The sequence below is a fragment of the Pan paniscus genome, chromosome 19 (assembly GCF_029289425.2).
Source record: "Pan paniscus chromosome 19, NHGRI_mPanPan1-v2.0_pri, whole genome shotgun sequence".
NCBI lineage: Eukaryota > Metazoa > Chordata > Mammalia > Primates > Hominidae > Pan > Pan paniscus.
Genome location: NC_073268.2, coordinates 56,048,299 through 56,113,887, shown reverse-complemented (window position 1 = coordinate 56,113,887; position 65,589 = coordinate 56,048,299). Strand labels below are relative to the sequence as shown.

Genomic DNA, 65,589 nt, shown 5'->3' with positions numbered 1-65,589 from the left:
GGGATTACAGATGCGTGCCACCATGTCCAGCTAATTTTTGTATATTCTTAGTAGAGACGGGATTTCACCATGTTGGCCAGGCTGGTCTTGAACTCCTGACCTCAGGTGATCCACCCGCCTCAGCCTCCCAAAGTGTAGGGATTACAGGCGTGAGCCACCGTGCCTGGCCCATCCTAGTTTCTTTCTTTCTTTTTTTTTTTTTTGAGATGGAGTTTCGCTCTTGTTGCCCAGGCTGGAGTGCAATGGCATGATCTTGGCTCATAGCAACCTCCGCCTCCCGGGTTCAAGCCATTCTCCTGCCTCAGCCTCCGGAGTAGCTGGGATTACAGGCATGCGCCACCACGCCTGGCTAATTTTGTATTTTTAGTAGAGAAGGGGTTTCTCCATGTTGGTCAGGCTGGTCTCAAACTCCGGACCTCAGGTGATCCGCCCACCTCGGCCTCCCAAAGTGCTGGGATTACAGGCGTGAGCCACTGCGCCCGGCCATTTATTTCATTCATCATACTTATCATACTCTGTGATTCCTTGCTTGATTTGTTTACTTGTTTACTGTCCACCTTTCCTACCAGAATTAAGCTCCCTGAGGGCCAGGTTCCATCTGTCTTGGTTCTTGCAGTGTCTCCATACCTGTCACAGTGGTTGGCATGCCCCTGCTTGTGATGTGTGTAACAGAATATGCCTTTTGCCAATGCTCGGGGTGTTGCTGGGGTTTTGCTGAGGTTTTCCACTTTTCTCTGCACATGGTGACTTAAAGGTCTGCAGGCACTTCTTTGAATCTACTCTTATTTCCGCCATGCCTCGCAGAAGTTCCTTGAGGTCTCTGAGGCCTGAGCGGCCGTTTTCTTCTATGTCTAGTGTAATCACCCTCTACTTTCATACTCTTTTAGTCATTTCAGTGACAACTTGGAAGATGGGGATTCCCGGTACGAGATTGGAAAGGCATAAAATGATACGGCAGTGATCGCTCTTTGGAGATGGTGCTCATAGTCTCACCTTCCAGGGGTTTTTCCTTCATTCTACAAATATTTATTTATTGGCAGGGGCTCGGTTCACTCTCTTGAGCCACTCTCTTGGGCAAGTTCCAAGTCCTCATGTTGACCTGTCTGCTGCATTTGCCATTGCGACTGCTCTTTCCTGTCTGGGGCTTTCTCCACCCTCTTGTTTCTCAATGCAGTAGGGGTCAAGACCCTGTTCCTTCCTAGTTTGCCTTCTTCCTCTTTGACATCACCTCTCCATCTTCCTCAGAGAATCCCCCCCTTCCTTCAGTATACCACATGGCACATTGGTCCACTGATTTGCCCTTGTCCAGCTTCTCGTCCCAGGCAGTCTCCTCCGAGGCCTTTGGTTCAGTTCCCTTCTGCAGGAGCTGGTTCTCAATTGCGCGTGTGGAGTCAGAGCACAATCACATCTCAAACTCAACACGTGCAGAGTGGAGGTCGCTTCCTCCCCACACCCTTGCTCTTCTCGCTTCTCTTTCCCTCAGCATTTCCCTGCTCCTCATCCAACTTGCAGCCAACTTTTGTGGATTCTACATTCCCAGCATCTCTCTGGGACCCTACCTCTCCATCCTGGCTACCCTTGCCTTAGTCCCAGCCAGAATCATGTTTTTGTTTTGTTTTGTTTTGTTTTCCCAAGACAAAGTCTTTTTCTGTCACCCAGGCTGGAGTGCAGTGGCTCGATCTTGGCTCACTGCAACTTCCGCCTCTTGGGTTCAAGTGGTTCTCCTGCCCCAGCCTCCCGAGTAGCTGGGATTACAGGCGTGTGCCACCACGCCTGGCTAATTTTTGTATTTTTAGTAGAGACAGGGTTTCACCATGTTGGCCAGGCTGGTCTCGAACTCCTGACCTCGTGATCCACCCACCTCAGCCTCCCAAAGTGTTGGGATTACAGGCGTGAGCCACGGTGTCTGACCCATGTTTTATGTCTGTTAGTGTGACCCCTATCTTCTTGCCTCCAGTTCTTCTCTCCTTTTAGCTCCTCCATGCCTCCTTTAAATGATCTTCCTATAATACAGCATTGTACTATATCTGCAATACAGCATTGTATCCAACTTCCTCCTTTCATTTATTTATTTATTTATTTTTTTGAGATGGAGTCCTGCTTTTGTTGCCCAGGCTGGAGTGCAATGGCACAATCTTGGCTGACTGCAACCTCTGCCTCCCGGGTTCAAGTGATTCTCCTCCCTCAGCCTCCCGAATGGCTGGGATTACAGGTGCCTGCCACCACGCCGGGCTAATTTTTGTATTTTTAGTAGAGACAGGGTTTCGCCATGTTGACCAGGCTGGTCTTGAACTCCTGACCTCGTGATCTGCCTGCCTTGGCCTCCCAAAGTGCTGGGATTACAGGCGCAAGCCACCGCGCCCAGCCTGACTTCATCCTCAATACTTCAATACCTTGAACGCTGAATTAAGTCCCAAATCCTTGTCACCAGAGGCCCTTCATGGCCGGGCCCCTGCCCATCTCTCCAGCCTCCCCTCCATCCCTTGCACCCTACACTCCAAGTCTGCAGAACTGTTTGGAGGTGCCCAGAGTGTACTACCCTACCCTACCACACTGTGCTGCTTCCTTTTCACAAACACCTCTGTATTCGTTTGCTAGAGCTGTCATAACAAAATACCACAGCCCGGGTGGTTTAAACAACAGAAAGTTGTTTCTTCCCAATTCCAGAGGCTAGAAGTTCAAGATCAAGGTGTTGGCAGGGTTGGTTCCTTCAGAGGCCTCTCTCCTTGCTTGTGGATGGCATCTTCTCCCTGCCTCTTCGTGTGGTCATCCCTTTGTGGGTGTCTCTGTGGGTGTCTGTGTCCTAATCGCCTCATAAGGACACCAATCCTACTGGACTGGGGTCCACCCTAATGACCTCATTTTGACTTAATTACTTCTTTAGAGACCTATCTCCAAATAAGGTCCTATTCTGAGGTTGTGGGTATTAGACTTCATGAATAATTTTGGGGGGACCATAATTCAGCCCATAACGCTTCTCCCTCTGGCTAAAAATGAATGTCATTCTCACATGCAAAATACATTCACCCCATCCCAACAGTTTCCAAATCTTAACTCTTTGCAGCACCAACTTTTAAGTTCAAAATCTCATCTAAATCTCATCTAAACCCAGTATGGGTGAGGCTCCCAGTATACTTCTTCCTGAGGCAAAGTTTCTCTCCAGCTGTGAAGCTGAAACCGGACAACAAGCTATGTACCTCCAAGACCTAGGGGTGGGGCCAGCATAGAAAGAAATTGGAAAGGAGAAAGGGGTCACGTGTTAGGGTACTTCCATGTATGCATTTCTGAGGTTAACTCAATGGAGAGTAGCCTCCTTTGAGTGAACCTGGAAGATGCCACTCGCCATTTAACGTCCACTTATCAGGGTGCCCATTTGGAAGCCTCTTCCTCCTGTGCTTCTCCGTACGCCACCCAATATATCTCTCCATCTCAGCGCCATAACACTCACCACATCCATTTGATGGCTGACTCTCTTCCCTGCCAGACTACACACCTCACGACTTCCAGTACACGCTCTATGAGAGACTATTACGCACATAAACCCCATGAGAGGGGCTTTGTTGTTTTGTACATGCTGTGTCCTCAGAGTCTAAAACAAGTCTGGTAGATGGCAGGTAATCAACAAATATTTGTTGAATCCGTGAGTGAATACAAATAAACACACACACCAAACGTGTATCATGTGCACATTCTGGATTCTGATTTTCCAGGAGTCTGTGAATCTATGCAGTTTCTTCAAGGAGAGTCCAAGGGGACATCAACACACTCCTCCTTCTCCTCAGTGGCCGGATACCAGCTGAGCAACCGTCAGATGTCTCCGGGTCTCCCGATGACTCACTGAATGCTTTCTTTGGGAGGAGTGGGAGGAGAGGATGGCTGACAAAAATAACTGCGGGCACTTGAAGCGGCATCAAGCCTCTGTCGGCGGGGGAACAACGGGGGCGCATCTGAAGGTTTCTCCCAGGCGGGGCGGGCAGCTCTCTATTCTTCAGCACCGGAGGTTCTCCTATGTGTTTAGAGAATTAGATAAACGTAGAGTGAATGGAATAAAACCGGCATTGCTCCCAAGCAGTCAGCTGCTCTTGCCATATGTGAAATTCTGTATCAGCTGTGAAGGAAACACACAGGAAGGGAGCTTAGTGAACACCGTTAAGGTGATCATTCTGTGTGTCTGTCTTTTTTGTTCTTTAATAAGGGCTTTATGCTTTGTATTTTATCTCATCTGATGATCACATCAATCAGGTCAGAAGGGCACTTTCACAGAAGAAAAAGGCTCAGAGAGAATCACTGACTTGCTGGAGAGGATCATTAGAGCATGGTTCTCAACATGTGGTCCAAGGACCAGCAGTGTCACCACCACCTGTGAACCTGGTAGACACGCAAACTCTGGGCCCTTTCCAGATCAGAAACTCTGGGGTGGGGCCCGGGAGCCCATTGTACAAGACCTCCAGGTGATTCAAATGCATAGCTGAGTTTGAGAACCCTTGGCTTAGAGTCACACAGGTAACAAGTTACAGATCCTGGGTGAGAACCCAAGGACGTCCTTGGATACTATACTTCAGTGAGTGACTTGCATGTTAGTAGCTGACAATATCTCTCAGGACAATCCCTTGCAATATTAATTTACATTTTGCTTTTGCTTCTACTTCAGTTTATGAAGCCCGGCACAGTCCAGTTCCGGCTACAGCTCCAGCTTCCCTCCCACTCACTGTGCTGGGGCCACACTGGCCTTCTCTCTGTTCTTTAGACACAGCATGCCCTTTTCTGCTCCAGGACCTTTGCACATACTGTTTCCTCTGCCCAGAATGCCATCCCTGCTAGCTTGATTCTTCTCACTTTAAGTCTCGAGGCAGTCATCCTCTTTTCAGAGAGAACTTTAGGACATGCCCATGATGCTCACAGATCGTTCTGTTTAGTCGCATCATAGCACTCGACACCTCCCGAAGTTAACTTGTTTGTTTATTTTATTTTATTTTTGGAGACAGAGTTTCACTCTGTTGCCCAGGCTGGAGTGCAGTGGCACGATCTCGGCTCACTGCAACCTCTGCCCAAGTAGCTGAGACTACAGGCACACGCCACTACACCTGGCTAATTTTATTTTATTTTATTTTTGTATTTTAGTAGAGACGGGGTTTCACCGTGTTGCCCAGGCTGGTCTCAAACTCCTGAGCTCAGGCAATCCACTCGCCTCCCAAAGTGCTAGGATTACAGGCATGAGCCACTGCGCCCGGCCACCTTGTTTGTTTATTAGAAAGTAAATTCCCTGAGAGCAGGGTCCTTCTGGTCCTATCCAATATTGTGTTTCCAAAGTTCACCACAGTGCTTGGCATATAGTAGACACTCAACAAACACTTACTGAAAAAATAAACCATGAACTAGAGGCAACTTGAAAGAGGGAAAAAGCACTTTCCTCCATTCTTGAATCCTGTAAGAATGGCCAGTCTAGGCTGGCTCTCCTTTGGGGAAGGGGGCAGGAAGAAAAATTAACAGTTTCTTGGTTATCAGGGATGCCTAATGGAAGCTGCAGTTGCCACAGATGGCAGGGGAGGGAAGTTAGGCTTAGATGGGAAGAGTGTGGCTGCCTTAAGACTTGCAAGGGGACAGCTCTCTCTCGGTTTTGTTTTTTTTGGAGACGGAGTCTTGCTCTGTCACCCAGGCTGGAGTACAATGGCACAATCTCGGCTCACCACAACCTCCGCCTCCCGGGTTCAAGCGATTCTCCTGCCTCAGCCTCCTGAGTAGCTGGTATTACAGGCATGCACTACCACACCCGGCTAATGTTGTATTTTTAGTAGAGACGGGGTTTCTCCATGTTGGTCAGGCTGGTCTCGACCTCCTGACCTCAGATGATCGGCCCGCCTCGGCCTCCCAAAGTGCTAGGATTACAGGCATGAGCCACCGCACCTGGCCTCGGTCTTTTTTTTATTGTGGTGAAAAACATGTAAGATGAAATCTACCCTCTTAACAAATTTGTAAGTGTAGAGTACAGGCTTGTTAACTTTAGAACTTTCTCATCTTGTGTGACCGAAACTCCACATGCATTGAGCATCAGCTCCCCATCTCTCCTCCCCAAGCCCTGGTAACAAGCTTTCAGCTTTCAGCTTCTATGAGGTTTTTTTTTTTTTTTTTTTTTTGCTTTAGATTCCATATAAATGGAATCATGCAGTATTTGTCCTTGTGTGACTGGCTTATTTGACAACAAATGTCTTCAAGGTCCATTCATGCTATAGTATGTGTCAGAATTTTTTTCCTTTTTAAGGCTGAATGATATTCCTTTGTATGCATGAACCACACTTTCTTTGCCCATTCATCTATTAATGCACTCTTGGGTTGCTTCTGCCTTTTGTCTACTGTGAATGATCCTATTATGAATGTGGATATACAAATGTTTCATTGAGACTTTGCTTTCTATTCTTTTGGGTATATACTCAGAAGTGGGAATGCTAGATCATTTGATAATTCTATTTTTAATTTTTTGAAGAGTCTCCGTTTATCTATTTATGAGACAAGATCTTGCTCTGTTGCCCAATGGCTTGATCATAGCTCAATGTAGCCTTAAATTCCCAGGCTCAAGCCATCCTCCTACCTCAGATCCCCAGGTAGCTGGAACTACAGGTGTGTGCCATCACGTCTGACTAATTTTTTATTTTTTGTAAAGATAGGGTCTCACTGTGTTGTCCAAGCTGGTCCTGAACTTCTGGGCTCAAGCAATCCTCCCGCCTTAGCCTCCCAAAGTGCTGGGATTATTGGCTGAGCCACTGTGCCCAGCCCATACTGTTTTTATAGTGGCTGGGCCATATCGCAGTCTTACCAATGGTGCACAAGGGCTTTGATTTCTCCACATCCTCATCAACCCTCGTTTTATGATTTTTGTTTTGTTTTTCAATAATGGCTATCCTAACAGGTATGAGGTGATTTCTCATTGTGGTCTTGATTTGCATTTCCCTGGTGATTAGTGATGTTGAGTACATTTTCATGTGCTTGTTGGCCACTTGTATATCTTCTTTGGAGAAATGTCTGTTAAAGGTCTTTCCTCTTTTTTTTTTTTTTTTTGAGAGGAAGTTTGACTCTTGTTGCCCAGGCTGGAGTGCAGTGGCGCGATCTCGGCTCACTGCAAGCTCCGCCTCCCAGGTTCAAGCTATTCCTCTGCCTCAGTCTCCTGAGTACCTGGGACTACAGGCACATACCACCACACTTGGCTTATTTTTTCTGTATTTCAGAGGAGACTGTGTTTCACCCTGCTGGCCAGGATGGTCTTGATCGCCTGACTTCGTGATCTGCCCGCCTCGGCCTCCCAAAGTGCTGGGATTACAGGCGTGAGCCACTGCGCCCGGCCAGGTCTTTCCTCATTTTTAGGTTGGGTTGTTTGTTTTTGTGGCTATGTATTAAATTTTCGATCCAACTTTTGATTCTGCCATTTACAGAGCACTGTATGTCAGGTATTGTGGGAAGCCCTTAACACACACAATCTCATTTTATCCTTACAAGAGCCTTGAAACATAGATACAATAAGAATTCACATGTTACAGATGAGGCATCAAAGCACAGACAGGTTAAACTACATGCCCAAGGTCACATAGCTAGTAAGTGTCCGAGAGGGTCATCAGACCAGACCAATCTGATCCTAGTCCGGATCATAATCTAGAAGCCCTCACTGCATCTCACCACTGTGCAGGTTGATAGGGAGGCTGGGGCAGGGTCCTGTAGCAAATCACAAGGGTGTCTTCTCTATAGTCCAGTGTGCTGGGAAGACAACAGGTTGGGAGGTAGGATCCTGGGATCTGCTGATCTCAGTGCTGCTCCGACTGGCTGGGGAGCTTCTGGCACAGTCACCTCGTGGCGCTTGGCCTTAGTGAGAGCATTGAGTCAAGGGGTGGGATGATGTTTTGAAAAAATAGTGTGTCAGAAAGGAAGTACTGCTAGGAGTCCCAAGGCTGGTGCATACATCATGCCGGCGTCTTCCCTCATCTCAGAACCCAGAGCCTGTCTCCTGGCTGGGGGCTCACAGAGGGTCCTGGCTGGTAGAAGTCTTGCTTTTGGTGTGTTAAACACCCACAGAGTTGGAGCAGAGAGGATGGGGAGCCTAGTGCTGGCCTCCTTGTTGGGACTGGCCTCTGCTGTTCAGGGGTCTTCAGGAGGCAGAGGGATGGGGTGGAGGGGTTATATGGGTATAGAGAGTTGAGGCTTCCAGGCCCCACTTTGCCATACTAACCCATCAGACTGCAGGCAAGTTAAGCTCCAGGACATCTGATTATCACCAATTCTTTCCCTTCCCTGGTTCCCTCTCCGCTTTGCCCCGTCTCACTCCACATGAGTACAACCCTAATGGCACCTCAGGAGAACACCTGTCTGCCTTGGAGGAGGCTCAGCCTGAATCTGAGCCTGTCTGCTCTCTGAGTCCAAACTAATGTTTAACCAGGAAGTACATTTCTGTTAGGAAGACTCTTCACTAAAGATGCGGACATCGAAGTTCAGGCAGGGCAGAGAGATTTGCCAGACTGGACTGTCCTGCCATCTAGTGGTGGGATAAGAGGATTAGCTAGCGTCCCCTCCAGCTGTGGCTGCCCTGGAGAGAACAGCAATTTTTTTGGAGGATAAGAGAGGGAAGAGTGGTTTGGTAAATGCACCGTCATTACTTTAAGGCAAAATCCATGGCAGTACGCTCTTAGTTGCTTGAGATATCTAACCAACTGTTGGGCAGAAAGCCGCATAAATTTTGGCACCTGCGAGAACACTATAAGTTTTCTCTAAGGGGTCACCTACAAATGCCATCAGAGGTGGGACTTTGGAAATGTTGAAGTTTGGAACTCATATACTCAGAAGTCACTGGTTCTTGCTAACTTATATTGACACATCACATAGAGATGGATTCTAAAGATTCACTCTAGGCCAGGCACAGTAGTTCACACCTGTAATCCTAGCAGTCTGGGAGGCCAAAGTGGGAGGATAACGTGAGTCCAGGAGTTTGAGACCAGCCTGAGCAACATAGTGACACCTCCTCTGTACTATTAAATAAAATTAGCTTGATGTGGTGGCATGCACCTGTAGTCCCAGCTACTTAGAAGCCTGGGTGCTTGAGCCCAGGAGTTCAAGGTTTCAGTGAGCAGTGATTGTGCCACTGCACTCCAGCTGGGGTAACAGTGAGAGACCCTGTCTTAAAAAAAAATTAATTCTAGAGATGTGCTTTCTCTGATTTGATTTATTTTGGGAAACAAGTAGCTCTGAAACTAAAAAATAGTTACAGTGAAGACTCTAGAAATTCTGAAAATGATTACTGAAATTGTCCTACTGTTTCCATTTATTGGGAGCTGTATTCCTGAAATTGATGCAATAACGGAGATGTAGTGGAGAAGGGAAGCTGGGAGAGGGGGAAAGAGAAAGAGCTCAGGCTCCTCCAGAAATCATCACCTTCGGCAATAATAATAAAAAGAGTAAGAATGACAGCTAACTATCAGTCAGGAGAGGTTAGGTTTTGTTATGACACTATCCCAGATAAACGATGCCGACCGACACTGGTCAAGATGGTGAACACAGGTTTTATTCAGCAATACTATGGCAGCAAGGAAGAGAGACCAGTGTGGATTGAACTCAACTTCTCCAAAACAAAAGGCTGGAGACTTTTAAAGGTGGGGTGTGCTCAGGGAAAGGCACTAAAGGTGTGAATGGGGTTAGGCCGTGTCAGGCCACCTGGGTTTGTTGACTGCTGTCTATCTGAAGGACACACACACTTCTCATGTCTTTGTGACGGGGCAGTGGTGCAGGTTGGAGCAAGGTGCCCACAGTTAGGCCCTCAGCCTCCCCTACAGACTAGGAGAGACAGAATTATCTCCCTGAAGCCTTGCATTTTAAAGAGAAGACTCTCAGGTCCTGGAGGAAACAGTTTTGGGTGGTAGTTTTACATCCCAAAGAGCAAAGAAAGGCTTTATAATTGCAAGCTTTCTAAAGTGATGGCTCTACAGGGAGTTGAGGGGTGATGGTGCAGAGCTCTATCTGCCTATCTCTTGGTATTGGCTGGAACAAACAGTCAATTCTCCTGGCAGCCTTGAGCTTTCTCGGGAAGGCCTTTATTTTAATTTTCAAAAATTTTTTTGAGACAAGGTCTCACTCTGTTACCCAGCCTGAAGTGCAGTGGCATGATCATAGCTCACTGAAGCCTCGACCTCCCAGATTCAAGTGATCCTCCCACCTCAGTCTCCCAAGCAGCTGAGACTAAAGTTGTGCTGTGCATCACCACAGCCATCTGATTAATTAATTTTTTTTTTTTTTTTTTTTTTTTTTTTTGTAGAGATAAGCTCTCCCTATGTTGCCCAGGCTGGTCTTGAACTCCCGGGCTCAATGGCTCCTCCCACCTCAGCCTCACAAAGTGTTCAGATTAGAGGTGTGAGCCACCATGCACGGCCATACGCAGGCCTTTAGCTGGGGTTAGGGTCATCCTAGAGACAGGGCCTTATGCTTCTAGAAGCCATGCTAGAGTTCAGTTGTCTATTAGTGCAGAAGTTAGGATGGAGCCATTATATGCTGGGAGTTCTGCAGTTTTTATTTGTTTCTGGGAAAACTTTAAAAAATTGTTGAAAACATACATATCATAAAATTTATCATTTTAACAATTTTTAAATATACAGTTCAGTGGCATTAAGTGCATTCACATTGTTGGGCAACCAACACCACCCTCCACCTTCAGAATATTTTCATCTTCTCCAGCTGAAACTCTACCCCTCAAATAATAACTCCCCATTCCTCTCTCCTGCCAGCCCCTGGTAAATAACATTTTACTTTCTGTTTTTATAAATTTGATTCCTCTGTCTACCTTGTGTAAGTGGAATTATACAATATTTGTCCTTTTGCAACTGGTTTATTGAACTCAGCATTACGTCCTCAAGTTTCATTCTTGTAGCACTTTCTTCAGTAGGCTAAGATTCCACTATATGGGCTGGGCTCACGCCTGTAATCCCAGAACCTTGGGAGGCTGAAGTGGGCGAATTGCCTGTGGTCAGGAGTTTGAGACCAGCCTGGCCAACACGGTGAAACCCCAACTCTATTAAAAATACAAAAATTAGCCAGGTGTGGCGGTGGGCGCCTGTAGCCCCAGCTACTTGGGAGACTGAGGCAGAATTGCTTGAACCCGGGAGGCGGAGGTTGTGATGAGCCGAGATTGTGCCACTGCAAGGAGATATGACAGTTTCAGATTTGACCGTGTTGGGATGATTGGGCACCCAAGTGGCTGGTTGTAGAGAACCGATCTCAAGAATGCAGGGAACCCACACAGGAAGATTAGATGATAAAAATTACCAACAAGGTAATCATCAGAGGGACAGTGTTATAAGGAAATACAGACTAGATAGAATAACAGAAGGAAAAGGTAAGGAATTAGGCCAGAAAACAAGCTCTCATCACTCTAAGCTTTGATTAATGGGTCAAAACCCTAATGAGCATCTTGCCTTTCAGTTGCTTTCCCGATTCTTTTGTGCATTGCACACTGCTATAAAACCATTCTTTCTAGAGTACCAATTTCATTCCCAGTCGCAGGGGGTCATGCTTGTAATCCCAGCTACTTGGGAGGCCAAGGCAGGAGGATCGTTTGAGGCCAGGGGTTAGAGACCAGTGTTGGTAACTTAGTGAGACTCTGTGTCTTAAAAAAAAAAAAAAAAAAAAAGTGAAAAAAAGATCGCCATGTCTTTAGCTAAAACTTAAAGATTTTTTAGGATAAAAAGTACTATATGTTGCATAAAGAAACAGTCATGGCCGGGCGCGGTGGCTCACGCCTGTAATCCCAGCATTTTGGGAGGCCAAGGTGAGTGGATCACCTGAGGTTGGGAATTTGAGACCATCCTGGCCAACATGGTGAAACCCCATCTCTACTAAAAAATACAAAAATTAGCCAGGCGTGGTGGCATGCGCCTAGTCCCAGCTACTTGGGAGGCTGAGGCAGGAGACTCGCTTGAACCCTAGAGGTGGGGTTGCAGTGAGCCGCGATTACGCCACTGCATTCCAGCCTGGGCGACAGAGCAAGACTCTGTCTCAAAAAAAAAAAAAAAAAGAAAAAGAAAAAGAAAGAAAGAAAGAGTCATACTACTTGAATAGACATCCCTCCAAGGCATACAAATGGCCAAGAAACACATGAAAAGATGCCCAACGTTATTAGTCATTAGAGAAAATGCAAATCAAAACCACAATGAGAAACCACTTCACGCCCACGAGGATGGCTATAATAATTTTTTTAAAACAGTGCAAAATAACAAGTGTTGGCAAGGTTGTTGAGAAATTGGAACTCTCATGCATTGCTGGTGAGAATGTAAAATGGTGCAGCCACTGTGGAAATCAGTTTGGCATTTCCCCAGTAAGTTAAGCATAGTTATATGTCCCAGCAATTCTACCTGTAGGTATGTACCCAACAGAATTGAAAACAGGTATCCAAACTAATTTTTTTTTTTTGAGATAGAATCTCATTCTGTCCACCAGGCTGGAGTACAGTGGCATGATCACTGTTCACTGCAGCCTCGACCTCCTAGTCTTCTTCTTCTTCTTCTTCTTTTGAGACAGAGTTTCATTCTTGTTGCCCAGGCTGGAGTGCAATGGCGCGATCTCAGCTCGCTACAACCTCCACCTCCTGGGTTCAAGCGATTCTCCTGCCTCAGCCCCCCACGTAGCTTGGGATTACAGGCATGCACCACCATGCCCGGCTAATTTTGTATTTTTAGTAGAGACGAGGTTTCTCCATGTTGGTCAGGCTGGTCTCCAACTCCCAACCTCAGGCGATCCGCCCACTTTGGCCTCTCAAAGTGCTGGGATTACAGGCGCAAGCTCCAAGTCTTAAGCTATCCTTCCATCTCAGTCCCCCAAGTACTTGGGACTACAGGCAGGTGGCACCATTTCTGGCTAATTAATTTTTTTTTTTTTTTTTTTTTTTTTTTTTGTAGATACAAGATCTTGCTATATTGCTAGGACTGGTCTCAAACTTCTGGGCTCAAGCAATCCTCCTGCCTCGGCCTCCCAGAGTACTGAGATTACAGACATGAGCCACCATGCCCTGCCTGAACAAAAATTTGAATGTGAATTTTCATAGCAACATTATTCATGATAGCCAAAAGGTGGAAAAAATCCAAATGCTCATGAACGGATGAATAGGTAAGTAAAACATGGTGTATTCATACAATGGAATATTATTCAGCAATAAAAAGGAATGAAGTGCTGATACATGTCACAACATGGATGAAGCTAAAAAATGTGCTAAGAGAATTAAGCTGGTCACAAAAAGCCACGTATTATATGATTCCATTTATATGAGATTCCCAGAATGGGTAAATCCATAGCGACAGAAAGCAGATTAATGGTTGCCAAGGTCTGGGGGAGGGGAGAGTAGGGAGTGACTCTGTAGTGTTTACGAGGCTTCTTTACGGGGTAATGAAAATGCTGTGGGACTAAGTAGTGGCAATGGTTGCTCAATATTGCGAATACACCAAAAACCACTTCATGGTATACCATTAAAATAGTTAAAGTGGTGCATTTTATGCTATATGTGTGTAAACACACACACACACACAAAGAAACACTCATAATAGGTTTTTTTGGGCAGTTGTCACCTGATAGATGATATCAGAAGAAATTAACATCACAGTATCATGGAAACTGGGACATTTTCCTATTCTGGTTGATTGATTTCTGAGCACAGTTTTGATTACAAAACATTTCAAACATACTGAAACCTATAGAAAATAAGACACCCACACATCTGTCACATAGATGTAGCAGAGGTTAACATTTTGTCAGATTTGTTTTTGGTTAAAAAAATCGAACATTACAAATACAAATTTAATCTGACACAGATACACACACATATAATAGATGCTAACAACAGGATTATTTGTCATAGTAAACTAAACAGCTGGGGACAACCTAAGCATCCACGGGTAGGAGACGGGAGTCTGTGTTCCAAGTTGTTAAATAGGTTTCCTTAAGTGGGGGTGACAAGAAGCTGTGATGGTGAAATCACCGAGGGACTTTTATCTCTGCTTTTTTTTTTCTTTTGCTTTCTTTCTTTTCTTTTTCTTTTTTCTTTTTTCTTTTTTTTTGAGATGGAGTCTTACTTTGTCACCCAGGCTAGAGTGCAGTGGTGCAATCTTGGCTCACTGCAACCTCCGCCTCCAGGTTTCAAGCAATTCTCCTGCCTCAGCCTCCCAAGTAGCTGGGATTACAGGTGTCCGCCACCACTCCTGGCTAATTTTTTGTATTTTTAGTAGAGATGGAGTTTCTCCATGCTGTCCAGGCTGGTCTTGAACTCCTGACCTTAGGTAATCTGCCTGCCTCAGCTTCCCAAAGTGCTGGGATTACGGGCGTGAGGCACCGCGCCCAGCCTGTCACTGTTTTGCTTTAAAAATTTCAATGATCATCCTTGACTATAAACTCCCACTTGCATTGGTTTTCTAGGGCTGCAGCAACAAAGTACCATAAACTGGGTGACTTAAAACAATAGAAATTCTTCTCTCACTGTTTGGAAGCCGGAAGTCTGAAATCAAGGCGTCAGCAGGGTTGGTTCTTCTGGAGGCTCCGAGGGAGAGGCGCTCCATTCTTCCCTTCCAGCTTCTGGGGCTGCCAGCAACCCTTGGTGTGCCCCAGGCTTGCTCCCTGGTCTTTGATCTCTGCTTCCATCCTTGCCTGGCCTTCTTCCTGCATGTCTTCATAGGGTGTTCTCATCTCTGTGTGTCTCCGTCCAAGTTCCCCTCATCTTACAAAGACACTAGCCATTGGATTAGAGCCCACCCTAATTCAGCAAGACCTCATCTTAACTGGATTACATCTCAAAGACCTGATTTCCAAGTAATATCTGATTCACAGGTACGGGGATCAGGACTGCAACATCATGTATCTTTTTGGGAGGACACAATTCAACCCACAACAATCAGGTACAATCAAAAACAATAAAGATACTTCCGGTGATTAAATGGTAAAAAAAAAATTAGAAAATAAAGAGAAAAGAGAACGTAAGCAAAGCCAATTCAAAGGAAGAAATAAAAATGGAGAGGAGATGAAATGGGGAGATGTCGGTCACAGCGTGCAAACTGAGTTACAAAAGGAACCAGCTCTGGATCTCAGGTGCAGCAAGGGCAGTGAGGGGTGTGTTCATTAATTGGATTCTGGTAATCATGACACAATGTATACCAATCATCACGTTGTACACCTTGAATATATGCAACCTTCATTTGACAATTAAATATTTTAAAATTAAAAAATTAAAAAAACAAGGCACATTCTGGACACTAAAATCGTGCTCCAGGGGGTACCATTCTTCCTGAATCCAGCTCCTTGATTATCCAGGAATGCCATGATTACAAGGTAAATTTTCCTGCAAATTTTTTTTTGTTAAACTGATATGTGCCGTTTAAAGTTTCTCAAACTAGTCCTTCCTTGCTCGAAAGTCTCTTGTACTTAAAACACTGGGAGGAGAGGGGCTATGGGTAATGAGAAAGGGGAGGGGAAAATATATTAAAGGTGAGACAGTTCTTTCTACATTAGATGGACTATCAGGTGACGCCATCCCATAGGCAGGTGGGAAAGACGGGAGTAGAGCCTAGAAGAGGCCACAGGACCAACACCGGGAGCTGCCCGCAGAGAATTGAGGACTGAAGTGGCCATAAACACCAAGCTCTGCAAGGGAGTGACCACAGAGAGAAAAGAGCAGAGGGTGGACCATGAAATCCTCAGGAGAACCTTGGAAAGGGGAACAGGGAAGAACTGATGTGAAGATGCCAGATGGGGGGTGGGGACCTGAGCTGGGCAGGTCTCCAAAGTGAGTGGAGGCAGGAGTGTCAGGGGAAGGGAAGTCCACACCACATCCTACACACGCGATGTCAACAAAGTCAGAGAAGAGGTGAGGAGCCAAAGACCCTACAATGTCACTGGGTTCAGCTGGGAAGTTGGTGTTGATTAGAAGAGAGTACTTTGGCGGACTGAGGGAATTAGTGTTGACAAGTAGAAAGAACTCCTATAATTTGATAAAGACTCTGCTTGACCAAACTTTAGTCAGGCTCCTGAACCTTGTCCTGGGCTCATCTGTGCGGTTACTTGTAAATCTAGTTTTAGCAAAGAACCCGGCCAAGTCCGTTCAGCCAGTGCCGCCAGCCTCTACGCTCTGATCACCTGGATATCTGATCAGATTCCTCACTCTCCACCATCTCCCAGGTAATGTTGGGTCACCCTGGACTGTCTTCAGCCAGAGTCCCATTAGGTGTGTTTAGCCTGAATACTCCTTACCTGTAATGTTTCCTTTTAGTAATTTTCCACCCACTGACTGCCACCCTGCTCCTTGGTTATAAACTCCCACTTGCCCAGGCAGTATTCAGAGTTGAGCCCAATCTCTGTCTCTCACCCACTCCAAGACCCCGTTGAGCGGTCCCTATGCCCATCCACATGGTCCTGAATAAAGTCTTCCTTACTGTGCTTTAACAAGTGTCGTTGAATTATTTTTTCCTTAACAAATTCAATATGAAAAAGAAGACTCAATAGAAAGATGGGCAAAGTATATAAAATGACACCTACAATAGACTTCTTTCCAGAAGTTACAGTGAATAAACAGGAGCTATAGGAATCCACATGGATAAATCTGAAAAAGACGAGATAAGACAAATTGCAGAAAGAAATGCACAATCTGGTACTTAAAGTTTTTAAATTTTCATTTTTTACTTAACAGGTGAAATTTCACATATTATTTGTATATACATGCACATATAAAAGTGTAAAGACATTTAAAAAGTGGTTACACATACAGAAAAAGACAAGGGAATGAGATTCAGGCAGGAGAGGTTCATAGGGGATTTTAATTGTATCTATCATGTTTTAAAAACATTTTACATTTGATTAAGGATATTAGACATCATAAAATAAGCCAGCCTGCTATTTTTGGTATCTAATGAAAATCTCTTTCTTGGTCAGGCATTGTGGCTCACGCCTGTAATCCCAGCACTTTGGGAGGCCGAGGCGGGCGGATCACTTGAGGCCAGGAGTTTGAGACTAGCCTGGCCAACATGGCAAAAAGTGAAAATTGTATTTTTTCTCTTCTTGGGGACCTTCAGCTGTAACAGAAGAGAGAAGAGCTGACTTCTGGAATTAACCAAATGTGAGAGGTCCAGGTTTAGATGCATCTGGGAAGGTGGGGGGCTGCGCAGAGGGACACTGTGTTTAAATTTGTCTTGTTACATCTGGCTGACGGCCTGGCCAAAGCTACAACATTCTTGATCACACAGGTCCATTGTGACTGCATTACGGTCTCATTGCAATTTCCGCAGCCCTGAGGGCCGGCTGGAATTGCCACCAGGGAAGTTAGAGAAACTAGGTGCTTTGTTCCTGGGGCTGGACTTTTCTACTGGAGTTAATATTCAGAAACTCTGGAAATGATACTGAATCAAATTTCCAAATCCAAATCAAGTTAATTGTACTCCCTATTCTCTTTTACAAATTATCAGCAGCATGCATTAGAGCTGTCAAATCTTTACCCACTTGATGGAAAAGACCAACAAAGCTGCTCTTTTTGAACATTGCTGATTTTTATTTGCTTTTACTTTTTCTAGCCATAACAAGACATTTTGTCAGAACGCCTTATACTTGGTAAAAAGATTTTTACAGACTTACAGATGTGCTTTTCTCTTAGATGAAGTGTGATTGGATAAACAGTGAACTACTCCATTTTATTTCAATTCTCCAGCATGAAGCCATTGAAAAATACAAAAATTGCATTTTTTTATTTTTTTGAGATGGAATCTCGCCCTGTCGCCCAGGCTGGAGTGGAGTGGCACGATCTCGGCTCACTGCAAGCTCCGCCTCCCGGGTTCACGCCATTCTCCTGCCTCAGCCTCCCAAGTAGCTGGGACTACAGGCACCCACCACCACGCTCAGCTAATTTTTTGTATTTTTAGTAGAGACGGGATTTCAGGATTTCACTGTGTTAACCAGGATGGTCTTGATCTCTTGACCTCATGATCCACCAGCCTTGGCCTCCCAAGGTGCTGGGATTATACAGGCGTGAGCCACCGCGCCCAGCTGAAAATTTCATTTTAAACATTCCCTTAATTTTCTTACAAGTTTAAATATCTGAAACATGAAAAGCTGCAAATATCTACATTCATTGTACATCATAAATATTTTATTACTCCTTCGAGCTGCCATTTCTATGATGTACATAAGAGGAATTCCCGGAGCACAGAAAATGACGAGAAAGTTTAAGCCAAGTTCAACATGAAAATGATTGGCTTATTTTCCTTTAAACCTCATGGCACCCAGGATGCAGCTTCATGCGCACCTTGTTATTGTTGCTCACAAACCCACCGGTCACTCTGCTTCCCACTTATCTTCTAGAGACTTTTGTTCACAAACCCCAAGCCTTAGCTTCATGCTCCATGAAGTCAATGTCCACAGGATGATAGTTCCACTTACCCTGCTGTTCTTTGAACCTCTTATCTCCACCCCCCCGCCCCCCCCCACACACACACACTGGCATCCCCATGCCTCACCAGCACCAGCACCTCTACCTCTGGAACATTCACCCCAGACATCTCCTCTCACCACCACCAGTACGTCAGCTACTTGCTCGAGAACTCATAATGTTCAAATCCTTTTACCCCTGGGAGAGCTCTGTCCTGAGTGCACATGTTCCTGTTGCCAGAAAAGAGGGTCCCGATCCAGACCCCAAGAGCAGGTTCTTGGATTTCACGTAGGAAAGAATTCAGAGTGAATCACAGAGCACGGTGAAAGAAGCAAGTTTATTGGAAACTACCCTGTTACAGAGTAGGGCATCCTCAGGAAGCAGGAGGAGGAATGCATCGTCCTTTGTTAGTGCTTCTACTTGTAAGAAACTTCAAGGAAGCCAGGCGCAGTGGCTCACACCTGTAATCCCAGCACTTTGGGAGACCAAGGCGGATCACCTGAGGTCAGGAGTTCGAGACCAGGCTGGGCAACATGGTGAAACTCCATTTCTACTAAAAATACAACAATATAGCCGGGTGTGGTGGCGTGAGCCTGTAGTCCCAGCTACTCCGGAGGCTGAGGCAGTTGAATCGCTTGAACCTGGGAGATGGAAGTTGCAGTGAGCCGAGATCATGCCACTGCACTCCAGCCTGGGCAACAGAGCAAGACTCTGTCTCAAAAATAAAAAGAAACTACAAGGAGCTATGACTAAACTTGGGATGTGCCTACGTACTCACTAAAGGTAGGGGCTATAGGCATTATCGATTTTACATGACCATTATAATCCTTCAACCTAAGCCTGTTCATTGGCATTATCTCCAAGTAAAGAGTGCTGCATTCCGGCCGGGCGCAGTGGCTCACGCCTGTAATCACAACACTTTGGGAGGCCGAGGTGGGCGGATCATGAGGTCAGGAGATTGAAACATGGTGAAACCCTGTCTCTACTAAAAATACAAAAAATTAGCTGGGCGTGGTGGCATGAACCTGTAGTCCCAGCTACTGGGGAGTCTGAGGCAGGAGAATCGCTTGAATCCGGGAGGTGGAGGTTGCAGTGAGCTGAGATTGCGCCACTGCACTCCAGCCTGGGCGACAGAGCAAGACTCCATCTCAAAAAACAAACAAACAAAAAGAGTGCTGCATTCTGAGGACATCTGGCAAGCTTGTCCAACCCATTTGATTTTGTTGTTGTGTTGTTCTGTTTGTTTTATTTTGTTTTAGGCTTTTAGCAGCCTGAAGCCATGGTTTTTAGTTTCTGTCTCTAGTGATAAGCGGAAAAGAATGAGGAAGGGGCTTTACTGGCCCAACCAGAAACAGAAACTAAGAACCCATGACTGGGCCGGGAGAGGTGGCTCACGCCTATAATCCCAGTACTTTGGGAGGCCAAGGCGGGCAGATCATGAGGTCAGGAGATTGAGACCAGCCTGGCCAATATGGAAACCCATCTCTAATAAAAATACAAAAATTAGCTGTGTGTGGTGGCGGGCACCTGTAGTCTCAGTTACTCTGGAGGCTGAGGCAGAAGAATTGCTCAAACCCAGGAGGTGGAGTTTGCAGTGAGCCGAGATCGTGCCACTGCCCTCTAGCCTCAGCAATAGAGCAAGACCCTGTGCAAGACCCAGGCTGGAGTGCAGTGGTGTGATCATGGCTCACTGCAGCCTCAAACTCCTGGCTCAAGGGATTCTCCTGCCTCAGCCTTTCAAGTAGCTAGGACTACAAGTGTAGGCCTGCATACTCAGCTAATTTTTATTTTTCTATTTTTTTTTTGTAGATATGGGGTCTTGCTGTGTTACCCAGGCTGGTCATGAACTCCTGGCCTCAAGGGACCCTCCCACCTTGGCCTCCCAAAGTGCTGGGATTACAGATGTGAGCCACCATGAGTGCCCTAATCACATTCTTTAAACTGTGTATACTTTTACTGATTTTTTAAATCTGTTTATTTTACCAGTTACTGACAGAGGTATGTTATCATATTATGATTCAGGATTTACTTTTCCTTTCAATTCCGACAGTTTCTGCTTTATATATTTTGAGATTAAGTTATTGGGTACATTTTAAAGGTGCAGTTATGATTATCTAGTGGATTAATGCTTGTATCATTATATTATTCTTCATTTCTAGTAATACTTCTTGCCTTAAAATGTCCTTTGCGTGATATTAATATAGCAACATTAACTTTCGATTAGGGTTAGTGTGGTATACCTTTTCTCCATGCTTTCACTTTCTACTTTTTGTGCCCTGAAATTTACAGTGCATCTTTTATAAACAAAGTAAGTTTTAAAAAATTCAGTCTGACAGTCTTTGATCTTCTCTTATTTATCCATTTATGTTTAATGTAATTACAAATGTGTTTGGGTTTAAGTCTACCTTCTTGCTATTTGTTTTCTATTTGTCCCACCTTATCTATGTTTCTTTCTCTCTCCTTATTTTCCACCTTTTGGAAATTCTCCAAATGTTTGTCATTAAAGGACTGCTTGGATACACTGTAGAACAACCAAACAATATGGTAATATGCAACTGTAAAAAGGAATGAGAAATATCTCTGTGATCCTTAGGATTTATTTTTATGTGGGAAAAACAAGATGGATGGATGCGTGAATAGTATGCTACAGTTTAAGAGAGAATGGAAGGGATAGAAATATATATGTACACATTTGTTTATGCTAAAAAGTGGAAGAATAAACCATAAAATTTAAAAGTGATTAGCTACAGGAGAGGGAATGAACTGGGTAGAGGGCATAGGAATAGAAGTTGGGTTTCTCTAATGTACTTTGTTTTGTGGATTCTACTTTGATAGCATAAAAAACTTTTCCTAGTTTTAAAACCAAAATATATTAAGGAAAAAACAATCCATAAACCTTGAAAGTACAATGAAACAAAGGAACTTGTGTGTATTAGTTTCTTGTGGCCACTGTACAAAGCACCACAAACTTGGTGTCTTGGAACACTTTCTCAGTTTGGGAGGCAAGAAATCTGCAATCAGTTTCACTGGGCCAAAATCAAAACGTTGTCAGGGCCGTGCTCCCTCCAAAGGCTCTAGGGTAAAATCCATTCCTTGCCTCTTCCGGTTTCTGATTACTGGCATTTCTTGGTTAATGACTGCATCACTCCAATATGTGCCTCTGTGGTCACATTATCATCTTCTCCCCTGTTAAATTTTCTTCTGCCTGTCTCTTATAAGGCATTTGTAATTTCATACAGAGCTCCCCAGGAAAAACAGGATAACCTCCCCATCTCAAGATCCCTAATTATGCACACCTAAAATCCATTCTGACATTATAAAGTAACATTCACAAGTTCTAAGGATTAGGACCTGGATATCTCTGGGGGCCATCATATGGTCTACTACACTGTGGAGTTGGTGTTATAACACCCAGAGAAAAATTATTCCAAGTTACTTTAAGTTTCATTGACTTGACTGTACATCTCTAGTAGGGTATACTCTAAGGACAAAAATAATTTTTAAAAAATCTTGAACTTTTCCATAATAATGGTGGTGGTACTATTATAATTGTTCTGAAATTTTTAAAAATGTGTGTATTGTTTGATAAAGTAAATGAGTAATTATATTGGCATAACTGATAATATTTGGGTTTCCAACATTGGAGAATAGAGATACAGATATAAGACTGATGAGGTTAAGTAAAAATCCTGTTGTTTGAATTTGAATTGGGAGTATCGGTTTGAACTGTAGCTCTATTTGGGAGAGGTCTAGACACATCACTATTCAACAGTGATGAGTAGCCCTTGCACCTAGATTGTGGTTTGTAAATACCATCTCCCACCAAAAGGAACCAGGGCCTCCGAAGAAATCATTAAATCTAGGTATGGGGAAAGAAGTGTGCCAGTTGAACCTGGTATACCTTATCATTTCAGAAAACAAAGAAGTATTGACAACTAGGGTGATGTTAAAGGCCTCAGGAATCAACCTAAAAAGGCTTCCACAGGTCAAAGACGGAACAATTTGAGTATCAATAGGAATAATAACTACAAGGATTTGAAACACACGTCACATGAATTTGTTATATAACAACACTTAAGAAGCAAGCAAATAAACAACTAAATAAATAAAACCTCATTGGTCAGTTTGAGTATCCTAGGGAACAAATTATTAATTTGAAAGATGTTAAATAAAGGAATAAAGCAAGCATTTATTATTGCCAGTGTGTGGGTGCGCACCCAAGGCAGCGCGCGACACATTCCGCTGCCGATCTCCCCCTTGGGGTGGGAAGATCTTACAAACTGCATGTCTCTCCCACTTAAATTCGTAGTCAGCCTTAAATAAACCCGGCCGCCTTCACCACAACACCGCCACCGAGACCGGTAGGGCCTGCCTCAGCATCCGCCACGCCTTCTCGTACCCCGGCAGGGTGCGTGCGCGCTCTCGGGTATAGGGGTCTTCAGCCGAGCGCGCGTGGAGCAGGGCCACGGCGCCTGCGCAGCGGAGGCTGTGGACCACATTTCCCAAGAACACTGCGTTCCTGGGCCCGCCCAGTGTCCCAGAGTCCCTTTCGAGACGGAAGCTGGGCTCCTCCCTGCGTCTCTTTCTGGGCCGTGGAGCTGTCCGCTCTGAAACCTGAGGAAGTCGTAGTTCGGGGAGGGGTAGCTCTTGCACCTAGGCCGTTAGGAACGAGTTTTAGGTTCGAATCCCATCTTACGGAAGGTGGTATTGGTCCCTTGGGTGTCCCACCCGTCTCAGCCAAACTGCGGGCCATTTCCCGGGGTGAGCAAGGGGAGTTACCGCGCCAGTGGGTGGACTCGCCGCCTCTCGGAGTCGGGAGGAAGTCGAGCTGGGGTGCAGTTACGAATCTCAGTTAATAATGAATAGGGTGGCCAATGGTGGGCCAGGCACAGTGGCTCACGTCTGTAATCCCAGCACTTTGGGAGGCCGAGGCGGGCGGATCACGAGGTTAGGAGATAAGAGACCAGCCTGGCTAATATGGTGAAACCTCGTCTTTACTAAAAATAAAAAAATTAGCTGGGCATGATGGCGGGCGCCTGTAGTCCCGGCTTCTCGGGAGGCTGTGGCAGGATAATCGCTTGAACCGAGGAGGCAGAGGTTGCAGTGAGCCGACATCGCGCCACTGCACTCCAGCATGGCGACAAAGCGAGACTACGTCTCAAACAAACAAACAAACAAAAACAAAAAGAAAAGGAAAAAAAAGGGTGGCCAATATAGTGAAACCCCCTCTCTACTAAAAATACAACAATTAGCTGGGCGTGGTGGCGCGCGCCTGTAGTCCCAGCTACTCGGGAGGCTGAGGCAGAAGAATCGCTTGAAGCCGGGAGGCAAAGGTTGCAGAGACCCGAGATTGCGCTACTGCACTCCAGCCTGGGTGACAGAGCGAGGTTCCGTCTCGAAAAAAAAAAACAACGAAAAGGGGACTCACTTCGGAGAAGCTGCCCTCTCTGCAAACTTATCTGAGTAAGGGACTGAAGACTGAAGTTAGGGAGAGGAAAGGGATACACGTCTGTTAGTGCGAGTTGCGTGTCTCGTTAGTGCGAATTGGAACCCAAGTTTCCTTTGGGAAGACTTTGGCGAAAGAGTACAGGAACACCAGCCACTCCAGAAAGAGAGACCGCTCCTCTTGAACCCGCCCACTTAACTCCTCCCGCAGGCTCTACGTTCGAATGCCTCCACCCTGATTTTATAAGGTTATAGGCGCACAATCAAGGAAATGTCGACAGAGGGCGTCCTTGCTCTAAGCAGCATTGTCCACCTGCTTCCTGAGCCGGGTTGAATGATTATTCTCTGAACCTGGACTTCTGGCGTTGTGCCTCTATACTCCATTTCCCTGCTTCAAAGCTCTCCTAATTGACTTTATTTTCTGACACTCCCCCACTTTACCCCCCAGGAGTGTTGCTTCTTTTATTTCTTTGCCTGGATGGTTGTATGGCTTAGTAAATAGACCTAGACCCCACCCCATGGTGTAGAAGCAGTTGGTGAACTTCTATAAAGGGCCAGATAGTACACATTTTAGGCTTTGCGATCTCATGGTTGAAAGTTCTGCTGTTGTAGCACAAAATCAGCCTTGGACAGTAAGCAAATAGGTGTGGCTGTGTTCCAAAAAAAACTTCACTGAAATTTGAATTTCACTGTAATTTTCACGTGTCACGAAATATTTTTTTTAACCATTTAAAAATGTAAAAATGTGTGTGTGTGCGCGTGCTAGCTTGGGCCGCCAGCTAGCAGTAGTTTGCCAATTCTTGGTAGAGAAAGAGAGCAGTCTCCACCTAGGTCTGGGAATTCAGGGAGAGAGGTGCTGGCCAAAATAACAGTTCATGGCCTGCTTTTCTAGATCTGGGAGTGAGTAGGAATACTACTAGACTCTCATTTGACCTCTCCTTTGGGAATCGCAGGGTATATAGTGCCCACTGATTGGTGGGAATTTTGTCAAGGTGGGTCTGATAATCTGGCTTCTTTCCCTTCCCAGCTCTTTATAGTCTTTCTTTCTTTTTTATCGTTCTCTCCCTCTCTCTTTCTAGAGATGTGGTCTTGCTATGTTGCCCGGGCTGAGTGCAGTGACTATTCACAGGCCGGATCTAGTGCACTGCAGTCTTGAACTCCTGGCTTACAGTCCTGCTGGTTCTGAGAGGCAGGGGAAGAAACGGCCACCATGCTTTGCAGCTAGGTCTCAGGTAGGTTTGGGCCATCTCTCTTCTCTGGTTTCTAGGCACATCTCAACTCAGGATGCACCTTTCCAGGGAGAGGTGCATCCTGAGTTGAGATAAGTATTCATCCTGGTTGCAAGATGAATACTTTTCATTCTTCCACTACACAATCATTTTAAAGTTAAGTTTCATCTATGATGGATATTCTGGGTCCTAGAAGAGAGGTGGTACCTGGGTCAGTCCCTTTCCAGTCTGCAGTCTAACACATACAGATTAAATTAATGTGAAAATATAAAAATGCTTTGTAATTACAAAGCACTCTGCAAATACAAATGTTGCAGTAAAGAAAAAAAGTATGGTTGACATCTTTCTTTATTCTAGAAAGTGCAAATCTATCTTTTTTGAATACTTAGCACTTCTCTGAACTACTGTATCTTGCCAGCACTTTGCACAGTGCATATCAGAATACCACATTCAGTTAATATTTATTGAGTGCCTACTTGCCTATTATGCATCTCTTAGTGCCTTTCTGGTTTTTATTTTTATTTTTATTTTTTTGAGACGGAGTCTCACTGTGTCACCCCAGGCTGGAGTGCGGTGGCGTGATCTCAGCTCACTGCAACCTCCTCCTCCCGGGTTCAAGTGATTCTCCTGCCTCAGCCTCCTGAGTAGCTGGGACTACAGGTGCGTTCCACTGTGCCCGGCTAATTTTTGTATTTTTAGTAGAGATGGGTTTCGCCATTTTGGCCAGGCTGGTCTTGAACTTCTGACTTCAGGTGATCCACCCGCCTTGGCCTTCAAAAGTGCTGGGATTACAGGCATGAGTCACCACACCCGCCCCCTTTCTGGTTCTTAAGTGAATCTTTTCCATTACTGCTTTCTTTTGGTTCGAGAAAGGGCAGGACCAGAAATTGGCCTTCTCAGCATCCTTGATCACCTCTATTTTAGTGGTATTAGAGTCTCCTTAGCAGGTGGGACTTCCCAGGACCCTAGGGTAAGGTATTATAGAGTTGGCTCTTGTCCCTTGGTATGCAAATGTTGTGCTTTTTTTTTTTTTTTTTTTTTTTTTTTTTTTGAGACGGAGTCTTGCTCTGTTGCCAGGATGGAGTGCAGTGGCATGATCTTGGCTCACTGCAACCTCCGCCTCCTGAGTTCAAGCAATTCCCCTGCCTCGGCCTTCCGAGTAGCTAGCACTACAGGCACGTGTGCCACCATGTCCGGCTAATTTTTTGTATTTTAGTAGAGACGGGGTTTCACCATGTTGGCCAGGATGGTCTCGATCTCCTGACCTCGTGATCCGCCCACCTCGGCCTTCCAAAGTGCTGGGATTACAAGCGTGAGCCATGGTGCCTGGCCATGTTCTGCATTTCACCCAACCACAGATTGGAAATATTGAGCAGAAAAACCTCAAAATAATGCAATAAAAAATGTAAAACTATCTACATGGTATTTACATTGTATTAGGTATTATAAGTAATCTAGAGATGATTTAAAGTATTTGGGAGAATGTACATCAGTTATATGCAAATACTATGCCATTTTTATATCAGCTACTTGAGCATCCAAGGATTTTGGTATCCATGGGAGTCCTAGAACCAATCCTGGAACCAATACTGAGGGATGACTCTAATGTAAAATATAGTGCTCAGCATGAATATTCCAGGTATAGTTTAAAATCAGTTTACAGTGGAGATCATTACTTTTCAACTTCTGGATGCAGATCTTATTTTGATATGGCCCAAAATTGTTCTTCAAGAAAAAACCTCTACTCTTGTAGGCATGAAACAGCCAACTTTCTTGTAAGACCAATAGACTAAGATGATTATTGGTGAATAAGAGAGTGGCTCCTAGCTCCCCTGTCAAAGTTATAATGAATTTAGAAAGAAGAGGTTTGGGGATGAAAACAATTTAGTTTTAGGTTAAACCACATAAAGTACTTATGAGATAGTTTTGGGTGATCACTGACTATATGGCTTTGAAACTTGGGATAGATCTGAGTGAAAAATTGGTAGGAGGAGGTGCATCCTGAATTGAGATGTTCTCATTTAAACATTTGAATTTAAGAAACTGTATGGGAGGGGGACCTCTTTTGGCTTTGGAGCCTCCCACCACCCCCGTCTCTGTACAAGGGAGGTGCTTATTTCTTCCTTCTCCCTTCTTTCTTTCCTCTTCTTGCCTAGTAAACTATCTGCCCCTTAAAACCACTCCACATATGTCCATGTTGTTTTATCTAAACCAGCATGAGGACCAAGAACCCTGGTGTTCCTCCCCTCATCGGAGCCGTATCATTTTGGTGCATTGGCCGGGAAAGGAAATTCAATCATGAGACTGGTGAGTATGGAGCGGATTTCAACTTTAAATCTGTTCTTTAGTCTCAAGGCTCTCTTCCAGCTACCCTGTCGCCAAAACTTTCTTTCTATCTGTGGTCTCTCTGTGTGTCTAATGTGCAGGATTCTGTCTGTTAGAAAAGATCGTGAATCACGGCAGGCAGTAACTCAATAAGTGTCTCTCTCTCTACGTTTTCTCTGGCAAGCACATGGTATTTCTAAGCCACCTAGTAGAAATCAGGCTGTAGGCCTCTTCTAAGAATGGGAAGTTTCTGCTTTTAACAGTTAGGAGTAGGATGTCTTCCACGGCCAAATTTTAGTCTCAATATTGTCCCACTGGCAGGAAAACGGCCATTCAGTTCCTATGTTCCTTTAAGCCATCTATTCTGGCTCCTACTAAGACGGTGCTTAATTAGTAAGGGGATTTTAAGTTCAGAAGTTAACCGGAACCATTCTTCTATGGGTAAATGCTTTAGCATGGGCTATAATGGCAGGATATAGAGTTCAATCTATCACATCCCCTCCCTTAAAGGGTCTCTTCCCAATTACATGGTTTTTCTTCAAATCCATTTTTTGGGAGGCACACAGGCCACCCAAGTCTAGGAGGTCAAAGGTAAATAAAAGGCAGATAACTGATTGCTTGGGAACAGCGTGACTATGGCCCCAAACTCAGATCCTCTGGTGCCATGGCTTGGAGGGTCACACCTGCAGTCATGGGTGGAACATTCAAATGAGTGCTGGGAATCCAGGAACAAAGGAGAGAAAATAGTTGGGGGATGCCTCCTACTGCTTTCTTCTCCATCCTGGATTTCATACCAAAAGGAAGGAGACTAAAAGGACGCTTTTATTCTCACTTCTCTTTCTAGATGGGTAACAGACCGTCTTCAACATGCACTCCTCTTGAGTGTATTTTGAAGCACTGGGACTCTTTTGACCTTGAAACTGTGAAGAAAAAGTGGATTATTTTCTTTTGCAGTCATATCAGGCAGGCCCAGGGAAAACAGTTCCCCAAAATTAAAAAAGTAACTTTCAGGGAAGTCATCTGAGGGTCCCCCTTATTTGGGGCCCCTTCAAGTTCCCTTCTCATTGCAGGACCTTTGGCAAGTAAAGGGAGACTTAGGCTGGTTTTCTGATGACCTTAATAAGTATATAGAAGCTTTCCAAAATTTAACTCAGGTATTTAACCTCTCATGAAGGGATGTTATGTTGCTGCTAAGTCAAACCCTTACTGTAGGTAAAATAAGCAGCTCTGCAAGCAGGAGAAAATTTTGGAGATAAGTAATGTCTCCTATAGAGGCCAAAAGGGAAAAGAAAAAAATAGGGAAGGCAAAGGGAAAACACCATTCCCAATAGGAAAAGAGGCAATACCTCCTGACAACCCTAACTGGAACTCCTTTCTGTGGTGTTTTTCCTTGTCTTGCAGTTTAAAATGGCTTCTCTTTTATAATGTTCTTCCAACATGGAAAAGGTTAATTTTCCAAACCTTAAAATGTTTGGCATAGAGTTGAGCTAGGGGGAAGGAAACCCAGCCCAGAAGCCTGATATGCTGGCAAAAGGGTAAAAATTTCTTACCAGTCAGGCTTTTGGCTTCTCTCTTCCTGTGGAAACCGGCAAAAGGGATAATAAAGATCGTTGTTTATGTTTTCTTTAAATTTATAGTTAATGAAAAAGGATTTGTGAGGTTGGTCTTAAGCTGTAAACAATCTGCTCTTCTTTGTATGTCTTTCTGTATGGTTCTGTTAAAGAAAAGGTATCTTAGGTCAGGATGCAGGCCCAGAACCCCATAAGCCTGCTGTTCAAACCAGCCCAGCAAAGTATCCAGTGGCAAACTTGGCTACAGGCCTCCATCTTGTTTCATGTCATGGAAACATAATCTGTAACCGTGTGGCAATACTTTGTTTTTGTCTCCGCCATTTTACAATGGTGGCTGTCTTCTTGTGCGAAATCAGATAAGCCAGTTTGTCAGTCTGGGCTGCGTCAGCTGATCCACCAAGGGCAGGGTTTACAAAACATCTTAAGCACTGATCATAACAGCTGTTTAGTGAGGGTCAAAATCTTGTAGCCTCCAATTGCATGGCTCTTGGGCCATGGTTTCTAATCCTGTAGCTAGTTTCTTGGTCTGGTCCCCAAGCAAAAGGGAAGTATATCTTGAGAAGCAGCTCCTATCTTCTTTGTTTTAGACTATAAACTGTAAACCAAGCTCCTCCCAAAGTTGGTTCAGCCTGTGCCCGGGGATGGGCAAGGACAGTTTGGGGGCTGGAAACAAAATGGAGTTGTTTGGGTGAGATCTCTTCCACTGTCTCAGTCACAATTTTGCAGTGACAGTTTCAAAAGCTGCCTGTCCGGGTGGATCACGAGGTCAGGAGTTCAAGACCAGCCTAATCAACATGACGAAACCCTGTCTCTACTAAAAAAACAAAAATTAGCCAGGCGTGGTGGCATGCACCTGTAGTCCTGGCTACTCGGGAAGCTGAGGCAGAGGAATTGCTTGAACCCAGGAGGCAGAGGTTGCAGTGAGCCAAGATCATGCCACTGCACTCTAGCCTGGGTGACAGAGCGAGACTCTGTCTCAGGAAAAAAAAAAAAAAAAAAAAAAACTGCCTGTCACTCCTTTAAAAATACCTTTTACACTCCTGGTTAAGTCATAACCTAATTAAAGCTCTTTAGTTTTACCTGTGAGGTTACTTATTGTAAAGTTCAAAAGCCAAAAATCTTAACTGCTTGGCATGGCTAAGTTCAAGTGACAAAGGATTTAAAAGAATTTTCTTAAAGAGTGCTCAGCTTAATTAAAAGTGGAAAATCAAGTTATAGGTATATTAAAAGGCCTTTATGTTTTTTCTTGAATCTTGTTTTTCTGGAAAAAGGCTCATCTCAGCCGACTGAATTATTTTTCTCCATTTTTTGTCTTACTACTCTTAATGCATGTATAAAAGGCCCTAAGATAACTTCTGGTAGCATGGGACTCCTCAGGAAACACAGAGGAGGCGCCACAGACCCCGTTTTGGGAAAAAACCCTCTGTTTTCCTCATGAAACCCCAGGAATTAAAAGCAAATAGTTCCCTCTCAAAATCAAAGGCTCTGTTCTGTTTTGCACTGTGTTATCTGATGGTTTTGAGTTTTGGGGGTATCAGAAATTACTTCGCATTTTTACAAGAAAGCTTTGGTGTGTAATAATCAAGTACAAAATACACTGTAAGGGATGGCTAATAGTAGTTATAAATCAGGGATGCTCTTGGCCACCTGGAAGATAAGGAAACATCCTCACCCTGCACTGGGAGATGAGACTCCCATCAGGGATGGGCTAATTACAAAATAAGCCAATTGGCTTTGGGCTGCCTTGCAATGCAATGCATGGTAGAAGCACTACACCATCCTCTCCCATAGTATCTATATGGTCTTTTCATAAATTAAGCATTAAAATAAAAGCATAGCAAGGAGGTCTTAAGACACTAATCTGCCCCTTAGTAAAAGGGTTATAAAAGGTTTGTAAAGATTTCACCTTGGCCGGGTGCGGTGGCTCACACCTGTAACCCCAGCACTTTGGGAGGCCGAGGCGGGCAGATCACCTGAGGTCGGGAGTTCGAGACCAGGCTGACAAACATGGAGAAGCCCTGTTTCTACTAAAAATACAAAATTAGCCAGGGATGGTGGCACATGCCTGTAATCCCAGCTACTTGGGAGGCTGAGGCAGGAGAATCGCTTGAACCTGGGAGGCGGAGGTTGCAGTGAGCTGAGATCATGCCCTTGCACTCTAGCCTGTGCAACAAGAATGAAACTCCATCTCAAAAAAAAAAAAAAAAAAAAAAAAAATGATTTCACCTCATGGTCAAATTGGTTAGGATTTGATGGAATAATCTATAAGGTTTCATGTAAACGAATTGGGGTTAACATTAATAAACTAATGCAAGGGTAAAATTTTGCTTTGAACAAGATTTTCATTTCATAATAAAGGCTAATGAAAGGATTTTGCCTTTTGAGTCATCATTTTGGCAAAATAATTTATGGCAATCTGGAAATTGTCCTTCCTGATACCTAGCTTTTTGAATGGTTCAGAGGGCCCCTGAAACATTCAGAAAAGAGGTAAACAGGATTATTTGACATGTTTAGTCACATGAGATTGCCAAAATGATGTCCAATCTTATTTAAGTTATAGTTTGGTGAATAATACTAATATATGTTTCAGAATTGTATGGGATTTCTAAGATTCTAATGTCTAAGTATATGCTATCAATCATAATTAAGGGTAAAGTTATTGTAAACCACGAAGATAAATAAACTTCTTTGTCAGTCATGTTTTTAACTATCCTGAAAAATTTGTCATTCACAGACAATTGTTGTCCTGCTTTGTTCCTTTTCAAAAAATGGTTTATAATCAAGCTCTATTAAGGAGTTTAACAGGTGTTCTCAAATGCAGGTTTTTAATAGCTTTAAAGATTGTAACATTGGGATAGAGAATGTATGGGACTCATAAAGAACTAATATGTTCATAAATATCAAGCAAAACAAGAGTTAAGTAAATGGACTGCACTGAGAAAGTTAAAGCAGACTTTTTAACTTTGCTTGGAATATTGCTGATCCTTGTTTTGTTTTTCAGAGTCAAGAAAAGTTTTAAACTATTTATGGCCTTTAATAATTGAGTAAGGTATACTCCTGTGAACAAAATTTGGAGCATATTTATTTGTCTCTGCCTGGTTCCTCTAGAATTTGGAGACTAGCTGTACTCTTAACTTACGGCAATATAGCTCTTTGCATCAGTGCAATAAGAATCCATTTTTCTTTGTCAACAGGACATATTGGAAAAACTGGTTATTTTAACCAAGGCTTGAGGGTGTGTTTCCTTTTAAGGAATCAAGCTTGACATGCAGAGCAAATAAAAGCCCCTTGGGGAGAACTGGCCTCATACCTTGTCTGCACAGTCCCCGCACAAGATTCCTAACCTGTGGTCAGTAAAGAGTGTCACTTTCTAACAGGTCTGGGAGCTCCGAGTTTATCTTGGGGCCTCAAGAGGAGAGGATCACCCAACTCACAGGTATTTGAGGATACAAACCCATGGCTGGGCTTGGCTTTAAAAGGTCTTATCTGAGATTCCTTGTAGAACAGTTTCATCGAAGCCAATCCAAAAGGCCTGTGTAGAAATAACCTTTCTTGCTGCACTTTATGCAAACAATCAGGCCATGTATAGGACTAAAGTTTATTCTACGGACAACACACACGGGCCTATCATAATTTGTTTTTATCAAAAATGAGGACTGGAGAGAAAAACTGTGCTCCAAAGCTTATCATACATTTCTCCAAAACTTACCATACATTTCTCATTAAATCCTAGTCTCATCAATTGTTTTTAAGCTTTTTGCCTACATATTATACTAACCCTGCTTATTCCTGTGAATCAAGTGGTAATCCCCTACAGTTTGGAAGAAATAAAAAGGGATGGGTAATGTAAAAATCTGAATCAATATGCTAGTTCTGGGCAGTTATCCTGCAAATTCTGCCAGTTAATGAAAGTGAGTATGATGCCCATTAACTCAGGTTTTTTTTTTTGTTTGGGAAAATAAAACCAAGGCTTCATAGACCACCAAAGGAAAATTCTGTATCTTGGCAAGTAAAATTTTACATGGAAATTATCTACTACATCACACTTGTGGAAGTTGCTATACTCACTCTGCTATTTGCAAGAGGGTTATACATGGTAGCACCTTCTAACTGAAATATTGGACAGAGTTTCCACTGCTATTGTATTTTGCTTAATTATTATCCTTATAGCAGGGATAATAGTTACTGACAAAAAGGAAGCATGAAAGTTTTACTATCACTGAGTCTGCTAGCACTTTTTATTGGGTTTAGTAATGATTAACACCTCTAGTAGAGGAAAATCTACAGGTACTTAAGAATGAAATCAAAATTATTAACAGGCTCAGGGAAAATGCTGGCTTCAGCCCTGGATGGCTACAGTCCCTCTTTAATGAATTCCAATCTTCTTTATGGAATTGGTCAGCCCCTTTATCAAGCCCTCTCTTGCTTATATGTCTTGTATTGATATTTGGACCCTGTATACTCAGTACTATAACTTGAACTGTTTCTTCTCGCCTCAAAGCAGTCAAACTCCAAATGGTGCTGCAAACTGAACCACATATGGACACGCCATTCTCCCGAGGACCCTAAGTTGACCCTAGGAGGAGCCCTCACTGCTGTTCCCCATTTGATGCCCCTTTTCAGCAGGAAGTAGCCAGAAAGAGTCGTCACCCAAAACCCCCTAACAGCAGTTAGTGTGATATCACCACAGGGAGGAATGTGGTAGGAGTTAATAAGAAATTATTTTAGGCAGAGAGGCAAAGGGGTCCTTGGGAAGTTTTAGTTTTTTAAAGCATCTCCAGAAAAGTTTCTTGTAAAGCCCCGACTCTTACAGTCAGGCCATCAACCTTTGATATGCAAATGCAGGCCATTAGAAACTGGGTCCACCCAACATGTCAATTCCCACAGCCTTCTTGCCCTTGCCCCACATGTTCCTGGCAACATGGCCACCCCCACCTATCCTCACGTGTGTAGAACATCATGGCGCCCCATATTTGCATATGGGTGGGAGGGCCAGCTCTTTCTCTGGCTATTTGAAGACATGCCTAGTCAAACCAATCCCCTGAGCCCTATGCAAATCAAACACTGCCTTCTCCAGCCTCTGTATATATACCTAGCTGGTATCCGTGGCAGGTGGGGACCTTCTCTTTCGGCTTTGGAGCCCCCTCTCCTGTCTCTGTACAGGTGAGCTGCTTCTTTCTTCCTTCTCCCTTCCTTCTAGCCCCTTCTTGCCTATTAAACTCTCTGCTCCTTAAAACAAAAAACAAAACAAACAACAAAAAAGAAATTCTATGGGAAAGAAGACAAAAACAGATTTAAAAAACTTTCAGTGCTCTAATCTCATAAAAATACATAATTCTATAAAATTGTAGGTACATACTCTTTGTACTCAGAATTTCCATTTAACATTATTTTACAAGAAGAACTCAACTAAGTGCTGGAGCTATGCGGTTCCAATCCTTATTCTGTCATTATATGACATATGACCTCAAGCATGACATTTCAGCATCATGGGCTTCACTTTCCCCATTCATACACAGTGCAGTGCTCGATGCTGTTTACACACTTACGCATTTGTACATATCACTGTAGTGCACATGCTTGCCATTTTTAATGGTTATAGTGTTCTAAGGGGCTAATAATTGTGAAAGATAGAGCCATGGGGAGAACAGAAACAGAGGAGTAAGAATACATTTTCGGGCACATGCAAGTGAACTGACACCAGAAGACAAAGAATGAAACATAACAGCCTTAAAGTTTTAGAGACCAAATAAAGGTTTAGTAAGAAAAACTAGTACTTAGATTTGCATGAAACAGATCCTTAGGATTAATATTTAGATCTTACCAGAAATCTGCCTTAAGAGATGTGATGGGAAAGGAGGGCTATTAGCTTATAAACACCATAAGTTATAAAGACATATAATAGTTAAAACACAACGTATTAGGTATACATCTAGTTGCTTTCTTAATTGCCCTCTACTTAACCCACTTGGCAGATTAACTGACAAGTTCTATTCCCTTGTAAATTTCCTGATGGCATTGTCACAGGCCTTTTGCAGCTAATTTGCTGCTTTCTAGCGTATATAACATGGAAGTGTTCTCTCCAATTTAGGTGCATGCTTAACAAGATTTAGTTGTTTGCACCCGAAAGTTTATCCCAGTTATGTAATTATATCCCTCATTACACAGATTATTAGGTAACTGATGGCATGAGTGAAGAGTTGTCTTTATGAAAACCAACTTGAATGGTTGGAAAGAATTGCCAGTGACACTCCGGGAGCAGTGATAATCCCTAGTGCCCAGATCTTGGTTTCTAAATAGCTACCTATTAAAAGGAGCCAGGGATTCTTGGAAAAAGGTTTCATTCCAGGCCTGGGGCATTGAAAATGCAAGGTCAACTTGAGATATCTTGTGTTAGAAGGCAATCAAGTGTCCAAAGACTAGAGAGTGAATGTCAAAAGGACATAAGAGATACTTGAAGGGCTCCACCTGGCCAAATTTGGGACAATCTGAACATCAGAAACAATGATCATAAATGACTTAACACATTGAATCATGTGTTATCACTGCAGATGAAAGCATCAAACTCTTTACTGGTAATTAAACTCCTACACTGGTAATTAAGGTAAAATAATTGCTGACTGTGCCTCTAGTGCATTCCTAGTTGATGAGGGAACGTTATACAAGAATGCCACTCAACAAGTGTAGAGTGATAGAATTAGAAAATTGTCATTTTGCAAACATTGATGAGACAATGGATTCAGGCAACGATCACCATTGGTTACTTTTTACCAGGTAAAAAGTTGTTGGCAATCAAAATATCCATGTGCTGCCAGTGTCAGTCCACAGATTAATTGCAATAGGAAAAACTACCTTTATATTGGGAAGATCTGGTGACCTCAAATGAGTGATCCATTGATAATGAGTCAACCTGATATTAATGAGACTTTTGATATGATGCACTATGAAATACATCTGTGAGGTGTTATCATTAAAAATGTTTAAACAACCCAATCAAGCCTTTTGCCCTAACTTCTAATTTATGCAAACTACAGGGGGTACCGGAACAACCCACATGTAAATAATCAGTTGAATCCTGAACATGAGACATTTTTCAAGACAACTGACCTGCTCTCTTAAAGAGGAAAAACTGTCCGGGCGCGGTGGTTCACGCCTGTAATCCCAGTACTTTGGGAGGCTGAGGCGGGTGGATCACGAGGTCAGGAGATCGAGACAAGCCTGGCTAACACAGTGAAACCCCGTCTCTACTAAAAAAATACAAAGAAATTAGCCAGGCGTGGTGGCGGATGCCTGTAGTCCCAGCTACTCGGGAGGCTGAGGCAGGAGAATGGGGTGAACCTGGGAGGCGAAGCTTGCGGTAAGCCGAGATTGCGCCACTGCACTCTGGCCTGGGTGACAGAGTGAGACTCCGTCTCAAAAAAAAAAAAAAAAAGGAAAAACCAAAGTGGGGACTGTTCTAGATAGATGAAACAGATAATCAAATACTATGTGTGAAAACTGACTGGATCAACAGAGGAAATTTAAACACAGACTAGGTCTTCAGATATTAGGGAATTACTGTTTTTTTTTAAAGATATGTAAATGTATTGTGGTTATGTAAAAGACCATCCTTATTTTTGTAAGATGCATGCTTAAGTATTTAGAGATGAAATGTCATGTCTGTAAGTTACTTTCCAATGTTTGGTTAAAAAAAATACGGCAAAATGTTAGTTTTTAAATTTAGGTGGGTATACAGTTAATTTTATGATTTTTAAAACTTTCTGTATATTTGAAAACTCATAATAAAAAGTTCTGGAAAATAAGGCTATTTGCTAAAAACTGTTGAATAATTTGCGGGTCAGACAACTGTAAAAGTGGGAAAAATACACAAAGATCTAGGGTTCTCCACTATTACTAGTCTGTTATTTTATAAGGGCATCAATTGCCTCTGTTTATCAGTGGAAGACTTTATAAATGCATTATTTACATAAAACATACAAAGGCAGGAAATACAGAGTAATGCAAAGGAAGGCGCTATGGACTGTCACATGCCACATGCTCAACCAAGGGAAATAAGTGCTGTGTGAGGGATGAAGCAGCATCAAAAAAATAAGATTTTCAAACAACTGTTATTTTAAAAAACATAGCTATATAAGCACAGTTTGAGTATTCTGCAACCTGTACTTTGTGCAGGATGATACTATGAAATCAAGGTTAACTAATGTAAGGGAAATGGAAATCAAGTTTTTTAAAGAAAACACTCAATAATATAGCCTTTAGGATGCTAGCATCCTGGGTCTTTCCTTCAGTACCTGTTTGTAGGATGGTTTTATAAACAGTAATGTCCAAAGGAAGTTGCATGGTTAATACATGCTTAAATTGATATTTATAGTACCAGAATTGATACCAATTTCCCCTCATTTAGCTCAGGAAAACTTCCTGTACAAAGATGTCCCAGGAAACCTGATTCACGATTTTTAAGCAGTTCCCAAGTAAATGTTATTTGTTGAACATTTCTTTGATATATGCACAAAAATATTTTTAGTTATACCAATTTTCACTCCATGCCAGTCAATTCTACTTTATTACTGAAATCTAATTTATATAATTTATTCATTAATTCAACCATGTATTGACCATGCACTATTATGCAAGGGACTGGAGAAACAAGTATGAGCACAATGAAATCTCAGTTCTCAGAATATGACCTTATATTCTGGTAGTGGAATGCTGTAAATATGAAATACAATAGTATTTTTATCTATTTCTATTTGCATTTCTGCCAGTTTTCCTTTTGAGACCCACAAACCCAGTTATCATTGTTTAATGATTACTGCATCAATGCTTTTTCCAATTAAATTTTTTCCTGACATGTTAAGAGTAATCTCTGTTTTACTTGTATGTATGAAGGAGTGTCAGGCTTCCACTTATTCTTTAAAAATCAGTCATTTTGTTTTTAGTTTCTTCTAATAACCAGGCTGAATTCTTTTTTATTTAGCCACTCTCATTTCATAGGCAAAGCAAGTCCAATTACATTTCATGTTATAGCAATTATCTATATGTTTTCCTCACTCCATGAAAATTTCACCTTTTCCCCTGACCCACATTCTGCAGTGAACTCAAATCTATTTTCCATTATTTTTTTCTCACATTATTTATATAGCTACACTATTACTTCCACTTCCTTCTCTTGGGATATAGGTAGCATTTGGCAAACCATTTTAGCAGGTTGCTTACGCTCAACCCATGACAAAATATCACATCCTCACTTTCTCATCACTCTAGAAATCTTTCTGTTGTGTAAACCACCTGTGATTTTCAGCACTGTAACAAGCTTGAGAGGATCCAATTAGGAAGTTTGGGACCTGAGCATAGTAGACACTCAAGAAACGTGTTTCAGTGGAAGAAATGAACTTTCCATAGTAAAACAGTCACAGAGAAACCTAAAGTATAAATTTAGGAGTCAGGTGAAAAAAATGGGAACTGTATACTTTATACCTACTTTTTTCCTTCAGGATGACCTTGAATGTCAAAACCTAGTGAAATCAAGGCTAATGTGTATTGAAAATTCATTTAAGCTTGAGGCATTTAATTTTTGCCTGTTTAACTAAATCTCTACACATCTAATGTTATATACACATTAGTTTCTATCATAACATATCTTTCATTAAGCTTCTCTTTAATATTTCCATATCTGAGGGAAGGTGTAACCAGTGGTCACATAGAAATCTTTAAGATACTTCCAACAGTTTTTTTTTTCAAACCTACTGGCTCCATATGGCAGTTATGGCATAACAGGAGAAGGGGAAGTAAAACAGGGAAGGGAGTCCTTTATATATTTTAAGGCTTCAAAGCTGGGAATAAAAGGCCTGAAAGCAGCTTTCTCTTTTCTGTAATTTTAAGATCACTCTCTCGTGTGAAATCTCTATTTGATGGACACCTTCCTAAGTTACACTCATAAGGCCTCATTAGGATGTACAGTTGACCCTTGAACAACACGTTTGAACTGTACAGATCCATTTATACTGGAATTTTTTTTTCAACTGAACAGAGTTTGAAAGCACATTATTCAGGGATGGGAAACCTGCATAGATGTAGGGCTTTTCATATACACAGGTTCCACCAGGCTGACCGTGCAACTTGAGTATGGGTAGATTTTCGTATACATGGGTGGTCCTGGAACCAATCCCCCGAGTATACCAAAGGATAAGTGTACTTGAAATAGAGAGTTGATGAGTTACATTTTTGAATACCCTTCACAGGGTTTCTTTCTGTAATGAATTAAACTCATATCAAATTAAGGTTAAGAAGTCAAGTTTCCTTCTTAAATTTCACATTAAATCTAAATAGGTTATATCCATACCACTACTTCTGATACTTCTGCTGAGTATCTAACATATTGCACTTCTTCAGACTTCTTCTGAATGTTCTGACACATAGAATGCACATAATAAAATTGAAACAAAGTTGTAAAACCGAATTGAAGTTTCCTTTATCCATTAATTACGATGTTTGGCACCTGTATGAACACGTTGATGCTGAATAAGGTTTGTACTCTGGGTGAAGGTTTTACCACATATACGACATGCATAGGGTTTCTCTCCTGTGTGAATTCTCTGGTGTTGAATAAGGCATGTTCTCTGGCTAAAATCCTTATCACATTCATTACATTTATAGGGTCTCTCTCCAGTATGAGTTCTCTGATGTTGATTAAGTGATGAGGAATAAATGAAAGCTTTCCCACATTCATTACATTTATAGGGTTTTTCTCCAGTATGAATCCTTTGATGCTGAGTAAGATTTGCGCCTTGTCTATATGCTTTCCCACATATATTGCATTTAAAGGGTTTTTCTCCATTATGAATCCTCTGATGTTGAGTAAGGTGCACACTCTGGCTGAATGCTTTCCCACACACACTGCATTTATATGGTTTCTCTCCAGTATGTGTTCTATGATGTTGAGTAAGATTTGCACTCTGGCTGAAGGCTTTCCCACATATATTACATATATAGGATTTCTCTCCAGTGTGAGTGGTTTGATGTTGAATAAGGGTTGAGGAATGAGCAAAGGCTTTTCCACATTCATTACATTTATAACACTTCTCTCCAGAATGAATTCTCTGATGTCGAATAAGGTAAGTACTCTGACTAAACACTTTCCAACATTCATTGCATTTATATGGTTTCTTCCCAGTATGTATTTTTTGATGCTGAAGAAGGTGTGTACTCTGACTGAAAGTCTTCCCACATTCATTGCATATATAAGGTTTTTCTCCAGTATGAACTCTCTGATGGTTAATCAGTGATGAACTATGACTGAAGGTTTTACCACATTCCAAGCATTTATATGGTTTCTCTCCAGTATGTGTCCTTTGATGGATGGTAAGGTGTGCACGCTGACTGAAGTCTTTCCCACAGTCATCACACTTATAGGGTTTCTCTCCAGTATGAATTCTCTGATGTATAGTAAGGTGTGCACGCTGGCTGAAGGCTTTACCACACTGGTGGCATTCATATGGTTTTTCTCCAGTGTGCATTCTCTGATGTGCAATAAGGGATGAGATATGCCTAAACTCTTTCCCACATTCTTCACATTCATACGATTTCTCTTTGGCATGGGTACTTTGGTGTTTCAGGAGGGATGGGTATTTCCTAAATTTTTTCCCACACACATTACACTTGTAAGGCTTCTCTCCAGGAAGTATTTTCCTATGTACAATACCATATGAGACATGATTGAAGGTTGCCCTGCCTTCATTATACACAGAAGTTTTATTATCTAATTGGGTATCAAACTGTACAATTAGGTTTGAATGCTTTTCAAAATTATTTCTATATATATCATATTTACTAAGACATTCTTCTGTAGGATCATATTCTTGTGAAAGGACTGACTTCAAACTGAAACCTCTTTCATTAGTGTGAATTTTCCAAAAGCCACCTGTTCCTCGACTCTCTAGTCTATCATCGTAGTCATATGAGTCTTCTAATTTGATGGTATGGGTTTCTTCCTTTGTGAGTTTAGACATATCCTCCACTGGAGTACATGCTTGGGCTTTAGTTTCCCATTCTGAAATAAAAAATATATTTAAAAATCTTCATTTATTTGGAGAAAGGAAACTGCCAAAATAGAAACCAAAGAATAAACATAGATAAAATGCCCAAAGACAACAGCTCTGAAAACCTCATCATCATGGTCTTTAAAACTTGGGAAAGGAGACTAAAGGGGCAAAAAAAGGGAGACTAAGTTGTTGAAAACAGACAGGTTCTTCATATTCAACATGGACACAGAGGGAATAAAACAGATTAAGTCAGGTGACAGAGCTAAGAGAAGTCAAAACAGTGATAACACTGTGTGGGATAACTTGGGATGGCCTCATGGATTAATTTATGTAATGTGTTCATAAAGTAGACATGCTGACTCTCATCACTCTCTCTTCCAATCTGCTCCACACAATCCCACATAATATTCCTAAAGCAATTTCACCGAGTGCTTTCTATGCTCAAATATCTCTAGTAAATCTCCCATAGCCTAAAACAATGGTTCTCAAGGCAGTCCTCCCACTAGCAGCATAAGCATCACTATCATCTAGAAATGTGTTAACATTATTGGGTCTCACCCGGACATACTGAATCAGAAACTCTGGCAGTAGAGCTGAGTAATCTGTTTTATTAAACCCAGCAGTTTTGCTACATACCAAAGTTTAAGGACTAGTGGCTTAAAGTATAAAAGTTAAAAAGTTTAAAATACCTCCACTTGGCACTCAGTCCCAAAATAATTCAGCCCTTTCTATTCTATTGTCTCCTACTACAACTCATGTTCAGCTTAATTTAGTTATCCACTACCTTTTTTTTTTTTTTTTTTTTGAGACAGACTGTGCCATCTTGGCTCACTGCAACCTCTGCCTCCCAGGTTCAAGTGATTCTTGTGCCTCAGACTCCCGAGTAACTGGGATTACAGGCAGGAACCACCATGCCCAGCTAATATTTCTATTTTTAAGAGAGACATGGTTTCACCATGTTGGCCAGGCTGGCCTCAAACTCCTGGCCTCAGGTGGTCTGCCTGCCTCAGCCTCTCAAAGTGTTAGGGTTACAGATAAGAACCGTCACACCTGGCCTAAAGTTATCCACTACTTCTTCATAATCTTCTCTAGATGCCATGCTAATCCTAGACTCTAGGCCTTCTTTTACGATGCCTTCTCCACCTATTAAAAAAGATGTTTATAGTCCAGCTCATATTTCTCTCTACAATGCTTCTTTGAATTTAAAATACAGATTAGAGGCCAAGCTCTGTGGCTTACTCCTGTAATCCCAGCACTTTGGGAGGCCAAGGTGGGTGGATCACTTCAGGTCAGGAGTTTGAGAGCAGCCTGGCCATCATGGCAAAACGCTGTCTCTACTAAAAATATAAAAATTTAGACAGATGTGGTGGTGTGCACCTGTAGTCCCAGCTACCTGGGAGGCTGAGGCATGAGAATTGCTTGAACCCAGTAGGCGGAGGTTGCAGTGAGCCATGATTGCCCCACTGCACTCTAGCCTGGATGACAGAGCAAGATCCTGTCTCCAAAAAAATAAAATAAAATACAGATTAGGTTGAATTATGTAGGAAATTGCCTTTTTTTATAGGTCAAAATGGCTGAATGTCAGCAACCTTATATGGTTCAACCCAATATAGTATTGGGCTCATGACAGAATTTGGCTTTATATGAGTACAGTCATGGATTTCTTAACAATGAGGATACGTTCTAAGCAATGTGGTGTTGGTCGACTTCATCATTGTGTGAGCATCATAGAGTATACTTATATGAACCTAGATTATATATATGTATATATATATTTTTCCTTTTTTAAATATGGAAAGCTAAATGTACCAGCACTATTACTGAATATCAGTCATTTCCCCTACTTGATCTGCAATACAAATATTAAGTGCTTATGCATCAGGCTTCTATATATGCTCCATTGTTGTCTTATGGGACCACTGTCATACATGCAGTTTGTTGTTGACCAAAACATCATTATGCAGCACATGACTGTAATTCACAATTGTGTACATTTCTTATATTTCCAACCTAGATGCAAATTCTGGAAATAGCTTATCCTTCTTTCACATTTCGTTTAGAAAAAGACTCTGGATATGGTGGCGACTCAACTGAAATGGTAAAATAAATGACATTAACATTTAAAAAGGAGAACTCAGATGAAAGCATACACAGATGTGCATGCATACACATAACCAAACACACACACACACACACACACACCCCAAACCAAACCAAAAAGGTTGACCCTCAATCTAACCTGGCTGTAATAAGGCAGCCAAATATGTATTTGTTGGTGCCTATTATTACGTTTCTCGTATAATTACTTAACACAAAATTTAAGTTACAACCTCTTTCTCCTTTGAAACCAGGTGGGAAACATATAACTTGCAAATATCAAGAATTACATAATGTAGGGGCAGGCTGATCTCCGACTCCTGACCTCAGGTGATCCGCCTGCCTCAGCCCCGCAAAGTGCTGGGATTACAGATGTAAGCCACCATGCCCGGCTCAAGAGCCTTTAAAATTTCATGTTCCCCTCTCCCCTCTCCCCACGGTCTCCCTCTCCCTCTCCCTCTTTCCACGGTCTCCCTCTCCCTCTCCCTCTTTCCACAGTCTCCCTCTGATGCCGAGCCAAAGCTGGACTGTACTGCTGCCATCTCGGCTCACTGCAACCTCCCTGCCTGATTCTCCTGCCTCAGCCTGTCCAGTGCCTGCGATTGCAGGCGCGCGCCGCCACGCCTGACTGGTTTTTGTATTTTTTTGGCGGAGAGGGGGTTTCTCTGTGTTGGCCGGGCTGGTCTCCAGCTCCTAACCGCGAGTGATCCGCCAGCCTCGGCCTCCCGAGGTGCCGGGATTGCAGACGGAGTCTGACTCACTCAGTGCTCAATGGTGCCCAGGCTGGAGTGCAGTGGCGTGATCTCGGCTCGCTACAACCTCCACCACCCAGCCGCCTGCCTTGGCCTCCCAAAGTGCCGAGATTGCAGCCTCTGCCCAGCCGCCACCCCGTCTGGGAAGTGAGGAGCGTCTCTGCCTGGCCGCCCATCGTCTGGGACGTGAGGAGCCCCTCTGCCTGGCTGCCCAGTCTGGAAAGTGAGGAGCGTCTCTGCCGGGCCGCCATCCCATCTAGGAAGTGAGGAGCGCCTCTTCCCAGCCGCCATCAAATCTGGGAAGTGAGGAGCGTCTCTGCCGGCCGCCCATCGTCTGAGATGTGGGGAGCGCCTCTGCCCCGCCGCCCCGTCTGGGATGTGAGGAGTGCCTCTACCCGGCCGCGACCCCGTCTGGGAGGTGAGGAGCGTCTCTGCCCGGCCGCCCCGTCTGAGAAGTGAGGAGACCCTCCGCCTGGCAACCGCCCCATCTGAGAAGTGAGGAGCCCCTCCGCCCGGCAGCTGCCCCGTCTGAGAAGTGAGGAGCCTCTCCGCCCGGCAGCCACCCCGTCTGGGAAGTGAGGAGCCTCTCCGCCCGGCAGCCACCCCGTCTGGGAGGGAGGTGGGGGGGTCAGCCCCCCGCCCGGCCAGCCGCCCCATCCGGGAGGTGAGGGGCGCCTCTGCCCGGCCGCCCCTACTGGGAGGTGAGGAGCCCCTCTGCCCGGCCAGCCGCCCCGTCCAGGAGGGAGGTGGGGGGGTCAGCCCCCCGCCTGGCCAGCCACCCCGTCCAGGAGGGAGGTGGGGGGGTCAGCCCCCCGCCCGGCCAGCCGCCCTGTCCGGGAGGTGAGGGGCGCCTCTGCCTGGCCGCCCCTACTGGGAAGTGAGGAGCCCCTCTGCCCGGCCAGCTGCCCCGTCCGGGAGGGAGGTGGGGGAGTCAGCCCCCCGCCCGGCCAGCCGCCCCGCTCGGGAGGTGAGGGGCGCCTCTGCCCGGCCGCCCCTACTGGGAAGTGAGGAGCCCCTCTGCCCGGCCACCACCCCGTCTGGGAGGTGTACCCAACAGCTCATTGAGAACTGGCCATGATGACAATGGTGGTTTTGTGGAATAGAAGGGGGGGAAAGGTGGGGAAAACGTTGAGAAATTGGATGGTTGCCATGTCTGTGTAGAAAGACGTAGACATGGGAGTCTTTTCATTTTGTTCTGTACTAAGAAAAATTCTAATCCTGTTGATCTGTGACCTTACCCCCAACCCTGTGCTCTCTGAAACATGTGCTGTGTCCACTCAGGGTTAAATGGATTAAGGGCGGTGCAAGATGTGCTTTGTTAAACAGATGCTTGAAGGCAGCATGCTCGTTAAGAGTCATCACCACTCCCTAATCTCAAATACCCAGGGACACAAACACTGCGGAAGGCCGCAGGGTCCTCTGCCTAGGAAAACCAGAGACCTTTGTTCACTTGTTTATCTGCTGACCTTCCCTCCACTATTGTCCTATGACCCTGCCAAATCCCCCTCTGCGAGAAACACCCAAGAATGATCAATAAAATAAATAAATAAATAAATAAAAATAAATAAATAAAATTTCAAAAAAAAAGAATTACATAATGTAATTTAATCAAATATGGAATTTATAATATAGCAAAAATGGTACTAAATACTTCAGAAACTTTCTAAGAGGCAGATCATAGTATAATACCTTTACAAATATATCTATTCAATTGAGTAATATGCAGTAATTGAAAATGACAGCTACATCATCAGTAAGAGACTAGTTATTAATAGAATAAGGGATAACAGAATATTGATAACTGATAGGTAGGTCTAGTTTAAGGACTAGTGGCAGGACACATTAAGTGAAAAAAAAAGCAGGTGTATAAAAAAATGTAGAGCAAGATCCTAGCTGTGTAAAGATATGCTATTTGTGTTACAGACAGACACAGACACACAGACACACACACACACACACACACACACACACACACACACACAAATAATCTAAGGGGAGAAGGTCCTGGTCATGACTGAGGGGAGAGGGACACTTAATATTTGCTTCCTTGTACTACTTGAATTTACAAATAACTTTTTTTACTTTTATTCAAATACAAAATCACAGTTTACATAAGAAAATGTTTAGGAGTAATGTTAAATGAAAAAAGAGCATCATAACAAGCATGAAAACACATCAGAAGTGGAAAAAGATTACCAAAATGCTAATAATGATATTATAAGTTTCCTAGTTTCTAATTTTCAATAAATTTGCTATATTACTTTTGTTGCTATTTAGTACTAGTAAGTAGTTATATTCCACTCCAGTAGGTGTAGCAAAATAAAAAGTAATAAAAAAGAAAAATAGAAAATAGTTATATTACTTTTATGAAAGAAAAAAATTTATAAACCAACTTTCTCAAGCTAGGATTTGTTATTCCCCTCCCCAGAAGAAAATGAGAATGTGGATGGACTATACAAGTAGGTGTGTATATACACAAAAAAGAGATGAGATGATACCAGAAGTTGAGTTCAACTTCTATGCAATCAGTATCAGTCTATGACAGATTGTACATACAACTGAAAAGTACTAAAGTTATAATTAACAAACTTAAAGTGACAAGGCTGAATAATGATCATGAATAAATTGGTACTATAAACGCACTTTTTTTTTTTTTGAGATGGAGTTTCGCTTTTGTTGCCCAGGCTGGAGTGCAATGGCGCGATCTCGGCTCACCACAACCTCTGCCTCCCAAGTGCAAGCGATTCTCTTGCCTCAGCCTCCCGAGTAGCTGAGATTACAGGCATGTGCCACCACGCCCGGCTAATTTTGTATTTTTAGTAGAGACAGGGTTTCTCCATGTTGGTCAGGCTGGTCTCGAACTCCTGACCTCAGGTGATCGCCCACCTCAGCCTCCCAAAGTGCTGAGATTACAGGCATGAGCTACTGCACCCGACCGATAAACGCACATTTTAAACAAATTAGTTTACTAAAACTTCTGAAACAGATCATTAAGCAGGGTTTAAATATGTGTTTATCACTAAAAGCAGAAAGGATTGGTTAGAAGTGTTATCTGTTGGTTAATAAGGACAAACAGTGGTATAATATTTCTAAACAGAGGAGATTAATGTTGACTCGGGTAATCAAGGAAAGCTTCAGTGGAGGAAGTGTGATTTGAATTGAACCTCAAAGAATGGCAAAGTACTGTATAAAGAACAATAAACCATAAAATATAATAAAGAACTATAAAAGATCTGAGACAGTAATGGCCATCAAACCAATACTACTATCCTGTTTGTTAATTACCAAAGTTTCCATTTCCTGAAGTGTGACTAACCTACTTCCTGAAGTACCCTAACCAAAGGTAGATTCAACTTACTATATCTCTGAGCTGGCAAGAAAGCAAAATCCTCACAGGCCAAAAATTAAGTAAAAGCAGGAAGGCAAGAAGTCAGTAATAGTTGAAGTTGACTGCCTGAGACAGCTCCTCAATCATGTTTGATGACCTTAAACTTCCATTTTGAGGGTACAAGGGACTCTGGGGCTAGAAGACAAAGGCTGGGGCCCAGCCAAGGAGAGGAGGCTGACAGGAGTCCCTTGAACAGAGGACTACACACTATGTAAGAACAGGCTAGGCTAGAAAAACAAAACCCCAAAACCTCACCTCTACAGGATGAAAAAAGGAACTGTCTTTCTCAGTCTTGGTGCTCTTTGGAGGGAGAAAAATCCCCCCTCTCCAAATGCATAACTATACATTGCCCTTTCTTGAGTATTCAGAGCCCAAATTTGTGCTCCCTGATGATCTAAAAAACTCCTCATGTTGAGAAGTTAAAGTGACTTCAGACTGCGAGTATCTCCCAGAAGACTATCCTGACTCTAATCCAGGCTTATTTCCATTACACTATGTATGTTTTCTCCGTGCCTAGAGTGTGCAGAATTTGTTCCCCAGAGAATTTAGTGTGCTGTAGGTGTATTTTGTATTTTGCCAACTAAGGCATATAAGGCCATAAATTATAGAGAAGAATTAGCTTTTAAAGTTTATGACCCTTAAAATACCTAATGACCAAAGTTAGTTTTTTAAAAAAGTGAAACAATTCACTCTAAGGTAGCATATCTTTTTTTTTTCTTTGAGACAGTCTTACTCTGTCACCCAGTGGGAGTGCAGTGGTGTGATCTTGGCTCACTGCAGCCTTGCTCTCCCGGGATCAAGTTATCCTCTCACTTCAGCCTCCCTGGTAGCTGGGACTACAGTCATGCATCACCACAACCAGTTAATTAAAAAAAATTTTTTTAGTAGAGACAGGTCTCACTATGTTGCCCAGGGTGGTCTCAAATTCCTGAGTTCAAGCGATCTGCCTGCCTCAGCCTCCCAAAGTGCTGGGGTTACAGGTGTGAGCCACTGTGCCTGGCCATATCATATTTGTCATTATTGTTTAATTCATTGTTGTATACTAGCATCCATATTGGTGGACATACAAGAAGTCAGTGTCTTAGATTTAAAAAATGGAATGTCTGGGTGCTATGGCTCACACCTGTAGTCTCAGCACTGGAGGCCAAGGCAGGTGGATCACTTGAGCCCAGAAATTGAGACCAGTCTGGGAAACATGGCAAGACCCTGCCTCTGCAAAAAATACAAAAATTATCTGGGCGTGGTGGCACACACCTGTAGTCCTAGCTACTCAGGAGGCTGAGGAGGAAGGATCACTTGAATGCAGAAGATGGAGGTTGCAGTGAGCCATGATCACACCATTGCACTCCAGCTTGGGTGACAGAGTGAGACTCTGTCTCAACAACAGCAATAAAATAAAATAAAATAATAAAATAAAATAAAAAATGGAATAAAAGCAAGATGCAAGAATATACATAGTATACTTCTTTCATATACAAAAGAAGATAATATATTAATAATGTATTTTTGCAAAGAGAAACATGGGAAGGATATACCAGAAACCAATGATCATGGTTACCTATAGGGAGCAGGTGGGAAGAGAGCAGAAGGAAAGGAAATGTATACCTTTCTATATAGTTTGAGTTCTCAGCCATGTTACTGTTTTTGCATACTCAAAAATGTAAATTAAAAATAATTTTAAAAAGCAAAAAAACACTATCCTTAGCGGTATATATTCTAAGGACAAAAAGGACTTCAAAGAAATCTTGAACTTTCTAGACTGTTTGTTATACTAATGTGAATTTGAAACTATTTTTGTGTGTAACATATGATATAGCAAATAAGTAAATATACTGATGTTGTTGGAAACCAGGTTATTCACTGTATAAGAAAGGAGATACAAAATGGAATATGGGAATATAAAAAATGGAATATCCTTGTGGTGTCAGATTTGAATTGGAGTTTAAGTATGAACTCCTGACTTAAAAGAACACACACACACACACACACACACACACACACACACACTTCCTAGCTCTATCCACTGAACAGAAGCAATGATACCCATAAACAGTGAATACGCTTATGGCCCAGATCTTGGTTTCTAAGTACCATTCCCTACTAAAATGAATCAGGGTTCCTTAGAGAAATCCCAAGTCTAAGGTGAGCATAAGGTGAGCCTAAAGAACATCTGGCTGTGCCAGAAAGCAAGGAAATGGTTGAAGACAAATTGGGACATGTCAAAAAGATGCTGGACTTTTGTTTGATGCTAGAGTGCCCAAATTTGGGACAATTGAGCATCAAAAACACAAAATAAAATGTAAAAACTGGAATTAATGGACTGATAATAAATAAATACACATCCATATATATATTTTTTTTTTCTTTTTTCTGAGATGGAGTCTTTCTCTGTTGCCCAGGCTGGAGTGCAATGGCACAATCTTGGCTCACTGCAATCTCCACCTCCCGAGTTCAAGCGATTCTTCTGCCTCAGCCTCCCAAGTAGCTAGGACTACAGGCACGTGCCACCATGCCCAGCTAATTTTTGTATTATTATTATTTTTAGTAGAGACAGGGTTTTACCATGTTGGCCAGGCTGGTCTCAAACTCCCAACCTCAAGTGATCCACCTATCTTGGCCTCCTAAAGTGCTGGGATTACAGGAGTAAGCCACCATGCCTGGCCGGCTAATAATATATTGAATTTTTAAAATTTCCATTAGTCAACAGTGATATATATATATATATATATATATATGGGGTGGGGGAGGGAGAGCTCTTCTTTTTTTTTTTGAGGTGAAGTCTAGCTCTGTTGCCCAGGCTGGAGTGCAGTGGCACAATCTTGGCTCACTGCAATCCCCGCCTCCTGGGTTCAAGTGATTCTCCTGCCTCAGCCTCCCGAGTAGCTGGGATTACAGGCACCCACCACCACGCCCAGCTAATTTTTGTATTTTCAGTAGAGACAGAGTTTCACTGTGTTGGCCAGGCTGGTCTCAAACTCCTGACTTCGTGATCTGCCCACCTTGGCCTCCCAAAGTGCTGGGATTACAAGCGTGAGCCACTGTACCCGGCTGAAAGGGCTATTCTTTAATGAAGAATGGTATTAATCATTTAGAAAAGATGACTGCATTAGAAAATCACCATTTTGGCTGGGTGTGGTGGCTCACACCTGTAATCCCAGCACTCTGGGAGGCCGAGGCGGGTGGATCACAAGGTCAGGAGATTGAGACCATCTTGGTTAACATGGTGAAACCCCGTTTCTACTAAAAATACGAAAAATTAGCTGGGTGTAGTGGCGGGTGCCTGTCGTCCCAGCTACTTGGGAGGCTGAGGCAGGAGAATGGCGTGAACGTGGAAGGTGGAGCTTGCAGTGAGCCAAGGTCCCCCCACTGCACTCCAACCTGAGCAACAGACCGAGACTCCGTCTCAAAAAAAAAAAAAAAAAGAAAGAAAGAAAATCACCATTTTGCAGCTGGGCACGGTGGCTCACGCCTGTAATCTCAGCACTTTGGGAGGCCAAGGCGGGTGGATCACCTGAGGTCAGGAGTTTGAGACCAGCCTGGCCAACATGGTGACACCGTCTCTACTAAAAATACAAAAACTAGCTGGGTGTGGTGGCACATGCCTCTAATCCCAGCTACTGTGGAAGCTGAGGCAGGAGAATTGCTTGAACTCAGGATGCAGAGGTTGCAGTGAGAGGAGATCACGCCACTGCACTCCAGCCTGGGCGACAAGAGTGAAACTCCATCTCAAAAACAACAACAAAAAAGAAAATCACCATTTTGCAACCAGCAATATAATAACACAAAGATCATCAAATGGATGCTAAAAATTTTAAGTAAAAGATTATCAAGGAATAGTCATGTGACCTCAAAGTATCACTCCACAGATGACTTATTAATCACAAAGAATGCACCTTTAAAAAGGACAGATCCTGTACACACCACCTTAACCAAACTGAGCATCACCAATGATGAGATGAATTACCATTATGTACCTCCTGAAGAAATGCAATGGAAGATACACATCACCTTTCAAATATTCTTGGCAAAATGTTTAAACTGACTAATCTTTAGGAAACAATGAGGCAAATCTAAACTGTAGGTCATTAAAAAAAAAAACTGGCTTGGAACCTTTAAAAAATGTCAATATCATGAAAGACTTTTTTTAAAAAAGAAAAAAGGCTGGGGAACATTTCTCTGTTAAAAGGGACTAAAGATAGGAGACATGCAAGTAGAACACGTGATTCCTGACTGGATTCTGTACTGGGGAGAAAAATATCTATAAAGGATGTTTTTAGGACAGTTGGGAAAATCTGAATATTTGACTAAATAAATGTTAATTATCTAGAGTGAGAGAATGGTATCATGCTTATGTAGAAGAATGTTCACGTTCTTAGGAGGTATTTAGGGGTTGTCTTGATGTCTATAACTAACTGTAAAACGGCTCAGTGCAAAAACCTTTGTATAGAGATATAGCAAAAGTGGCTAAATGATGATAATTAGTGATTCCCAGTAGACAGTACATAAGTGATGAATGTAATGTGCCTGTGTAGGTTTAAAACCTTTTAAAATCAAGTTATTGTGGAGGGAATAAGCAAGGAATGAGAATGAAAAAGTCCATGAATAAGGAACAAGTTCAATAATAAAAATATGATGCAGATATAAAAAAAGAAATGAGGAAGCTCTTTACATACTCATTTGGAAGGCTTTTCAAGATATACTTTTAAGTTAAAAAAGCAAGGTACAAAACAGTATGTATTGTATGCTACCATTCACATTAAAAATGGACAAAAACTATTTTTATATTGACTTTATATGCAAAAAACCCAAAGCAAAATAAACATCTCAAATAACTGTTTATTGCCACGCTTTTATCCTGGAGACAACAGTTGTTCAAACTTTATTACCTGACTTCTACTTATGTGGAACTTTATTACAGACTTCTACAGGAAAACAGTGGTTCATTGACATGCTGTTATGACAGCGGTCACATGCTGGGGAGATGTAGGAACTGGGTGAATGTGGTATTCAGGTGGGACATTTATATATATTTATATATTTTTTGCTTTATATACTTTTAAACATTTTGAAACTTGTGAATATATTATCTTTTTAAATAATTAGAAAATAAAAAAGAAAGGGATGATTTAGAAAAGTGAAGGCAGGGGGATGTAGGGATTTGTCAGTGAACAGAATAAAAGAAACTCAAAAAGAAGAAGGTTTAACATTTAAATTTTTAGGGGGCATTCATACATGTTTAAATCTAGAGGAAGGGGAAAGTGGCACAATGAAAGCCCTAGACAAAGCTCTTAAGAGATGGGACCTAGAGGTCATGTAGAAGGATAAAATGAGAAGAGACACGGGAAAAGTGTGTTAACAGTGATGTTAGGAAGCTCTTCCTGAAGAGGCCTCTGTAAGGAAGCAATGCCAAACAGCTCAGTGTTCTTCACAGGCTAGAATGCCTTTGCAAAAAGTGACCTGGTCATATTTAAAATGCATTTCTCACCACATTTAGGATATAGATTCTTAAATACAAAGAAGCTCATGTGCTTTTTGTTTCTCACCTGGACTAGGGCCTTCTAAAATTTCTTTTATCACCATCCATGGTTCTTCCAATATAGGAATCACAGTTGGTCTGTACACTGTAAGTCCTGTTCAGGAGGAATATAAAGAATTTTATCCTGGAGATAAATGGTTGCTCAAAGTTTCATTACCAGACTTCTACCTATCTGGGAGAACAGACCTCTGTAGGAAAACAATAGTTCATGGACATGATCTAATAAGAGAATTAGGCTGTTGATTGTTATCCTTTCAGAGACAGGATAACAATTTCCTGCCACTGAAGAGGATATGTGAAGGAAGAAAACTTCCCTTAGAGTAGCAAAGGCTGGGCAAGGCAGCATCAGGTGGCAGCACTATGAAGCTGTGCATCAGTTGCCAATGTTCTCTCACTTAAGAAGCTTTCATTTGGAAAACGGGAGTAAAACAGTCACTTTCGTGCTTGAATGAGATAAGAACATTTATTTCTGGACCCCATTTTTAGCCAAGCATGTCTGAGGACCAACCCATTTTTAATGGGAACAGGCTGGGAGGAGGAGGGATGCAGATGATCCTTACCCAGAGAAACCATGTTCCAATAGTTCTGTAACGTCACAGTCTTGTATAATTCCTTCTGCACAGGACGCATTAACTCCCAGTCCTCCTGGGTGATGTCTACAGCCACATCTTTGAATGTCATCGATTCCTAAAATATCAAATGTAACTTAACTCAGTTCAAGAACTGATGGCAAAGGGGACACTGATAACACTGGGTATACGTATGGTGGGGGACTGTCACAGAATTTTAAGCTTTAGTAGGATCCTAGAAGTTGTCTAGTCAAAACCCTCCCCTGACATATGGACAGCCCCACAGCATCTCTCCATGACCCTAAACGGAAGTTTGAAAATAGATCAGAATTTATTTTCACTTAGCATTCATGCATGCATTGGTGGCAGCTCCATTTTAAACAGAAAAGGTTTATCATTACTATTTTTAAAAGAGACAGAGTCTCGCTCTGTTGCCTGTGCTGGACTAGTGCATGCATTGCTGGCAGCTCCATTTTTAAAAGGAAAAGGTTTATTATCATTATTTTTAAAAGAGACAGGGTCTTGCCTGGTCACCTGGACTGGAGTGCGATGGTACAATCATTGTTCACTGCAGCCTCAAACTCCTGGGCAGAAGTGATCCTCTCACCTCACCCTCCTGAGTAGCTAGGACTACAGGCACACACCACCACATCTGGCTAATTTTTAATTTTTTTTTGTAGAGATGGGGTTTTGCTATGCCACCCAGGCTGGTCTCAAACTCCTGAACTCAAGCGATCCTTCACCTCAGCTCCCCAAAGTGTTGGGATTACAGGAGTGATCCACCATGCCTGACTTGAGTTTTAAATTTTAAACACAGATGACACAGAGTTGAATGGTTTTGCTTTTCAAGCTATGCTTTAAGAATAAATCCAACATGTTATAATTAAAATGTTAAGATATTTTTATGTGTTCTATGGTTAAATTCAGTCTTTCTTTTTAAAAATATAACAGATACCAATAATCACAGTGTTGAACTGCTGCACTGTTAAATACATTTCACAATCTGGTAAGGTTAGTGCTTTTCTTGTTTGCTCTTCTTTCGTTAAAAATATAGTATTATCTTACATGTTTCTTTTTTCTCTTTTTTTGTTTGAGAAAGAGTCTTGCTCTGTCGCCCAGGCTGGAGTGCAGTGGCCTCCTGAGTAGCTGGGATTACAGGTGCACGCCACCATGCCCAGCTAATTTTTGTATTTTTAGTAGAGACAGGGTTTTGCCATGTTGGCCAGGCTGGTCTCCAAACTCCTGACCTCAGGTGATCCAGCTGCCTTGGCCTCCCAAAGTGATAGGATGACAGGTGTGAGCCACTGCGCCTGGCCACGTGTTTATTTTTTCATATAATTGTCAGTATCTTTAAAAAAGTCATATTGGAGGCCAGGCGCAGTGGCTCATACCTGTAATCCCAGCACTTTGGGAAGCCAAGGCAGGAGGATCACTTTGAGGCCAGAAGTTTAAGACCAGCCTGGGCGACATAGTGAGATCCCATCTCTTAAAAAATTTTTTCTTTTAAATCATACTGGGATTTAAAAATTGTATTAAGTTTATAACTTAGGGAGAACTGATGACTTTATAATATTCAAGGTTTCTTTCATGTTCTACAAAATATTAGACATGAAAGTACTGCGATATTTATATTATGCTTAATTTTAGATATTTTAAATTTTTTTCGGGGGTGTGATACTGGAGGCATTTTTTTCATTTTATCATTTATCTCATTTTTATATGTATATGTAGATATATATATATAAGTATATATATGTAAGTGATTGATTTTTGCATGTCATTTTCTGTAGTCATTTTATCCAATTTTTCTATTAGTGTTTCTAACATTTTCCCTTGATTTTGTTAGGCTTTCCAGGTAAATGTTCACACTATCAATGAATAATCATTTTAACTTGGTTACCAAAGGCTTTCCAATTTCAGAAAAACCAGTTATATTTTTACAGTAAATCTTTCTCTTAAGGTATCTTGAGTTACTATTCTTTAAAATAATATAGACTCATGGCCGGGCGCGGTGGCTCACACGTGTAATCCCAGCACTTTGGGAGGCCAACACGGGTGGATCACCTGAGGTCAGGAGTTCAAGACCAGCATGACCAACATGGCGAAACCCTGTCTCTACTAAAAATACAAAAATTAGCCAGGCATGGTGGCATGCACCTGTAACCCCAGCTACTCCAGAGGCTGTGGCATGAGAATCACTTGAACCCAGGAGGTGGAGGCTGCCGTGGACCAAGATTGCACCACTGCACTCCAGCCTGGGCAACAGAGTGCGACTCTGTCTCAAAAAATATATATAAATTCATGACCAACAGTAATATGACAGAATGCATGGCCTGTAACTACTTGTTAATGAGGAAAAATAATAGTAACAATCATCTATTAATTGCTTAACTGTAATCCAGGCTAACTACAAGTCTCATAATATTTAATACTCACAACCTAAGAGGTAAATTCTATTTATGAGAGTAGAATAACTCAGGCTAAGAGAGGTTAAGTATCTTGTCCCAAATTGCAGTTCCAATGGTAGAGCCAGGAAACAAAACCTAAATCTATCTGGCTGTGGAGGTCAATCTCGTATTCTCTATGTGATATTGCTGACAAAGTCAAAGTAAGGAAAGACATATCAAGGGAAGGCAATGGAAGCACCTTTTCTTTATAGTACATTCACCTACCTTAACAGACCAAGATAACATAGGAGAGAAACTGGGGCTTAAGTCCTCGATAGAGCTTCTGGGGGCACAGTAGTTATAGGGCCAGGTCAGAAAATGTCCTCACACACTAAGAAGGCATTTTAAAATCAGAAAAGACAGTCACACTCACTTTGGTCACCAAGTCATTTAGCCATCCTGTCTGGAAAGCATGTTTTCCTCTGGGGTCTTCCTCTGGGGTATCTTGGGAAAGGGTAGAGTTTTGAGGAGCTAGAGAAGAGAAAGAGGTCATGAGGGAGATTAGTCCTTTCTGAATAGCTTACGAAACCCCTCACCAAATAGATGCCTACACTTTCTTAAATCGAGAAGTAAGAAGGAAATCAAAAACAGCACTCCTACTTCAAAGCATCAGAGGAAAGGGCCAATGACTTGTCCTAAGACATCAAAACAGACTTCAAAAACAAGCTCGCTCTAAAAATCTTAAAGAGTATGAACAAAATTCACATTTTAACTAAATCCTTATGTGATATTAATTTTGTGAGTTATCTCTTAACAAGGGAATGTTCTCTAGACCCTTTCTTCCTTTTTTGGAAGTATTTTATTGTAAAATTCAATTCACAAAGCAAATGATTTATTAGTAGAATGGTGCAAACCTCTGAAGGTACTTTCTGAGGGCTCACACAGTGGTAATTTGGTTGCGTCTGGTCATTCTTTCAAGACATTTTTCTTGGGGGTTTAGATAATGTGTGTTTGCTCCCAAGCAATCTGGAAGGAGAACACCATGCAGGATGGAGCTCATGTTAAAGCCTTGTTCTCACTCACTAACCTTTGTTCTCCCCAGTTTCTTTCTTTTTAAAAAATGCATCCTGGACCTCTCAGTGTTCTCCCTGATTTCTTTAAAGGAGCTGCTCAGATGTGCTAGTTGTCTTCTTTAACCACCCAGGGATTCCTCCCCTCTCTGCTCTATGATTCTCACCTTCCTCTTCTAGAATCTGAGTCAAATCCTCCACCAGAGTCACTGCTTCCTCGCTGCTCTCTGGATACTGGGACTTTACCCAAGTCCTAACCTCACCAGGCAGGATGGTCAGGAATTGCTCCAGCACCAGCAGCTCCAAAATTTGTTCCTTTGAGTGAATCTCAGGTCTCAGCCACTTAAGGCAGAGCTCTCGGAGTTGACTCAATGCCTTTCGAGGACCAGCCAGGTCTGGGTATGGAAAATTCCTAAAATTCTGTCGACAGGTCTCAGTGTCACGCAAGAATCTTGAAGTAAGGATTTCCTTCTCGACATTGTAGGGTCCACTCTGAGCCTTGTCTGACTTCCACCTTAGAAGGATTTGAGAACGTGAAGAACTGTTCATCCTCTTGCTTGAGGCTAACACTGCTACAGACAGGAGAGTCAATCTGGCAATATCCTTTATTTCTCCAGTAGTGAGCCAACTGCTTGAAGTCTCATGCTAGAGTCACAAGGACACTATATCAAAGGCTGCTGCAGCCGAGGGCAGAACAGAATCAAGGTAGAGTTAGCAGCCTTAGTGACAAATTCTGAGCCCAGAACTTGCAGGGATGGATAAGAGACCCTGAAACACAAGCATGGACCACAAGGTCAAGAATCCCTGGTGTACTCTACTATACATATACACACACAGAAACAGACTCGCAGTGTGCATAGATGAACACACATAAGCTTTACCTTGCCTTCCTCCCCTATATCCTTAGACTTGTAAGGGAACTGCCATCTGCTTGGGGTTGGTGGGGGATGGAGCCGCTATTAAAAAGGTAGTGTCAGAGGCAATGACTCGAATCTAAGCAAAACAACAGATTAAACCTCTAACCTGTTGTAACAAAAATTAAACATTTTTATAGAGAAAACAGTTTCATTATTTTAGTCACTGATGTTACAGAAGCTGTAATGACTGAACGGACTCTCAACAATAACAAAGTGAATCTGTTACTTGGAAGAAACTAGGAGAATTTCTTCTTAATACAGTGCTCAAGGTTCCCAAGGGAACTGTCAGGGGAAAGGGCGAGCCATTTATCTGCGTTGCATGTTAATGCCAGCCGATTCTAGCCTTTCACTATCAGAGGGTTGGGAAGACCAGCGGGTTGGACTGGAAAAGAGTGAAGAGGTTGGTGTGACTTCAAGTCCTTTAAGTGCTTCTATAGGAGACAGTTCTTTAGGGATATATTCGAAACCAGGATTCTCGAAGGAAACCTTAGAACCGGCTTGATCTGGAGGAGAACCGACACCACCTCTCCCCAGGCTCCGGCTCCGAGCCCTGCTGAGGCACAGTCGTGCCACCAAAGACAACTGTTTACAAGGCCCTGCAGAGGTGATGCGACAGCCTTGCCTTGCCTCCTGTCGCCTCCCCTTCCCGGCCAAGTCCCTCTGCCTCTTACTCCTCTTCAGCCGCAGGGTCGAGGGCGAGGGCAGCGGGGGAGTCGGGGACCGTGCGACGCGCAACGCTGGGACTGGGCCCACAGCAGCCTCCACCCCGTCTTTGCCCTCCCGCAAGCCACGAGCACGGGAGCCCGCGCGTGGAAGGGCTCGGGCTGTCACTGATCGCGCGGACACTCGGGCGCTGCGCCCGGACATCAATACCTGTCGCTGGGACCCGGCCGACGGGCAGCCGGAGCGGCCCTAAGGCCACAGGCAACAATGGCGACGCTGGCACAGGCGCCTGCGTGGCGGGCTCAGTCCCGAGCGGCAGCGGGTCCTCGGGCTCCGCCACTTCCCTTCCCCGCAAAGCACAGAGTGTCCCGGCCAGGAGCTGCACGTTCCAGCCCGGTCCTGAGAAGCCCGGCCCAGAAACCCCGGCGCCTCTGCTTAGCCGCGACCTCGCCTCGGCGTCACTGCGCATGTGCGCCAGAAGAACGCTGCGCGCCCGCAGAGCCAATCGGAGCCCAAGCTGCGGCCTCCCCCTCCCGCGCCTCTGGCCCTGGACCTGTCTCCATGGCAACCTCCTCCACCCATCGCTCTGACTTGCTTGTCGGCCTGCGAGGTTCCAAAGGGAACTTCAAAGTTTTCCCGGGCAGACGCAGGTCTGGTAGACGTCTTGGAGGCCAGGGAGGTGCCAGTAGCTGGAGGAGCGCCGGGAGTTGAAGCCCCGCGCCAACTACCCAGAGAAAACTGGGCGCCAGATTTCCTAGAGGAAGAATGGGCAGGGAAGATGTGGGTCTAAAGGCAGAAAGACTTAATGTGCGGTTTCGGGCTTTACTGTGCATACATACTAACTGTTAAAGGTTTTCACTTCCTCCTCAGGAATTAGATTCTGAGACTCTCAGATTGGGGGAAAAAACCCATGTTCTTTCTTTCTTTTCTTTTTTCTTTTGAGACGGAGTCTCGCTCTGTCGCCCAGGCTGGAGTGCAATGGTGCGAGCTCGGCTCACTGCAACCTCCGCCTCCTGGGTTCAAGTGATTCTCCTGTGTTCAAGTGATTCTCACTTGAACCTCCTGGGTTCAGCCTCCCGAGTAGCTGTTATTTCTAAGAGACACAAAACAAAAATACATAAAACACTGGAAAAATAAAAGCATAGAAAAACATATTCAAGGTGTTCCCGTTATCTACTGTTCTATTAACAAACCACCCCAAAACTTAGTGGTTTTGAAGAACAATCACCGTATTATGCTCATAAATTTCATGGTGAGGAATTTGAAAGGGGAACTGAGTGGGTGGGCCTTTGCCTCATTATGTCTGTAGCCTCTGCTGGGATGATTTGATGGCTGGGAGGGCCCGCTTCCAAGATGGCTTTTCCACTCACATGTCTACTGCTTGGGAGGAGATGGGCTAAAAGATGAACTCGGCCTGTGTTTGACCAGAGTGCCTCAATGTGGTCTCTCCAGCATAAAGGACTGAGGGCAGCTGGACTTATTACATGGTGGCTCTGGGCTCCAAGAGTGAGCATTCCAGTGAACAAGAGAGAAGCGCCACGGCCAATTATAACATGGCCTTGGAAGTCACCTAACACCAATTCTGTCAGACTCTTGGTCAAAGCAATCACAAGCCTACAGAGAATCAAATGGAGGCAGAATCCTGTGAGGGTGGAGGAGGACTGTCAAAGACTCTTAATATCACCACACCAGGAAAATTTTAACAAAAAGAAAGTTGGACCGGGCACGGTGGCTCACGCCTGTAATTCCAGCACTTTGGGAGGCCCAGGCAGGTGGATCACCTGAGGTCCGGAGTTTGAGACCAGCCTGGCCAACATGGTGAAACTCCGTCTCTACTAAAAGAACAAAAATTAGCCTGGTGTGGTGGCGCACGCCTGTAATCCCAGCTACTCAAGAGGCTGAGGCAGGAGAATCACTTGAACCCGGGAAGCGGAGGTTGCAATGAGCTGAGATTTTGCCACTGCACTCCATGTACTCCAGCCTGGGCGACACGAGCAAGACTCTATCTCAAAAAAAAAAAAAAAAAAAAAAAAAAAAACTTTGGGAGTGTGATGGTCTTTTGATGTGTCAACTTGGCTAGGCTACAGTCTCTTGCTATTTAAGTAAACATGAATCTAGGTGTTGCTGTAAAGGCATTTTGTAGATGAGATTGAAGCCCATAAACCCAGTTGGACTAAGTAGCATGGGAGATTATCCTAGATAATTTGGGTGGGCCTGATTCAATCAGTTAAAAGCTTTCAAAAAAGAACCAACGTTTCCCTGATGGAGAAGAAACTCCATCAGCGTACCACAGCTTCCAGCCTGCCCTTCCTGATGGGGTGCTCTTATGGACTTTGGACTCACCTAGTCACCCCCTCAATCGAGTAAGCCAACTCTTTGCCACAAGTATCTTAAATATCTACTGGTTCCGCTTTTTTGATTGAACCCTGACTGATACAAGTAATAATTCTAATATCTGATAAGCTAGAATTTGAGAAGATTACAAGGGAATAAATAAGAGTGCTTGATGGAAAAGATATATTTATCATAAATATACAGTATGTCCCTAACACTAAGGCCTCAAAATATACAAAGCAATAGCTGACATACCTGTAGGGAGGAAAACATAAACCAACAACCAAAGCTGGAAATTTAATACACCCTATAGTGCACACTGTGGTGCTGCCAGGATCCTCCTTCAGGGTTGGGGCATCCATCCCAGCAGCTGCCGGGTGAGTGGCTGCTGATGGCTCACAGCAAAATACTTCCTTGGGAGTTGTCCTAACTGCAGGGGGCTGCCTCTCACAAGTCACGTCTTCTCCCCGGGGGAAGTCCATATCGAAAGACTGCTCAGTGCAGGCCTCAAAGACCTGGCCCCCTGTCTTCAACTTGCAGCCTCTATAAAGGGCCATCTTGGCTTAAGAGTTCCCTGTGAGACCAACTGAGGCCTCTGTTGCAGTCATACAGCATTTAAACCTATTGCTCTGTCCAGTTATCCTTATATCACTCCTGTACAGGCATTTTTTCTAGAGAACACTATCCAGTAATTACCTTGTATGCAATTCTCCATCTCAGAATCTATTTATAGGGAATCTGCCCTACACCAGTTGGTACCAGCAGTTGTTCCAAGAACGCAAACTCTAAAATGGAATTTTTTTCTTTTTGAGGTGGGGTCTTGCTCTGTCGCACAGGCTGGAGTGTAGTGGTGCAATCTCAGCTTACTGAAACCTTTGCCTCCCGGGTTCAGGCAATTCTCTCTGCCTCAGCCTCCTGAGTAGCTGGGATTACAGGCACCCACCACCACACCCGGCTAATTTTTGTATTTTTTAGTAGACACTGGGTTTCGCCATGTTGTCCAGGCTGGTCTTGAACTCCTGACCTCAGGTGATCTGCCTGCCTTGGCCTCCCAAAGTGCTGGGATTACAGGCATTAGCCATAAAATGGAATTTTGAAACTGTGTTACCTGCCACCTAGCTGACAATGAGGGAGGGCCCTATGACTTGTGATTGGCAGAGTAGTGATAAAGCATATGTCAGGTTGTAGCAAAGTAATTGTTAAAATTGTCAGTGGTGTTGAACTGGGATGGAATGTTGACAGAAGGGAATGCACAGGTGGGTGCTATATCTCAGATCTTTATAACACTGGGGGAAGTGGTAATTCTAGAGATGATGGAATTGAATGGCTATTACCAGGAGCTATTGACAATGATGGTGATTAGTGACAAATTAATTGAAAATGTGAGCGTCAGAAGACTTCTTGAAGCCTGACAGCAAAACAGCTGAGAATCAGGCCCTAACTTCAGCTAAGTTTGAATTCTAAATCCCAGGAAGTTTGCTATGCCAAGGTCAGGATCCTGCTGGGAAGGAGTAGAACTCTGAGATTTGGGATGGGGACATTTTGATTTATGCATGCAAACACCTTCAAACACCAATCACTCTGAATTTCTCGGGCTTGCTAAAGTGGCCCACTCCTCCAAGTCTAAAGCTAGGGCTCTGCCTTGCTTGAAGATGATGCAGACTGAGGCCTCTACATTGCAATACAACCCGTGCCCCCTCAGGATCTACCTACCCTTTCCTCTCCCTACCCCATCCACTAGACCAATAACTAGAATTAAGTCACCAAAAAAACCCAACAGGGGAAATTCTGGGCATGATAAGAGAGGAAAAGAACCATCCTCTGAAGTTACTACAGGCCCTAGTTTATATGTATCTGTAGGAACCAGGACAGTATGTATGAGACTGGACCCTGAGGATGCTGGATCAAGAAGGTAAAACATATATTTGAGTACCAGAGAGTTTATTGAAAAGGAGCACATTCCTGGCCAGGCACAGTGGCTCATGCCTGTAATCCGAGCACTTTGGGAGGCTGAGGCAGGCGGCTCACCTGAGGTCAGGAGTTCGAGACCAGCCTGGCCAGCATGGTGAAACCCTGTCTCTAGTAGAAATACAAAAAATTAGCCAGGCGTGGTGGCAGGTGCCTGTAATCTCAGCGACTCAGGAGGCTGAGGCAGGAGAATCGCTTGAACCCGGGAGGTGCAGGTTGCAGTGAGCCGAGATTGCACTGTTGTACTCCAGCCGGGGCAACAAGAGCGAGGTTCTGTCTCAAAAAAAAAAAAGAAAAAAGAAAAAGAAAAGAAAAGAAAGAAAGCACACTCCTGTGATACGGGATTTAAACACTCTGGCAAGGATGCTAGGAGATGGGGATTAGAGAAATTTAGAGAAATACATGGCTCATGTTAAGCAGAAAATGTCAGAATTGCTTGACAAAAGGTAAAATAAGAAGTTAAAAGGTTCAGGGAACTGGGCATACTAGAATAGGTAGAGTATGTAAGGCTGAAATACCAGCTGTCTATGTTTCATCAGAAAGTCTGGAAAATCATCTGCTGCGATAAAGAATGTGCTAGAGAGAGGCACCAGCATCATTGAGAAACTCTGTGGTAGCTGTCCTCTGCAGGCTGAGGCTGACAGTAGGGGATTTGTTACAAGACTGGGCCTCCCTGAGGATGGCTCCAGAAATAAGGTGAGCTCAATTCACATAATGAGCAGTAAGATTAAAGTGGAAGATGGGGAGAGGGAAAGGGGAAGAGGGGCTTTATCTTCAGAGAACTTTCGAGGAGATTAATAGAACATAGTGTCTCTAAAGACAAGAAATATGGGCAAACAACAGGGGAAGTAATCAGTTTATACGGTCAAGTGAAATAAAGGATGGATAATCAAGAAACTGAGGCTAATATAATGTAATGATCACTGCCATTTTCAAACCCAGAACCCATGACTGAAGAAGCCAAATCTTCAGAAGTCAGGACCCTATCTCACCACCATGAATATATGCGGTAATGATTTTCCCAGCCCCCTCCCACCCAAAGGGACCTATGGCCATTTACTCAGGTATACAGGGAAAAGGGAGTCCCCAGAAGTTTCAAGGCTGCTGGACAAAGTTTCTGAGTTGGCCGGGCGCGGTGGCTCATGCCTGTAATCCCAGCACTTTGAGAGGCCAAGGCAGGCAGATCACGAGGTCAGGAGATCGAGACCATCCTGGCTAACAAGGTGAGACCCAGTCTCTATTAAAAAAACAAAAAAATTAACCAGGTGTGGTGGCGGGCGCCTGTAGTCCCAGCTACTTGGGAGGCTGAGGCAGGAGAGTGGTGTGAACCCGGGAGGCAGAGCTTGCAATGAGCCGAGATTGGGCCACTGCACTCCAGCCTGGGCGACAGAGCGAGACTCTGTCTCAAAAAAAAAAAAAAAGAAAAAGGTTCTGAGTTGACATTGATACTTAGGGACCTTAGGCAACATGATGGCCTCTATGTTAGAATGGAGAAGTGTGGCAGCCAGGTAGTCCATGAAAGTCTGTCTCATGGCAGGCCCCCAGGATTCATTGCCCCATTCAGTGGTAATTTCCAAAGACCTTGAATGTATAACTGGAATGGATGTACTTACTGTTGGCAAACCAAATTAGTTCCTTGGCCTATAGGGTAAGAGCTACCAAAAAGGCCAAGTGGAATACTCTGAAACTACTTCCCTACCCCTTCCTTGGCCAAGACATAAGTCAAAAAGTGTCACTTCCAGAGGGAATGGCAGAGATTCATGCCTCTCTTAATGACCTAAAAGGTACAGGGTGGCAGTCCTCATTGTATCCCCACTTGATTTAACAGTCAGGCCCTTCCCAAACCCATATGGATTATGAGGATGACAGTGGATTATTATAAAAGATCGAACAAGAATTTGCTCCAATTGTTTTGCTAGAACAGAGACATCCTCAATTACATGGCATCCAGGCTTTGCTCTGGCAAGTGTGTTCATCTGCCAGGTGAGCAAGACATGGCAGGTAAGTTGGAGGCCTTGGTAAAAGACAAGCACTACAGAGGGTGGAGATGGATCCTACACAATTTCAGGGGCCTACTACAGCAGTAACATTTTAGGGGCATGACAGCAATGGTCTCCAATACAGAGGGTGGATTATTGTGTTTCACATTCCTACCTCTTTTTTTTTTTTTTTTTTTTTTGAGACTGAGTCTCACTTTGTCACCCAGGCTGGAGTGCAATGGCATGATCTCAGCTCACTGCAACCTCTGCCTCCTGGGTTCAAGCGATTCTCCTGTCTCAGCCTCCCGAGTAGCTGGGACTACAGGTGTGTGCCACCATGCCCGCTAATTTTTTTGTATTTTTGGTAGAGACAGGGTTTCACTGTGTTAGCCAGGATGGTCTCGAACTCCTGACCTCGTGATCCACCCACCTCGGCCTCCCAAAGTCCTGGGACTACAGGCATGAGCCACCATGCCTGGCCTACACTCCTACCTCTTAACAAGGAAGCACAATCCTTGATAAGACCTTTTGGGTTTCAAAGGCAGAACATTCTAACTTGAGCAAGAATCATGACATGGAATGCTGTCAGCTCTGAGTGGGGCACAGAGCAGGAAAAGGCTAGGCAGCAGGTCCAGGCTGTAGTTCAAGCAGTACTTCCACCTGGGCCATATGACCCAGCAGCTGTTATAGTAGTAGAGGTATCTGGGCTGCAAAAGACACCATGTGGAGTTTATGGCAAGCCCCACCATGTGAATCACAATATAGACCCCTCGGATTATAGAACAGGTCTTGTCATCTTCAGCAGAGAATTATATGCCATTCAAAGATCAGCTCCTAGCATGACACTGGGTAAAGAACTTGACCATGGAACATCATGTGACCTTGACCAGACCTGTTTATCATGAG

The 65,589-nt window shown here is 43.4% G+C and overlaps 1 protein-coding gene and 1 long non-coding RNA gene across 5 annotated transcripts; one reads left to right on the top strand and one right to left on the bottom strand.

Annotated features, from left to right (window-relative positions):
• The first annotated feature begins 22,927 nt into the window (after positions 1–22,927).
• LOC106634484 (uncharacterized) lies at positions 22,928–38,816 on the top strand. The gene is made up of 4 exons (XR_001337857.5): positions 22,928–23,173; positions 24,937–25,089; positions 27,302–27,393; positions 36,017–38,816. It is a non-coding gene; the product is annotated as an uncharacterized LOC106634484 (long non-coding RNA).
• Positions 38,817–38,961: 145 nt separating this feature from the next.
• ZNF287 (zinc finger protein 287) lies at positions 38,962–58,873 on the bottom strand. 4 transcript variants are annotated; one of them, XM_034943286.4, is made up of 7 exons: positions 58,613–58,738; positions 57,704–57,815; positions 56,990–57,590; positions 56,186–56,283; positions 53,357–53,483; positions 52,804–52,890; positions 38,962–41,031 (listed from the first exon to the last, which is right to left on the bottom strand). In XM_034943286.4, exons 3-7 carry the CDS (start codon positions 57,369–57,371, stop codon positions 39,461–39,463), a joined length of 2,265 nt encoding a protein of 754 aa, XP_034799177.3. In that variant the 5' UTR covers positions 57,372–57,590; positions 57,704–57,815; positions 58,613–58,738; the 3' UTR covers positions 38,962–39,460. The 4 variants fall into 4 exon arrangements, with proteins under 4 accessions (XP_034799177.3, XP_003831214.3, XP_063455293.1 ...); XM_003831166.7 differs by lacking the exon at positions 57,704–57,815 and having other exon boundaries at positions 58,613–58,751; XM_063599223.1 differs by lacking the exon at positions 57,704–57,815 and having other exon boundaries at positions 56,990–57,336; positions 58,613–58,747.
• Between the last annotated feature and the right edge of the window lie 6,716 nt (positions 58,874–65,589).

Coding starts and splice junctions, on each gene's coding strand:
- ZNF287 (XM_003831166.7), bottom strand. CDS start 57,371: ATGAACAGTTCTTCACGTTCTCAAATCCTTCTAAGGTGGAAGTCAGAC. Junction 53,484..56,185: donor TAAATGACTTGGTGACCAAA/GTGAGTGTGACT, acceptor TTGATATTTTAG/GAATCGATGACATTCAAAGA. Junction 41,032..52,803: donor TTTAGAAGGCCCTAGTCCAG/GTGAGAAACAAA, acceptor TTTTTATTTCAG/AATGGGAAACTAAAGCCCAA.